At 36.5% G+C, this 72089-nt stretch overlaps 5 protein-coding genes across 5 annotated transcripts in view; all 5 read right to left on the bottom strand.

Moving 5' to 3' along the window:
* Nucleotides 1-7669, bottom strand: part of LOC140952471 (uncharacterized) — a 13966-nt gene extending 6297 nt beyond the window's left edge. The window contains exon 1 of the mRNA XM_073401897.1: nt 7573-7669. The gene's annotated coding sequence lies outside the window, so the exon portion shown is untranslated. The remainder of the gene's footprint in view (nt 1-7572) is intronic.
* A 19923-nt stretch (nt 7670-27592) lies between these two features.
* On the bottom strand, nt 27593-28675 carry LOC140952470 (uncharacterized). The gene has a single exon (XM_073401896.1). The coding sequence runs from the start codon at nt 28673-28675 to the stop codon at nt 27593-27595; it is 1083 nt and encodes a 360-aa protein (XP_073257997.1).
* A 2239-nt stretch (nt 28676-30914) lies between these two features.
* LOC140952815 (uncharacterized) lies at nt 30915-33034 on the bottom strand. Its single transcript, XM_073402263.1, has one exon. It carries the CDS (start codon nt 32660-32662, stop codon nt 31577-31579), a length of 1086 nt encoding a protein of 361 aa, XP_073258364.1. The 5' UTR covers nt 32663-33034; the 3' UTR covers nt 30915-31576.
* Nucleotides 33035-33899: 865 nt separating this feature from the next.
* Nucleotides 33900-34844, bottom strand: LOC140952469 (uncharacterized). Its single transcript, XM_073401895.1, has one exon. It carries the CDS (start codon nt 34842-34844, stop codon nt 33900-33902), a length of 945 nt encoding a protein of 314 aa, XP_073257996.1.
* Nucleotides 34845-38889: 4045 nt separating this feature from the next.
* On the bottom strand, nt 38890-40876 carry LOC140952671 (uncharacterized). Its single transcript, XM_073402107.1, has one exon. It carries the CDS (start codon nt 40398-40400, stop codon nt 39417-39419), a length of 984 nt encoding a protein of 327 aa, XP_073258208.1. The 5' UTR covers nt 40401-40876; the 3' UTR covers nt 38890-39416.
* Nucleotides 40877-72089: the final 31213 nt, after the last annotated feature.

The raw sequence follows: 72089 nt of genomic DNA, 5'->3' as shown, positions 1-72089 counted from the left end.
CAAGTGTAGCCCACGTCGAGGTTTGCTTTTGTTTGTATTTGTATCTTGCTAAGCTTTTATCATTAAATTTGTACATGATCTTGTGATCACAATTCTGTGTTTTCGCCCATTCAGCAAGCAGAAACATGCCTTTGAAAGTTTTCAGCTCTCGTGATGTTTCTTGATATTTCTTTTACCATTTTATGAAGATGTTAACTGAAGTCACCGCAAAATGGAAACTTAAAAAAGCGTATAATCCATTTATCTCGAAACATAACACACATGACTTATACGACCTTTATTTTCGTAAAGGTGTTTTGAATACGAACGAACACAGTCAATGTGAGGGGCAAAAACAGCATTAACATAAATGAACCATAGGGTTTTAACTAATATAAGGATCAATTATTGTGCATTGAGATGAATCGCTTGAAAAAAGAGACTTCGCTTAAAGATGTGATCAGAAGTAAACAAAGGCATAATAGTGCGTCACGTTCAGTCTTTTTAACATCCAAGGAGTCACTGTGAATAGTGTCTCCATATTGTTTAGCTGGCACAAAAACTTCGGACGAGTTATAAAGCGGCATAGTTATCTTCCATGAAGAAAAGTTCGTCTTGAATGGGTGAGACAAACAGAACTGGAGCGAATTTTTAACTCGCATCGGTATCAGGTAAAAAATATGTTATCGATCGTTTCATCTATTTACATTGTTTGAGCTATTTTGAAAAAATAGCTCATATGTCAGTGGTGTGAGCGTATGTATCTTTGTGGCTTTGTATGTTGGGATGTTTGTTGCAAGAGCTAATAAGGTTGAAGGTACTTTGAGTTGATGCTTAGGAACCAATGAGATCTTGGCATCTATTTAAACATGGCATTGGTAAAGGTCGAACAAGGGCACTTTGAGACCGCCATCTTGATCCTTCACAATTTTTTCGTCTTTTATTACGGGTACAGGTGTTTGGAAGCATTACATTAAATATCTTCATGATTCAAACGCTGTGAACAGTGATGCAGCTGTTTAAGGGTTCATATTTGAGGCTTCGAGGCTTCGAGGCATTTCTGACCTAATTCGGCTATCGGTACAACGCACGTCAGTATGAGTTCTGTTTCACCTGCTACAACTGGGTAGAGTATAAAAGATCATATATTTTCAAATCTCTACTGACAATAAAGCAATAATTGATATTTAGATATAGACTTTAATTCGAAAGTATGCGCCCTATAAAATGTGGTTTTAGAAGTTTAAAAGGCAGCTTATTTTTTTGAAAGCTGTATCGGGTATTGTTAATCCTGTAAACAAGCTTTAAAAATATTATTCTCTCGCGTACAAAGTTCAACCGACCTTTTTCGTTCTATTTAGTAAAGATGCGTAACTTAAGTAGAAACAGTAGCGTTAGGGAATAAAATTGAGTGCAGTAACATGATATAAGTAGAAATATATTTCGGCAGTTTGATGATTTTCTTGGAAGTTAATAAATGTTAGGCTATCAACCTTGACGTTGCATGAAACATAATTTAATTGCAGATGTTGTGGTGATTTCTTAAAATCGTTTGAGAAAATTTTGTAGTAAAACAATTTGCCTCTTTTTTACGTACGAATTGTGAAAGCGCCAAAGACCAACATCTTCACATACAAATTGTGTGCATGAGTTATTTTTATAATTCTGTTTACTAGATTACTGTGTGATAACTCGAATTCCTTCACGTACGAACCACGAAAGGGGGCAAAGTCCATCACTTTCACGTGTCAGCTGTGTGACTGTACATCTCATGCAGATTGGCTTTTCACAATAATAATAGTAACTTGGACGTATGAAGACCTGTTTCGTTTAGTAACCAATGCCCTAAAAAAGGCTCTTGTCTTTTAAGAAGCAATGGCTTTTAAAACATGACGAAATAAGTTGTCGGAGTTAAAGACTGTTTCACAAATGTTAATAAATGTTAGGTTATCAACCTTGACGTTCCATGAAACATAATTTAATTGCAGAAGTTATAATGAAGCCGAGGTGATTTCTTAAAATCGTTTGAGAAAATTTTGTCGTAAAGAATTTGCCTTTCTTTAACGTACGAATTGTAAAGACCAACATCTTCACGTGAAAATTGTGTGCGTGAGTTATTTTTATAATTCTGTTTACTAGTTTACTGTGTGATAACTCGAATTCCCTCACGTACGAACGACGAAAGGGGGCAAAGTCCAACACTTTCACGTGCCAGCTGTGTGACTGTACATCTCATGCAGATTGGCTTTTCACAATGATAAATAGTAACTTGGACGTATGAAGACCTGTTTCGTTTTGTAATCAATGCCTTAAAAAAGGCTCTTGTCTTTTGAGAAGTAATAGCTTTTAAAACATGAAGAAATAAGTTGTCGGAGTTAACGACTGTTTCATTGAGTAGAATCGCACGTGAAAACCTCGTGAATTATGATGATGCAACCATCTATCACAATGATACAAATCCTGGTATTTCGTAACTATTCAGTATTCGATGAGTCACATTAAGGCCTAAGAAACTCAGGGGCACCCAACGACAATTTTCGGAAAAATATCTGTTCGGAAGACGATTTGAGATCTAGAATTTTCGGAACATTTGTTGTAAAATTTCTTGCTTGCCTGTTTCCCCTAGGATTTTCGAACATCTAAAATGTGGTATAATTGCCTATTTTTAACCGATTTTTACCCTAAAAAGGTCACCTAGAATTTTCGGGAGCCTTTTTTCTGGCTGAAATTTTCGAAGCGGTAAGTTTTGATCCCTATAATTTTCGGATCACTAAACTTTCAGCTAGGAAATCCGAACAGATGAAAACTTTTTAGGGGATAAAAATATGCCTATATCTACCGTTTAAATACCAAAATACGTTTAACAATGCTATGTTTTAGTGGTTTTGGACTATATTCTCGTTGAGTGCCCCTGGAAACTCCGAGGAAACCTTAGAGTTTTCCTTCTAATCAACGTTTGGTGAGTAGAAATTTATTTCACTTTAACGATTTGTTTAACTTGCACCAGATGTAACAGGGAAAGACAGAGGAAAGTGAATATATAGTTTGAGGATCGACTCAGCTGAATGTTTCGAGTTTTCATTAATGTGCCGCAATACACAATTTCGCACAAACACCCAATCTACATTTAGGATGAAAGAGGTAGATTCATCACTCTTGGTAAGGTTACACCGAAGCATTAAAGTTACACTGAAGCATTCAAAATAGCTCATGCACGTTTAACGTGCCTATGTTTTGAAGTGCGTGCTGGTGAACGCAACATGCGAGCGAGTAATCTTTAAACTTTTTTAGGTCTCAAAATGCAAAGGATTTTATTCCTTTAAGTTAGAGAAAAATACCATGAGGAAAATCTTAAAACTGAATATTTTTCTTCTTGTGGAAAAAATAGTGCGTTTTCTTGTAGACTGTGTACCGCAAATTAGGATCGCACTTTTCACAAACATGCGAATTCTGAAGTTCAGAAGCCAACCGACGATTGCGTTTTTTGCTGCTGTCAATCATCTTAACGGACCTCTTAGGAAACAAAACTTTACTTCACTGGTTCAAAAGGTCATGGTTTGTGATTTGTGGATTTCGATCCGTTTTGTGTGTTTCTCTGTTTCAAGGTTCGTTGCTTGTGATCGTAATTATGATTGACGGCAGCGATAAACACAATTGTGAAGGTGGCTTTTGAACTTTACAGTTCGCATGTTTGTGAAAAGCGCAGTAAAGTCTCCGTGCAGTCAGTGAGGCCCCTGGATTAGGCGGGATCAATGGGCAGTTAACTGTCTGTTTTAGTATACTTCTGGTTTTCATACAATACAATATTTCTGTCTAGTGTAAGTCAGCTCATTATACTCGTAGAAGGACAACAATTTTTGGAATTTCCAGTTACGTCAAATTAGTTCACGTTATACTATCACGCTATATTTTGGGGCACAGAGGGATTAGCGGAGGGGTACGTGGAAATAATGCAAATTGTTTCCTGCTTAGAATTAATGGCTAACTTGTCTATTTTTATTCATAATGGCGGAATTTAAAAGTTATTATACAGCCCCCACTTAAAAATGGTACCCTTTTTTTTTGGTTACGATAGTCTTTCAAAAGGGTACAATGTTCTGAATGAGTTTATGTTTCAGTCTCACATGAGGTTCTGTCGCATGCAATGGTTGCCGACAAGGTTTTATGGTAGCCTGAGTGTGTATAGCCGCCCCCTCCCCTCAGAAAAAATAGCCCCTTGGCAGCCCAGTTAAAAATCGCCTTTCGGCGATTCTTGTTCATATTGAAATGTGAACCAGAGACCTGTGATGAACACAGGAATCGCAAAAGATTATGAAAAGCTAGTAGCTAATTATAAACTCCGTTAAATAAGAGACGGCAGGCCAAATACACATGCTTTTCCGGTGCCTTGTTCATGACGTGCTTAAAAGATTTGTTAAATAAGTTTAAAGGGTAGGGAGGGGTGGGAGATAGACAGGGGGATGACTCATCCCCAGTCGTCTCTATTTGGAGAGCATACGTGACTGAAGGGAGAGCGAGGGTTGATGGGAAGGAGGAAAACGAAAGGGAGAGACTCTGTCCCATCATCCCAAGTTTTCCGTCCGAGAGAAAGTTGCTGACGTATTGAGTACATCAATAATATCAAAAAGCGCGTGTTTCACCGGCGCAAATTATTAAATAAAATAGAGTACCGAAGTGATGACGTCATAAAAATGAAATTTGTGAAATTATGGGATTTGTTAAGATATTCTGAAAGAACAACGTCCAAGACACCTACTAGCCAAAAATTAGCAATTCGGGGCAAATTGTCTCTGAGATATTAGCCCAGTCATGCTGTGACGACTCCATACAAATCCTTCTAAATTTGGCTTGGTTCATAAGATTAGGAACCAGGTAAGATTTAGAAGGATTTGTATGGAGTCATCGGAGCATAACTGGGTTAATATCTCAGAGACAATCTGCCCCAAATTTTTGGCGAGTAGGCGTCTTGGACGTTGTTCTTTCGGAATATCTTAACAAATCCCATAATTTCACAAATTTCATTTTCTATGACGTCACACTTCGGTACTCTATGTGCAAACGCATGTTAATTAAGCATGTTAATTAAGCACTTTTCCTAGTATTCTGGAGTTATTGTCATGAGATAGCGTCTATTAGACAAGTGGTGTCCATTAGTGAGAGGCGTCCAATACAAACCTAGAAGCGTGGGGGTAGGGGGGGGGGGTGGTGGACAACAGGCGTTTATATAAGTGGAGGCGTCAATTAGATCATGAACTGATAAGTATGTTATCATTCAACGTCAGTATCTCCTGCTCCATTTTTAAAACCAACCGGTGAAAACTGAAAGTCTATTTGAATCAATGCAGTACAATAATATTTTTTTGTGTTCAAGGCCGTTTCGACTAGCGCTTGAATTAATTGGCAAGTTGAGGGTAACATATATTCTAGAGGTAAATATTACTAGAATAAAAGAAGGATAAAAAGCAGGAGGGAGGTAAATCCTGTTTGTTTGGAAATGATATGCAAGCATTGTTGACTCCAGAGCTCCCTCCCCCCTTGCCACCCGCCCAAAAAAACCGGCTAGGGAGTAGAGCACGGTAGGGTGGGGTTGTCACGAGTAGCACCACCGTCCCATAGACAGGAAAAGAGTGCGCGAAAAGAATGTCAGTTAAAAAAGTACATTTATCTCTTTCAATCCTAGACCGAGTCATCGGGGTCTGGAAGAGCGCCCACTCCTTTGTCACGAAAATCCCACATCCCCATTTTTTTAATCTCTTTCCTGAATCGCGTTTTTGTCTCCAAATTACATACGTTGAAAAAAGAATAATTGCTTTGAAAACCAACAAATACAAGGTGTAGATTGGCCCTTTTCAATTGATATTTTGAATTTACGAGTGTTTTACGGCCATTGCAAGAAAGAAATAGCTTTTCGTACCTCAGTTTGACAAAGCGGAGGGGAAAAGGAGGAAAAAATGAGGAGGGACAGAGAAAGGAGGAGGAGGATTTCTTCCCCCTCTCTCCCAGCCCCGAACCTCCTCGAATGTTTTTTCTGCTCACTCTTTGCTCTCCCCCCGCTATATCTAAAGTTAAACCGATCAAATTATTTCTTCAAGACACAATAAATGTAAAGAGCTTCAGCATAAGCACTAAGTCATTTGTACTTTTCTGGCATCCAGTTAAAACAGTGGGTCTTCTGTCTGCTCGTCTGTTGATCATGATTACTTGACAGTTCCAATTACTGTGAAACTCACAAAACCGTGAACACCAGAAATATTTATGAAATGTTATTGTGTTGCGGGAAATTAGCCAATAAGGCGCGAGATAACTAAACCGCAAACAGCAACGGTAACTAGTTTGTGGTTTTGAGGTTTGCTTGCGTATCCTGAACTTTATTGCAATTGGCCAGTACACAATCAACATTCCTGAAATTTTTCAGGTGTTCACGGTTTTCTGAATTTGACAGTAAGCAATCATTACCTACCGTCATTCTATAGTTTGCTTTCATACTAGAAGACACTGGTGAACGGTCACCTGTTTGACTTCGCATTTGCCGCTAGAACTTACGACTTCCTGAATTCCCGACAGACAGGACAGAAAATCCCGCATCCTCTGCCCAAATTCTGGTGAATCCCGCTTCCCTGGTAGAAGTCAAATCCCGTTTCCCGTCAAGATATTTTGCGTTTTTCCCGAATCCCGCACCGTATTTCGGTCAGTTCCCGAATCCCAAAAGAACCCTTCCAGACCCTAAGTTATGGTGAGATTACCCGTCGTTTTTAAGTTGTACTTGTGGACCTTTTAATGGTGTACCCGCACCCACGCAGACGTTCTGAACGCGTGACGAAGCCCTAAAGAACGCGACTCTGGGTGGGAAGCTCACGTGAGATTCCGACTGGAAATAAATGTCCGCGTTCGAAGGCTTGTTTATCTAGCAGAAGTGATAACAATTAAAATGAAACCTCTCTCTCTTTGGCCGTTCTCTTTGGCGGAATTTGTACCTTAGCCACGTTTAGGACTGACAGGGATGAAATTTATGAATGATTACCCAGTCATCACAGCACACAAAAAATTGCAAACTGAATGATGATTTGGCAGTCTTCCAAACATGAAAAATGTTCCGTATTGATCGTGGACAACGATTGACCCACTGCGATCGACGTATTATTCAGGCTATGGGATGTTAACAACCCCTTTACGCACGTATTGTTAGCAAAAGAGCGACCATAAGCGGTCATGATAATCCAGTTTTCAATAATCTCGCAGTGAGGACAGTGTAAGGAGGTGTATTCACGGCAAATGTTGTGTGGTGAACATTATAACAGTTTCGACGAAGAAGAAATTCATTACAAATGAACTCTTTTGTTCACCTCAAATTCTACACCACGCATCAAACGGGACTCAAGACAGTGGCGAAAATTACGTATGCCGAGGCCATTAAACGTCGGACCAAACACGACGATATGTTAAAACGCTAGCTTCAGACGTACTTTAACCGAGTAGATCTATTTAACGGCCAGCACATACAAAACGTCCTATTGTGCCAAACTATCACAAAAGAATTTGCCTGGATTAATTTGAAGCTATGTTAAGCTGAATATCCAACGCAAAATTACTCACCTTGCCCAAAAGAATCCAAGGAAATTCGATTTAATAAAACGCGAGATAGTACGGTACGATGAAAAAGCGGAACTGCAGAAAATGAAAGTGATCTGATGGAAATTGTGATCACGTGAGCAATATAATACAGACGGTCACGCTATTTTAGACAGTCACGCTATTTGTTGAAAATACAGATCCTCTTAGGGGAAGGGGGGTAGACTTTCTCAAAGTCGTTCGCATGATTTTCTGGTCGAAAAAGCTCGACTTGTGAGCAAGTCTAGAACGGGGGTTGCTGCACCCCGAGGTCCAACCCCTTACCCTTTTATATACCATTTTTTCACGAAAAAGGTACCCCTTTCGTATACCTTTTATTGACGAATGGTACCCTTTTCACATACCTCCTTTAGAACTTTGCATCCTTTACATGTCTTTCAACTAGGAATTAAACACAAACATAGAACGTTTTCTCTACTTAATAAAGCCATAAAATTTATCTGTTAGCCCTTTTGGGCCCTTTTACAGAAACAAATTACAGATTTCCCTACCCTTTTAAATACTTCCACTAATGAAATCTCTACCCGGTCATCTACCTGAAGCCTGAAAAAAAAAAACCCCTTTCAGGCGGAGCCTCCCAGTATAGGCCATCATAGGGAGTATACCTCGGCGTACGGAGCCCTAGACGGAGGGAAACCCTTAAAAAAATTAAAGGAAGCGTATGCTCGTCTAGCCTACGAACAGCAGACGGGGACGACCAGAAATACGTCTGCTGTTCGCAGGCTACATATCCTCGTCGGAAAACAAAAATTAAACCTCTCAAGGAGACCAATCTTGGCTTGGCTCCTAAAGGAGACAGAATTCAATACCTTTATAGGTAAAAATATGGTCCTGAATGCCCTAAGTTAAACCAAAACCTGCGACGAGCATCCCCGTCATGATTTTCAAATTAGAGTCCCCGGGTGGGAGGGAGGTGGGGAAGTATATGCGCGTGTATAAACAGGGTGAAGATGAGACGCAATTAAAAAAAAACCGCCAACTTTTGTCACGTAGAAGCTCGTCATATGTTTGTCCTAGAGTACAAAGAAGGAGGATAGTAAGTTCTTGATAGCAATGACCCTGTAGTCAACACTTGATGAATAAAAGGACTAACTCCATGAGCAAATTCAGTTTAGGTTTAAGCCATAGCATAGGGGCATGGATCGTTAACATGGAGTGAACACATCAATAAAAAGGTCCTAATTAAAATTATTCATCTAAATGTAGTGGTGATTAAAAACATGTGCCAAGCCTTTTGCAAAAGTCCTTGTACGTTACCGCTTTCAATAAGTTTATCTCACTGTCGCTTAGAAGAGCCCATTTTCGTAAATGATTGACAAGCACTTTTTCGAAGTAACGAGATGATTACTTACAATAATAATAGTAATAATATACATTTATATAGCGCCTTTCTCTTCTAAAGCGCTTTACAATCAGTACTAATGGTAATAAACCTAATAAAATATTACAATGACTTATTTGTTAAAAAATAAATAGATAAATAAACAAATAAAAATAATGAAATATTAAATAATAATAGATAAGATAAAATTACAGCTGAAAAGCACGCTTAAAAAGAAATGTTTTGATTTTTGATTTGAAAGCGCCCAGCTAACAACATGTGTGTATACTGACTGGCATGAAATTCCATATCATAGGAGCTGTGCGTGGAAAAGCTCTGTAACCATAGGTTTTAACTGGTTGTATTTAGTTTGTACTGGGAGTCCTTTATCTGCAGAACGCAGAGTTCTTTTTGGTCTATAACGAACTAACAGTTCTTCCATATAAGGCGGTGCTACATCATTAAGTGATTTAAATGTAAGAAGTAAAAGTTTAAAATCAATTATTTCCGGAATAGGCAACCAATGAAGAGACCTTAAGATGGGTGAAATATGTTCATGTTTCGTAATACCAGTCAAAAGACGTGCGGCAGAATTTTGCACAAGCTGAAGTTTGTTAATATGATCCTGTCGAAGCCCAGATAAGAGAGTTACAGTAGTCTAGTTTTGACGTAATAAATGTATTGATCAAAATCTTGCAGTGAGTAAACGATATTTATTTCCTAATTTTGGCGATATTGCGCAGATGGAAGAAGGCCGATTTGCAGACTGCTTTCACTTGTTTGTCTGTCCATTGATAGAAATTCATCGAACCAGAGCTCTATGTTCTTTGCGGCATGTGAAGCATGTATCACGTCACGGCCAACTGTAATAGACTCCAGTGGAGGACGAGGACGATGGCAAGCGTTGAACACAAGGAGTTCAGTCTTGTCACTGTTCAGCATCAACTTGTTCGATGTCATCCAGTTGGTAATATCGCTGATGCATGACTGAACAAGAGACAGTGAGTGCATCGGTTCTCCAGTAGCCTTTGGGTTAAAGGAAAGGTATAACTGCTTGTCGTGAGGATAGAGGTGAAAGTTTAAGCCATGTTGTCTTATTATGTCTTCGAGGGGTGCGGTGTACATAGAGTGTAATATGGGACTAAGAACCGAACCTTGGGGGAAACCGCAGAGAAGCTTTCGACTGGTGGAGTACTCATTTGCCACTTTGACAAATTGGGTGCGGTCTGTAAAGTAGGACGTTAACCAAGATAAGGCCTTTCCGGTGATTCCGAAATGATGTTCAAGTCTACCAAGTAGTATGTCATGATCTACTGTGTCGAAAGCAGCGGAAAGATCCAGTAACACGAGTATGACGCAACTATTGTCGTCGATTGCGAGTAAGTTTTGTGAATACCAGTGAGAGCTGTTTCAGTGCTATGTCCCCTTCGATAAGCTGATTGAAACATCTCATGTAGAATGTTATTGACAAGATGTTGATTAAGGTGTAGAGCTACCACCTTTTCAGTTGCTTTAGAGACAAATCTTAGATTTGCCGGAGATGAGTCGGAAATTTTTTGGGCCTCATGGTCGAGTGAGTCCTTCTTAAGTACTGGACCTAAAACAGCTTCCTTGAAGTACGCAGGTACAGTACAGTAGCGTTATCAAAGGACAGGTTAATTACAAGGAATTTGAATGTGGTGCCGGAAAATGTCTGCACTTGACATCTCCCAAAACTTACACTGTTTAGCGGCATCTACAGGCTTAGGCCAAATATGGAAGTGCCCCTCAAGCTTGGGGAGGGGGCGGGGTACCCTGCTAGCAGAGTCGCTTCGATCTTTCCTAGATGAGATCGAAGGAGACTCTGTTCGCAGGGTAGGGGCTGGGGTGTTGACTGTTGATTCACATTCTAATTGGTGTGGGTAAATTTTAGCGATAAGTTGATCCGAAAAGAAACCGCATCTCATCCAAATAAAGGTGTTTAAGTTTTAACCCCACCTCTCAGCAAATTCGTTTTCTTCTTTACTCCTCCGGCCTGATAAACAAAAAAACATAACGGCCATTCAAAAAACACCCCATCCTTCATATGTTTATAGCAATTTTCCATAACCATAGACTACGAGCAGTCTCTCTTTCTTCATCGAGCAAAACGCGCGAGACACGCAAACGACCATGCGCTTGACTGAAAACGCGAGACGGGAAAGGTACGAAAATGGTAGAAGCTGTTCATATCTCTGTCCTAGAGTACACAGAAGGTGGATAGTAAGTTCTCGATAGCAGTGACCCTGTAGTCAAAACTTGATGAATAAAAGGACTAACTCCATCAGCAAATTCAGTTTGGATTTATAAATTTTAAACATAGGGCATGGGTTCGTTAACATCGAGTGAACACATTAATGAGAAAAATATTTCATCTTAATGTAGTGTTGATTAAAAACATGCGCCAAGCCTTTTGCTAATATCCCTTGTAAGTCATCTCATCTCATCCACATAAAGGTGTTTAAGTTTTAACAGAAACCCATTAGGGGTTGTTCAACCCCTTATGAGTTTCTGGTTTTAACCCCACCTCTCAGCAAATTATTATTTTTTCATTACTCCTCCTTCCTGATAAACAAAAGAAACATAACACCCATTCAAGTCCCCCATCCATCAGATGTTTATAGCAATTTTCCATAACCATAGACTACGAGCAGTCTCTCTTTTTTCTTGGTGCATCGAACAAAACGCGCGAGACACGCGAACGACCAAGCGCGTGACTAAAGGCGCGAGACGGGAGAGATACGTAAAAAGAGAAGCTGTTGTCTCCTTTTTCTTCTCGGGTCTCGCGTCTCGCGGCCGCTCGACGCTCGAGCGCGCAAACTCCCTTCACATAAAATCTGAAGAAAAAGAGAGACTGCTAGCAGTCTGCCATAACCGGGTAGTGTGGAAATATCTTTGTACTCCACAATAAAGGTTAATGCCTCAGATAAACTTCTACATGGCGGAAACTAAATATTTATTGTAGCAAGTTTTTGGGCGCGAACCAATGCTGCTCTTTATTTGCAGCTTTCCGTGTGTTTCTCAACATAACGCCTTTTATTCTCTTTCAATATCGTCTCAAAGTCAATTATGAAATACCAGTTCCGAAGCCCATCAAATACAGAATCTGGATAGCGATTTACTTTTCCTGCCATCTTTTCACGCGCGCGTACATTCTTAAAACGATAAACAAAACCTTCATACACATTATCCACGATGAACAATATCTTTCCTGACATACACCAAAAGAATTTCTTTTTCATCGAGTATGGGATACAAGTTCTCCTCAATAACACTTCTCGAATCTCTCGTCATGAATTAAATCGCTTAGTCTCGTAACCCGTTTATAGGGAAATAGAAATATTACATTCCGCGTTTCCCTCTCCAATTCATTCTGTAAAATTCAGTATCTCAGCCTAAGAATCAGCCAGATTCCTGATCCCGAATAACTTTTTGGGGATCCCCAAACTCTCTTGCGTAGCAGTCGTTTCGGTTTCCTTTTAGCTGAGAGGGTGGGTAAAGTACACCAGAAGCGCGAGAGCACGGGGAGCATAAAACGGAACAAACAAAGCAGGAACAGTGGGGAGGGTTAGGAAAGAAGAGGAGTCACCTTGTTTGGCTAAAAGGAGACAGAGGCGACTGCTACGCAATCTAGTATTGACAATCAAGACAATTTATAGGATCAAACAACGTGCTTTTCATGCCGATCCTCAGCTCGACTGCTTACAAGGTGTTTGTCTACTAATGCCAACTCACTACGAATTCTTTATACATACTTATGATCTTCTCCGAAAATTTGTTTCCCAATCATCAGTGCTTTTTCGTGAAGTTCTTTGGCTTGATTGCATTCTCTCAGGTTGTAGTACACTGATGCCAAGTTCTTCTAACTTGTTGCTACATCGGCATGATCTTCACCAAAAATCTTTTTGCGAATCGTCAGTGCCTTTTCGTAAAGTTGTTTGGCTTGATTGTATTCTCCCAGGCGTTTGTACACTAATGCCAAGTTGTTATAACTTGTTGCTACATCGGCATGATCTTCACCAGAAATCTTTTTGCGAATCGTCAGTGCCTTTTCGTAAAGTTGTTTGGCTTGATTGTATTCTCCCAGGCGTTTGTACACTAATGCCAAGTTGTTATAACTTGTTGCTACATCGGCATGATCTTCACCAAAAATCTTTTTGCGAATCGTCAGTGCTTTTTCGTAAAGTTCTTTGGCTTGATTGTTTTCTCCAAATCTCTTGTACACTGATTCCAAGTTGTTATAACTTGTTGCTACATCGGCATGATCTTCACCAAAAGTCCTTTTGCGAATCGTCATTGCTTTTTCGTGAAGTTCTTGGACTTGATTGTATTCTTTCAGGTCGTAGTACACTAATGCCAAGTTGTTATAACTTGTTGCTACATCGGCATGATCTTCACCAAAAATCTTTTTCCGAATCGTCAGTGCCTTTTCGTGAAGTTGTTTGGCTTGATTGTATTCTCCCAGGTTTTTGTACACTAATGCCAAGTTGTTATAACTTGTTGCTACACTGCCATGATCTTCACCAAAAATCTTTTTGTCAATCATCAGTGCTTTTTCTAGTAGTTCTTTGGCTTGATTATATTCTCCCAGGTTGCTGTACACTGATGCCAAGTTGTTATAACAGTTTGCTACACTGCCACGATCTGCACCAAAAATCTTTTTGTCAATCATCAGTGCTTTTTCCAGTAGTTCTTTGGCTTGATTATATTCTCCCAGGTTGCTGTACACTGATGCCAAGTTGTTATAACTTGTTGCTACATCGGCATGATCTTCACCAAAAAACTTTTTGCGAATCGTCAGTGCTTTTTCGTGAAGTTCTTTGGCTTGATTGTATTCTTTCAGGTCGTAGTACACTGATGCCAAGTTGTTATAACTTGTTGCTACATGGGCATGATCTTCACCAAAAATCTTACTGAGAATCCTCAGTGCTTTTTCTTGAAGTTGTTTGGCTTGGTTGTATTCTCCCAAGCTGTTGTACACTGATGCCAAGTTGTTATAACTTGTTGCTACGTGGGCATGATCTTCACCAAAAATCGTTATGTAAATCACCAGTGCTTTTTCGTAAAGTTCTTGGGCTTGATTGTATTCCCCCAGGCTGTCGTACACTGATGCCAAGTTGTTATAACTTGTTGCTACATCGGCATGATCTTCTCCAAAAATCGTTTTGTAAATCGTCAATACTTTTTCGGTAAGTTCTTTGGCTTGACTGTATTCTCCCAGGCGGTTGTTCACTGATGCCAAGGTGCTATAACTTGTTGCTACATCGGCATGATCTTCACCAAAAATCTTTTTGTAAATCGTCAGTGCTTTCTCGGTAAGTTCTTTGGCTTGATTATATTCTTCCAGGCTGAGGTACACTGATGCCAAGTTGTTATAACTTGTTGCTACATGGGCATGATCTTCACCAAAAATCTTTTTGCTAATCTTCAGTGCTTTTTCGTGAAGATCTTTGGCTTGATTGTATTCTACCAGCCTGTGGTACACTTCGCCACTTACATTCAAAACCTTCCATTTACGAGTTAACGCAACCGTTGAAGTGTCGTCTAATTTCCCCAGTAGATCGCACGCTAAGTTGGCCACAACTTTCGCAAAGAAGAAATAGGAGCTTCTTTGACAGACCCAGGCGATAGTATGTAGCCAATCAATAACTGTATCCAAATTTACGAAGGGCCCAAACCTTTCTAAAAAAGTGCTGTGATCCAAACTAAACTCTGACGTCATCTGCTTAAGTAAAGATTCACAGTGGGGCCTCAATTTTTCACAAAACGCATAATTCTTGTCATTTTCGTCAAGTTCAACCTTGAAAATCTTTACCGCTTCTGCGATGGTGTGGTCACTATCAAATGATTTCAGGTACGGTATCTCGCATCTTTTCAAAGCCTCATGCACAACTTTATGCAAACGTAAATAAGTTCGTTCACCCCCTTCTTCGGAATGAACAAGAATTAAAGAGGACTTTACAATCTTTGCCTTCATTAAGACCTCTAGCTCGTTTTTTACTTGGGCTTTTACGAACTTTATAACAGTTTCGAGTGGTAGGTCGTCGTTAGCGCAGACCGACAAAAAAGAGAATGTGTGACGAAGAATCTCGTCTGTTTCAACAGCTCTGTGGATTGCCATTTCTACTGCGGCCATTGTTGTTTTAGCGTAGGCTGAACTCTCATTAGCAAGGACAGTTTCGGTCGTTTTTCGCTGGCTGTATGTTGATATGTCTTGAAGGTATGCTTTCCAATTATAATGTGAAGACCCATTGGTCACAACAGTTTGCACGTAATAAGCAGCAGCAGCTAAAGCCAGGGGCTGAAAATCGAGAAGTTCAGCGATATTTTCTGCTTGTACTGGCTCTGAAATTTGCGATACTGTTTCCAGCAATTCCACTGCCTCGTCGCGCCCCATTCCTTTGCTTAACGATTGATGATACGTGTGAGGAGCGTTTTGAGGAATTGTACCACTATCTTGAGTGGTAATCAGCACTTGCCCATAGCCCCATTCTTTACTGCCAGTTTGAGGAAGCAAGTCGCGGACTAAGCGTAAATCAATCACATTGTCTGCTATTATCAACCATTTGGTAAACTTGCTGGTCTTTGGCATAATCAAGCGATGGAGCTGTTTAACTGCTTCAATAGGTTTCACACTTTTTAAGGATTCTAAGCTTGTCAACGCGTATTCTGTTATCCCTAGGTGTCTTCCAAGGGTGAGGTAAGAGTCAACAAGTGTCTCAATGTTTTCTGTGTTCAGTGTCGCAGCAAAGATAAGATCATTGTTTTGTCCATAAAAGAGCTGTTGTCCAATTTCCCGGGCAAGTTGGCTCTTGCCACATCCTGGATTCCCTGACAAATACACTGTACTGACTGCTCCGCCAGAACCATTGTAAAGTTCCTCCATTTTGTTAGTGATTCTTTGAATATCATGCGAGCGCCTAATGATAACATGCGGTGGGCGCGATGCGAAAATACAAAATGACTGAAGTTTTGCACTTATTTCCTGTGTGAGAGATTTGTTTTCTTCTTTTGTAGAAACCAGGGCAGCTTCTGTACTTAGAAGAGTGCTTGTTGTCTGATCTAACTCGGTTTGGAGATCACGAGCTTGCTTCCTAATTTTTTCCACTTCTTTCGTTGGGAAGGTCGTCTGGTTCTTTATTTCTTGAATCTCAGTTATAGCAAGACCAAGGGATGTAAAAGCGTTCACCACTCTATCTACAGAAGTTTGGAAGTCGGCATCTGTCAACTTAGCCTCGGTGATATGAGCGATCTCGTTTCGCACCTGACGAATATCAATCGACCTCTTTACGGACAGCTGGACTTAAGGTAGTACCAATGCTGTCCGAGTACAGAATGGCAAAAGACAAACAGGTGCAGTCCCAGTCTGCCGTGTTACCATTGTGGATTTTGGCCAGACATCGGGCGTTTTTCTTGTGACTTGCTTTAGATTCCTTGTTGCAGAAATCATGACCATTTTGTGCCGTGTCTTTCCATTCTCCAATTAACGTTCCTTTATAAAGGAAATCCCATTCGTTTTTGAAAATCTGCCGCAGTCCCATTGGAACCAAATCAAATCCTATGCAGCAGAGTCTGAAGAAGTTAAGTTGCTCTTGCGAGTATTCCATCTGACCAACTTATAATGCTGTGAAAGATATTTGTTTTTAATTTATTTTTAGCCAGGTCAAAAAATAGGTTGTTAACTTATTCATATTGAGAATGTGCACTACAGACGGGTGATGAACACAAGAATCGCAAAAGATTATGAAAAGGTAGTGGCTAATTATAAACTCCGTTAAATAAGAGACGGCAGGCTAAGTATCTACAGTTTTACGCTATTCGGTTAGATAAGCGACCGCGCGTAAGCTTCAAACACAACTTTCTTTCCCAGTGCCTTGGTCATGACGTGCTTAAAGTTTTGTTTATTTAGTTTAAGGTTCCAAGGGGTGGGAAGGGGTGGGGAGATAGACGGGGGGATGACTCGTCCCCAGTCGACTCTATTTAGATCGCATACCTGACTGAAGGGAGATCGAGCGAGGGTTGATGGAAAGGAGGAAAAGAAAAGGGAGAGACTCTCACGTAAAAACGTGGGGGGCTGGCGCGGGGGTGGACAACAGGCGTCTATATGAGTGGATGTGTCTATTAGATTATAAACTGACAGGCCTGATAAACTGATGAGTATGTTATCATTCGATGTCAGTATCTCCGGCTCCATTTTTTTTTTTTGGGCACTTGATTGGGGCAAGAATGCAGTCATGATAGAATTTACAAGAAGACATATAATTAATTATAGTTACAAGAATAATTAAAAACAATTGCTGATCCCCAAAAGGGCAAGTGCAAACGGGACCCTAGACCTATGTAAGGCACCGCTCTGTTGTTACTTACAATTTCAATTTCAATTTCAATGCTGTTAAACAGCCCATTTACCCATGAGAAGAAAATTAATTCAAACCCTAGATGTACGTTAATAACAAAAGTAAATAAAAAAGTACTAGGAAGTGGATGTGGTAGGCACAGACACTTTGTCCTGTGACAGGGACCGGTCATCACTAATGTCCACGTGCAAGATTTTTAAAACCAACCAGTGAAAACTAAAAAAACATTTGAATAAATGTAGTACAATAATATGTTTTTGTGTTCAAGGCCGTTTCGACTAGCGCTTTAATTGAATGGCAAGTTGAGGGTAACAGATATTCTAGAGGTAAATATTACTAGAGTAAAAGAAGGATAAAAAGCAGGAAGGAGATAGTTTTGTTTGTTTGGAATAGCGTATTTTTCGATATGCAAATATTGTCGACTCCAGAGCTTCCCCCTCGCCAGAAAACAAAAACTGGCTCTTTAGTCGAGAATGGTAGGGTGGGGTGTCACGGGTAGTACCACCGTCCCATAAGCAAGAAAAGAGCGCACGAAAAGAGTGTCTTTAAAAAAGTACACGAACATTTCCTCCGTTTGACGAGGCGGAGGGGAAAAGGAAGAAGAAACTAGGAGGGAGAGAAATGGAGGATTTCTTCCCCCTCACTCCCAACTCCGAACCTCCTCGATGTTTTTTCTGCTCATAGAGGACATCAAAACTCCGAACTGTCTTATGCGCGACAGCAGAGCTGGGATCACCGTACTGTTTGCAAAGTTAAACTGATCAAATTATTTCTTCAAGACATACATGTGTAATTTTCTGGCATTAATCAATCAAATATTTATTATCTGAGGATACATAAAAAGAAACGTCAGAGGTTATCCCTATCGAGGAAGCTAAATATACTACAATGTAAGAATAATTAAGAAATGGCTAAGAAAAATTTACAAAATTTTACAAGACTTTTTAAGTCTACTTCGAAAAATGCTGAAATCCTGTTCGTGCAAATATTGTCGACTCCAGAGCTTCCCCCTCGCCAGAAAACAAAAACTGGCTCTTTAGTCGAGAATGGTAGGGTGGGGTGTCACGGGTAGTACCACCGTCCCATAAGCAAGAAAAGAGCGCACGAAAAGAGTGTCTTTAAAAAAGTACACGAACATTTCCTCCGTTTGACGAGGCGGAGGGGAAAAGGAAGAAGAAACTAGGAGGGAGAGAAATGGAGGATTTCTTCCCCCTCACTCCCAACTCCGAACCTCCTCGATGTTTTTTCTGCTCATAGAGGACATCAAAACTCCGAACTGTCTTATGCGCGACAGCAGAGCTGGGATCACCGTACTGTTTGCAAAGTTAAACTGATCAAATTATTTCTTCAAGACATACATGTGTAATTTTCTGGCATTAATCAATCAAATATTTATTATCTGAGGATACATAAAAAGAAACGTCAGAGGTTATCCCTATCGAGGAAGCTAAATATACTACAATGTAAGAATAATTAAGAAATGGCTAAGAAAAATTTACAAAATTTTACAAGACTTTTTAAGTCTACTTCGAAAAATGCTGAAATCCTGTTCGTGCACTATCTCTTTACGAAGAGCGTTCCACTGTTTAATAATTCTACCAAAGAATGAGTGCAAAAAAAATTTACTCTAGCTAATGGATGTCTCAATCAGAGGATTTAAATGAATGGTGTGATCTTGTTTTACTATTATAATTAAATTCAAAATAATCTTTACACTTTATAGTTTGCTTTCATACTTGGAGACACCAGTGAACGCCCGCCTGTTTGACTTCGCATTTTCACAACAGACAGGTAAGAAAATCCCGCATCCCTCGCCCGAATTGGGATGAATCCCGTTTCCCGGAAAGCAGTTTACTCCCGTTTCCCGTCAAGATATTTTCCGTTTTCCTGAATCCGGCACCGTATTTTGGTCAATTCCCGGATCCCGAAAATACCCTTCCAGACCCTAAGTTATCGTGAGACTACCCGTCGTTTTTAACTTGTAGCTGTGGACCTTTTAATGGTGTAATGACCCACGCAGACGTTCTGGACGTTCGACGAAGCCCCAAGAAGAGGGGGGTGAATAGGTGAACGCATCGGCGAATTTTGAAAATATTTTGCTCGCATTTCGGATTCAAAGCGAGATCAGGGTTCATACACTACATTCAAAGGTGAAGAAAATTCAAGGACTTTTCAAGGACTTCCCCTAAAATTCAAGGACTTTTCAAGACTGTGCGATCCCGTGGAGGTTTAACGGATTTCCGGATCCTGCAATTGCAGCAAATTGCAGATTCATCTATTTTTTGGGCCCGGATTTTGGACTTTCCGTGTAATTAAGACATTTTTGCCCGGATTTCGGATTCAGGGCCAAAATGGAAGGGCAGATTTGGTCAATAAATCATAACGGATCGGCTAAGAACGCAAGTCTGCGTGGGAAGCCAACTTGACATCCGTCGCTTAATCTCTCCACCCGAATAAAAATAACGAGAAACGACTGGAAATATATGTCCGCATTCGCAGGCTTGTATGTCTAGTAATAGTGATACCATTCAAATGAAACCTTTCCCGTCTTTGGCCGTTCTCTTTGGAGGAAATGGGATGAAATTTATGAATGATGACCCAGACATCACAGCACACAAATAATTGCAAATGATGATTTGGTAGTGTTCACAACATGAATTGATCGTGGACAACGATTGACCCACTGCGATCGACGTATGTTTCAGGCTATGGGATGTTAACGACCCCTTTACGCACGTATTTTACCTGTTTTTATAGCGTCAGAGCGACCAAAAGCGATCATGATAATCCAGTCTTCAAAAATCTCGCCGACGAAGTGTACTCGCGGCAAAAGTTGTCTGGTGAACTTTATAACGGTTTCAAAGAGAAAGAAATCCTAACAAATGAACTCCTTTCTTCATCACAAATTCTACACCCACCACCGAACAGTGCTCAAGACAGTGGCGACAATTATGTATGCCGAGGCCATCAAACATCGGACCAAACACGACGATGTTAAAACTCTTCAGACGGACTTCAACAAGTAGATCTAACGGCCAGCATGCACATACAAACTTCCTATGTGTGCAAAACTATGACAAAAAAATTTGCCTGGATTAATCTGTGGCTATGTTTAGCTGAAGAACCAACGCAAAATTACTCACCTTGCCTAAAAGAATCCAAGGAAATTCGATTAAATTAAACATGAGATAATGGGGTACGATGACGAAGCGAAATGCAGAAAATGAAAGTGGCTTAAGGGAAAAATTGCCATCACGTGACCAATAATACAGAGGGTCACGCTAATTTGGACAGCCACGCTATTTGTTGAAGTATTTAAAAAAAGAAGCGTATGCTCGTCGGAAAATTAAAATTAAACCTCTAAAATCTTGGCTTGGCTCCTAAAGGAGACAGAATTCAATCGTCTTAGGTCACACTAGACTGCAAAACAGTCGGTTTTTTTCTCAAAATCAGTAGAGAAATCGGTAAAGCGTGGCGTAAGAGTCTTAGGCGCGCGAGCCTAACACGCCCCAGTCTCGCTCTCTGTTTGCAGCCTCGTTCGAGACCGTTTGTTTGACTGCTCGCGCGTACTTGAATACGCAAAAATAAGGACTATTTTGCAGTCTAAGGTCACACTTGGGCTTTTTTTTACCATAGCAAAGGAAAATTTACCATAGTTTCCGTCTTTTCTTTATCACGCTAAACGCCCGTCTAGTCTGTCGCGTTGGAAACGGCGGCAGGATAAAAGCAAAGTTTACTATAGTATAAAATAGACCTGACTCGCGTTTGTTTTATCACAAGTTTATCTAAAATTTGTTTTTTAGCTGACAACTTGTCAGTTTTCTTGATATGCAACTCTTCGATTGCGCCAGCTCTACGCACGTGCTTTCTGTCGGGACCGCGGATTTGTAGCGAACTTCTTACCACAGAACATAGCCTGCGAGCAAGCTCTCCTATTTGGGCGAGTGAAGTCTCGCGAGGCTCACTTCGCTTACCCAAATAGGAGAGCTTGCTCGCAGGCTACACAGAACAGACATCAGTCAGCAACTATTCATTTATATCAAGGTAACTTTCAATTCAACTTCTTTCATTGATACTATAATTTACTATATTTCTGAGTGGTAAACACACAGTCATATAAGTACCTCTGATTTTTTTTACTCCGAGTTATGTTCTGACGTTGTCGAGTGGACTTGTACACGTTGACGGCGCATTTAAAACCTTCTTTTCTTTTCATTTCAGAGCTCCACTATCACTCGAAGTCTCTAGGTGGACCTTGAATTTATGGTCCAGAAAACGCTTCACCGTCTGTAAATTATCCATGCGTGGAGCCAAGCGGAACAGTTCATTGATTCCAATCCGTTTCTTTGCAAGGAAAGCAATTGCACCTTCGTGCTGTGTCCTTTCCGAAAAAGTACAGAGTGAAAATCGAAACCGCTGGGCTCTCCGAATGGAGAAGAGCCACAATCGTCGAAATTAGCCGCACAGCTTCCATGACGGAATGTAGGAAGAATAGAAATATTTTAAAACGACTTACAATCGGCAACACGCACACGACGAAGGAACTTCCTGTATTTATTCTCATCTGTCACCAACTTAACGTTTGATTGACACACTCGAATCACGAAAGCAGTGCGGAAGTGTTTCAGTAAACAAGGCCGATTTACCATAGTAGATTTGTGTACCTTTTTTTTAAACCATAGTCAAGGCTTTTTACTACACTAAGCTCTCAAGCGTGACATACCTTTTTGTTAAAAATATGGGCTTACCGTCCTGGGGCCCGTTTCTCGAAAGTCCCGGTAACTTTACGGGCCCGAAATCAAATATTCAAATCGAAATATAAAGAATAAGAACGCGGGTCCTGGCTAGCAAACAACTCCATTTTGTTTCATTAACTGACAGTTTTATCACGTTACATGCGAAACTATAGAAACCTCGATCTTTAATGTAGACGGAGATAATTAACGGCCCGTTAATTATCGGGACTTTCGAGAAACTGGCTCCAGAACACCCTAAGTGAAAGTAGCCTGCGTAGCAAGCGTTTCTGTACGGTTTAGGAGAAAAGAACGAGGAACGAGAGTCAAAGACCGCGAGAAAAGTGGCGCAAGTAAAAGAGCGGGGAACTTTTTGGCTCTCGTTTCATTTCTCGCGCGGTCAAAACCGAAAGTCCCCTTCCTTGGTATTTCTTTGCGCCAAAACCAAACGGAAACGCTTGCTACGCAGGCTAAAGTGAAAGTGAAACCAGAGTCTCTCGAGTCCCCGGGAGAGGGGGGGTGGGGAAGGTTGTTGCGAATGCATAAACCCATTTTTTCCCGTTTTTTCTCTTCTCGGCCAACTTTTTTCAAGTAGAAGCTGGCCACATCTTTGTCCTAGAGTACACAGAAGGAGGATAGTAAGTTCTCGAAAGCAATGATCCTGTAGTCAAAACTTGATGAATAAAAGGAGTCACTCCTTGAGCAAATTCAGTTTAGGTTTACACCAGCTATGTGTTTTAATTTATTTTTACTCTTAGCAACTTTATACACGCTATGTTCTTTGTTTGATTAATTGTTATGTTAGACAGTCTTATTACGCACTATTTTGCATGTTGCATTCTTAGCGCGCCGTTATATTTGTTACTTTAATCATTCTTATGGCGCGCTTGATAATGTTTCATTAGAATTGTTTAGGTCACGCTTAATTAATGTTCTAAGAAAATCTCTCCTCCCCCCATTTGTGGTTAATAGTTTGGTTGGTATGTTTACAAGAAGGAATGGTTAATTGTCATGTTTTTAGAAATACACTTCTCACTAAATTGTTGTTTATAAAAAATAATGGTTCCATGTGGTAGTAATAAAATGTTTAAACAACAACTTCCATATTTAAATTAATAATTTTTTATTGCTCAAATATTGAAATTCGCTATTTAAAAATCTATAAAGCCATAAATACTCACTTTTAAAATTCCAATGGTCATCTATAAGACAACTCAATTAAGTCTACAACTTAGAACATAGTTCTACACCTAGAAATTAAGAAGTTATAAAACACTTCAATATGTCTTGTACAGCAGGGTTCTATCTAGGGTATTTGATAGCCTGCGAGCAAGCTCTCCTATTTGGGTAAGCGAAGTGAGCCTCGCGAGACTTCACTCGCCCAAATGGGAGAGCTTGCTCGCAGGCTAGGTATTTGAGGGGTAGAAGCTTCCTCCCCAAAATTCCCAGTTTCCTCCCCAAAAATATTGTTATCATTAAGGTATATAGGTAACTATATTGGAAAAATCATCCAGACACGACAAGGTCATTGCACACACTGTAACATTTCTCAAAATTATGTGTCACTCTCAAAATGCACCAGATTGCATCTCAGCGCATATTCATTCCAAAAAATTTCCGGGGGAGCTTGCTCTGGCCCCCCCCCCTAGGAAGCTCGTTACCTTCTACTACTCGGAACTTCTCCCCCAAATGATAAATTCTAGATAGAACCCTGACAGTCTAAACCTTTCTGTAATTTATAAATTTAACCCATACAGGATTAAGTACATTAAAGCTGACTTTGTCCCTTACAGTATATCATCAAGAGAGAACAAAGGTACAGAGAGGGAAATGCTCAGTCTAGCCCTTGGGATATGCAGTGCCGGATCCAGACCTTGAGATAAGGCAGGGGGGGGGGTCTCCAAAAGAAGATTTTTCAGCCCTTAGAGCCTCAGTTTGGTCTAAAATTAAAAGGGGAGAGGCCCCCCCCCTGGATCCACCACTGATATGTAAATATCAACAAGTTATTTTTAGACCAATTAAACGTTTGAAGTTAATCGGAAGTTGGTTTAATATTATTGTGGACAGGTCCACCAAGTGTTATTCAGTGTTGTCAAGAGAAAATAATGGGACATTATCATCTCTTAATATGTCGCCATTACAATATTCCAAATTGTTTGCTTTGAGGCAGTGGCGCATCGACTTGATGACGTTTCAAACAAACAATTAAAATGTGTGGATGTCCCAGGAATTGTATTTCCGTTTAATTTTTTACAATAACAGAGCAAATCCTCGTGTGCTGATTGGTTGAGAGCTATGGTCTATGAGAGTATAGACCACGGAAATGACATAACATGTCACGCAGTGCCGGTTGTTTTGTTTTTGGTTTTTCCGGAAAAAAAAATATTATTGTAAAAAACAAATCAACCACAATAATTATTTTCCATGCGGCTTGCCGCTTGTGGTTCCACTTGAGTTTTGAACATTTTATGACGTCCTTTCTATGATCTATAAGAGTGTAGACCATAGAAAATTGTGGTCAATTTGTTAAACAACCTCTACATAGGCTTACGTGAAATTCATATATCACAGCCAATGCCCTGATTCCCTCTCTGTCTCATTATTTTCTCTAGATATCATTCAAACTTTAAGCTTATAATCCCACAGAATTATAGAGTATTATATGCAAAACCTCCTTATGCTATAGCTGACTGGAGCATGTGCAAGCATTAATTTTATTGCTGTGCATGTATAAGGTAACAGAGTTGAACCTCTATTGAATGGCCATCCTCAGGGAACCAACAAGTGGTGGCTTCATAGAGCTTGGCCGCACAACAGAGGTTCATCATTCATCAGCATAATCCTTAGCGGGAAACATCTCTTTATTTTGAAAAAACCATGCAATGAGAGCAGCATCACTGCATGGTCTACAATCACTAGACAGTTATTACCCTCTATCCTGGACTTTATTTTCCTTCACAATATTCCTAAAAAAAAGCCAAAGTGTATCAAGCACATGATGGCAGCTTACAGTGTGACTACTGTAACCAGGGCCACTTAGACAAAGTTGACCAATCCAAGAAAGTTGGTTGTTGGCCAATCAGCAGCTCGTAAAAGCGTACTTTTTTCAGGAAAGCAAAATGTTTCACCAGACAATGTTTTTCTATTCAAAACTTTGTACACAACACCCAGGAGATATCTTTGACACAAGCTGTTATTTTGTCATCTGCCAGCGATTTCTTCGCTCCTATTGCCGCACTTTGCAATAACATGCGACTGCAAATCAATAACATAACTACCGTTTACGTTTTTTGCATCAGTCACTTACTCTAACGGACCTCTCAGGAAACATGTGCTTCTTCAGTGGGTTCAAAAGATCACGTCTGTAGGTTGTTTTTATTGGTTGATTTCGATCCATGTTGTTGATTTTGTTTTGTGGTAATTATGACTGACAACTTACTTTCTCGGAATGTATTGTTATTTTCCTGTAATCTGATTCATTGGTCAACTTTGTCTAGGTGGCCCCGGTTATAGTAGTTGCACCGTAATAGAGGTGAAAAAGCCTAATTGACCGATATATTCACTGAAGTGGAGGTGGCTAGTGGTGGATATTTACTGAGCCACAGGGGTGAATAATGAGCAATTACTGTTTCAGTAAATACTAAAACAGTTAGATAATTGAGCACAAAAATGATGGTTTTTAACTCTTACTGCTGCCAATGACTACAATTTTGGCATGCAAATGACCAAATGGCCATTACATTTCAGTTGCATCCAAAAAACACTATCCACTGCTTTAGTATATATTAAAAAAAATATTTTAGTGCATACTCTGAGGGATTATCACCACAGCTTATCAGGGATATCACTACAGCTTATCAGGGATATGACTAAGGGAATTAGTTAAGAGAATTTGATGAAAGATCAAAGTATTTTGTATTTGAGAAATTTATATTAATTCTCATAGCCTTTTCTCTGAATAATGTTGTGCAGTGATATTGTTAAGAGCAAATTGATGTTGGTCACTCTCTGGATCTACTAACGGTTGGTGTTTCAGGGGTTTTATTTGAGTGAGGGGACTTATTTATTTTAGCAAAGATAATGGTTATCAATTCTTTATTAAAAAAAAAAAACTAGAACAACAATTGAAAAGCAACCAAGATAAAAAGAAAAACAAATCCAAACTTTCAGCATGTGAATAAACCATACCAGATCAGTCTGCATGTACTGCTACAGTCATGATTAACTGATCAATACAGCTTATCGTTGCAGAGAAAAGGGGGCTGGGAGACGGGCTTAAAAGAGAGGGGGTGTTTATGATGTTTTTCTCTGAAAAAGAAAAGGGGCTTTAAACTTATTACAGAAAGAGTGAGGGGGAGGGGGGGGTTCAAAGAGGATTATGCAGTGCATGAAAAAAAAAAATCTGTTTTCTCATATATATATAAATGCGTTTAAATCCAATAACTTTGAATTTGCTGGCAAAACAGAGACAAGGTGAGTTGAAACCACTAGTCAGAGCCTTCTCTCACTTTTACACAGCCCTTCATGTGCTGGGTTAATTTCTTTTCCATAATGTTCTGTAAACAAAACTGTGTTTAGAGGAAACCCATATTAACCCATTTCCCTTTTTAAAAGTCGCAAGAATGACCAGTATCAATAATAACTTTCTTGTAACAAAATCCACACATGATCAAGAGTACAGGTTATAATCGGAGTTAATAAAATGATGACCAAACAGAAATGCTTTGACCTTTTATCAAATTCTCTCAACTAGTACCAAGAAATGTATGGACATCAGTCTGGAGAACTTGTTTGTAGACATGGGGCTTACAGGGTTAATTGAACATTGTATAGTTCCAGAAAATATCCATACTCCCCCCACAGAAGGGATTGGAAATTCTGGGGGGGGGGGGGAGGGGGGTCAAAGGCCCAAAAAGTTAAGTAAATGTATGAAGCTTGACTGGAATTTCCAGAGAGGTGGAGGGGGGGGTCTAAGGGAAAATCCCTTCTGTGGGGGAGGTATGGATAATTTTGGAACCACACATTAGTAAATAAGGAGTTCACTCAATACATGTCATACTGTACTATCTTGATTTTTCACTATGTTCTCTATAGAGCTTTCTAAGGAACCATGGTGGTTACCTGGGGGATAGATACTTGCTACAATAGCCCGTACGGGGAGGTTTCAAGCGAAAGGAGTACCTTTTTCAGGGGTCAGGTATATCAAAGGGTAGGGAATTTACTAAAAGAAGTATATGAATGGGTAGGAAGATCTATCAATTAAGTATTTTAAATGGCCTTTGATGAAACCGTTTCAAAGAGAAGTACCCTATGGCTATATAATATACAGTGCATTAAAACACAAAAATGACATAAAAACTTCCTATTCTTATCAAGGTCATTAAAGGGGTACTATTTTTCAATAGAGGGTATACAAAAGGGGTACCTTTTCTGTCAAAAATGGTATATAAAAGGGTAAGGAGAACAACCTTGGGGCCGTGCCTCCCTGTTCAAAACTTTGTTGAGTAGCACCAGGCCAGGGGTGGACAGGGAAGAGAATTTGTATGTTCATCTCATCATACTACAGCAGTGTGCTCCTGTGTCATTGGATTATCCCCATGTATCACAGTCACTTGCATATCCTCAGAATCTGATGGAGTATCACCTATTCTGGGAGACTCTCTTCGATATATGGCCCTGGGTGCTTCTGGCTCACTACACGAACAAACTCTCCGCATAACCAGCACCACTGACTTTCGATATTTTCTTATGCGTCTAGTGAATAGAAATGGATCTACTGCAAACTTTAACAAAAGAAAGAACAAGGTGACCATATATGCTATCCAAACTCCTAGAGACAATTCATGAAATATCGCAATGAAGACAGTTATAGTGAGAGGCCAGGCTGCTATTATGAGCACAACTGTCAAAATGATGGTCCCGTACACAAAGTCCTTCTCTGCCCGCTGACGCTCTCGCTCACATTCTGGCCTTTGACCATTGCTGCTCTCTTCTTGGTTTGTGTCACTGAGTTTTTGAGCCACCGTGCGAAATGCGAAGTATACCATCATATAGAGAACGACAATAACAACTGTCAGCAGTGTGTTATGGACTACCAGGTCAACGAAAGTAAACAAGGCTTTGTTTATGCCTGTCATTTCAGGCAACAAGGAAAAGAAGACGGAATACACGAAGATGAAAATAAGTCCAATTACTGATGATTTCGGCGTGACCAGTTTTTGGTAAACTCTTGGGTGCTGGATCAGCAAATACTGTACGACCCCCAGAGCTAGCATAATTAGAAACGAGCTGTTCATGGTTATGAACGTGAATACTTCAGCAAAACGGTAGAACTTGTCGAAGTCTGCGCCATCAACATACACAAATGCGAAGACGTAAATTATTACAAAGGCAGGCTCCACAATCAGGCCAATGAGGAAGTTAGCGCTTGTCAAACCAGCGATCAAAATCGCAGACGGTGTTCGGAGACATTTCAGTGGATCTTTGTAAAAGGTCAAAAGAAATATTCCATTGCCCGCAACAGTGGCAATGGAGAGCGTAATAAAAATTAAGACGATCAACAGTGCTATTATCGAGAAATGATAGCCTGAACCGTTATCTTCAGATGAAGTATTTGTCGGAGCAGTTGTCGAGTTCATGACGCAGCCTTGAGAACAGCCTGAATGTATACGTTGTCTGGTTTCAGTTTTAAGCGTCAAAAACCTTAAAACACCTGAGTCAACGAATTTACCATTTACTCCTCGAGGAATCTTAAAGCACTAATTTTTTGGCAGTTTTAAAATCCTTATCCGTCTGATCCGTGATTAAGGAGCCACTTTGAGTGTCTGTTGCGAACTGGCTGCCGGGAACTCTACGGGTGTGCCGTAAAGGGCGTGCGAAAGGGCGTGAGAGTGAAATCTCGAGGACGCGTGTTCTCCTCGCGCGCCCTGTTAATTTCATACGAAAAAAGTTGCTTTTAGAATAAAAAGATCCAACCGTAAATACTCTTGGTAGGTTTTTGGCCATCTCAGTTTTAAAAGGAATGACACACAAACTGCGGTTACAAACATCAGAAATAACAAACGCATTGTATAAAGATACCGAACTTGACGTTTCGTATGCTTCAACATACATCTTCAGAAGTGACCGTTAACATGAGTAGTAACTAAATTAAAAAAAACAACAACAACAAAGTAAGATGAGTAACTAATTTAACGTGAAGAAAAAAGCAAATAAATGTGACAGGTGAGGAAATTTGCATGAAATTATGCAAACTGGTATAAGAAAAACTTTTTGCTGCTTATATTTTCGTTTAGGGCTCAGGCGCGGATCCAGGAATTTTTTAAGAGGGGGTGCACTCGTCTCTTGCTCTACTTCAACCTACTTCAACACCAATAAACCACATAGTTTTTTTTTGCAGAATACCAGTTGTATTAGAAAACCGCAGGTCACCTCGGGGGGGGGGGGGTGCACACCCCCTGCACCCTCCCCCTAGATCCGCTCCTGGGGCTGGTTTGAAATCCCTATTAAGAAGAGTATCCTTGATTTTCCAATGGGTATCTGATTTTCCTTTTTCTAAAATGTCAAAATGGTCCCATTTCAAATTGTAATGGTTACACTTGAACGTCTGTACTAAAAGCTGGGTTAAAGTTCTGCTGATGCTATTGTTAAATAAACTATTCTGCTAAAATGCTAAAAGCACAATTAAAATATATAGACACAGTGCTAAAATAATTATGATGGAATCCATCAGGAAATTGAGTACCGTATTTATTCAATTAACTACCCTGGGCGCTTTTAAAATTTTTTACCTTGAGAGTGGGCGCTTATTCGAGGTGGGTGCTTATTCGAGGCTGAGTGCTTACTAAATTTTCAACATTTACAGCAAGTGTAATATGTTTATTTTGCAACAAAACAAACAGTAATAATAAAACGCGAAGATGTAACAAAGCAAGGTTTGTAAAATACTCCAAAGAAAACTCCATCTTCGGGGAAGTCTCTGATTAATACTTATTCAACTTTTTTTGTGGTGTTAGGGGAAAGGGAGTGTGGTGGGGGTGGGGGCGTATTCGAGGCTGGGCACTTATTGACTTCTTCTGCCTTTACGATGGGTGCTTATTCGAAGTGGGAGCTAATTCGAGGTTGGGGGCTTATTCAAATAAATACGGTAATTTCAATAACCTTGTACCAGAATAATTTAAATAAAACCTAAACTACTAAGATGCTACAATATTTACAATACGAAAATACTTGTTACAATAAACATTTAATGATTGTCTATTCGCAACAAAGTTTGCAGCAGCCCGATAATGTATACAGGCTAGTTGAAACTACAGACTAAAACAACTATTGGTAACTTACACTTGCAATAAAATGTGAAAATTACTGGACCTAGAGTTTATTTGCTACCTTGTAAAAAGTTTTTTCCATGCATTCTGTAAAGTATTTTATGGGTAATTACTATTATTCTTATTTAATTTAATATTATTGCTATTTTTTTGTCATGCAGGGCAACCATTTATAATGGCTTTACCCACCAAGTTAACGACTTGAATGAGTTATTTTTCACTTCTAGCAAAAACCTCTTGGATTATATTTTGTTCTAATTCTAAAAAAGCTAACGGAACTTCATGCCATCCAATTCAGTCTTTAATCATATGATTGACAAACAAAATTGCATGATGGCGTATAAAGGATCTCCCACTATGTGGTTGTCCAATATTATGCTAAACACTTGTATAATAATTACAGATTAAATTGGTCAGTTTATTACCATGAGATAACTACAAGAATAGAAATAACTACAAGAATATTACACTAAAATAGTTATATAAACAATATTATAAGTGAACATATGCTAATACTAAAAAAGAGTTAACAATTATTTCACTTCTGGTGACAGAAAATAGATGTTCACAAATAACAGTTACAAGTACAAATGTTTTCAGGAAGAATACCAAACAATTTAGCAGAGAAGTCTAAAAGTATTCAATCTTCTTGGAGTATGTGCAATGGCATCAGAGGATCTTAGGTTTGTGTAAGGTGGTGGAGACTTTGTAGAAAAAATGTTGAAGACTCCAATATGAATAAGAAAACGAAAACAAAATGAGACCTTGAGACTCATAGCAAATGCTTATGAGAGTTTAGATCTGATCAAAATTTTTTGAGCCCCAGGATTTCTTGGGTATCATTCACCTTAAATGAGCCACACCCACAACCATAAGCCCATAATGAAATAACAAAAGATGCCAGGTCCTATATACAATATATTAATTTTTTTACACATGTCTCTGACCCCACTACCAGGCCCTGTGTATGGGAATGGAAGACAGTCTTTGATTCTGGATTACACACTGTGGATACGGATTCCAGGTACTCAATTCTGGACTGTTGTCTGTGGAACTTGGATTCCAGATTCCAATCTTTAGTGGGATTTCTAGATTCCTTAAAAGCTGTATTCTAAATTCCACAAGCAAACTTTTCCGAATTTCGGATTCCACAAGCCAAAACTTCCCTGATTCCAGAATCCAGATTCCCTTACATGGGGCAACAGGATACAATCATGCGCTGGCAGGCTGTTCGTTTGTTGCATCAGTGCTATCATTGATAGCCAACTGCATATCGTTATCAAGGTCACTGGTTTCTGACTGGGCTGGAACAGCTGTTGTTTCTGAAAAGTGCCTTTGGTAGGTAGCTCCAGGTATTGTTGGCTTAAAACATGAGCACGATCTCTGCATGACCATTATCAGTGACTTCCTGTATTTCCTTAGGCGCCATGCAAACACAAAGGGGTCCACTGCAAATTTCCACATCATAACGAAGTCTGAGACCATCCACGCTATCCATACAGTCAGAGAGAATTCTTTGCCAAACAGTGCAATGAACAAAATTATGCAGTAGGGCCAAACTGTTATTATCAGGATCACTGCCAACATAATTGTCCCATAGATAAATTCTTTTTCTGCTTGGCGACGGTGTAGATCAGTAACAGGCCCTTGTTCCTCTGCGTTTTCATTAAGATCTGCATCACGATGCCGTTGAGCCAGCCTACGAAATGCAAAGTAGATCATAATGTAGAGAATTACAACCATAACTGTCAATAAAGTGTTGTGAACTGCCAGTTCAACAGCATAAAACACGAATATATCAATGCCGGTCATTTCAGGTAACACGGCAAAGAAGATGGAATAGACGAAAATAAAAATCACGCCAATTATCGCTGACTTTGGGCTGACAATTTTTCCGTAAACTCTTGGGTTCTTGATTAGTAAATACTGCACGATCCCCAGAGCTAACATAATCAGAAAAGAACTGGTGATCGTGACGGAGAAAAATGCTTCGGTAAAGCGATAGAGCTTGTCGATGTCTTTAACTTCAAAGTTAACAAGAGACAAGGCAATGATTATTACTACAGCAGGTTCTCCGATAAGGCCAGTGAGAAAATTGGAGATTGACAAACCAGCCATGAAAATGGCGGACGGAGTTCGGAGACACTTCAAGGGATCTTTGTAGAAAGTCCACAAAAACATTCCATTGTTCAGGACAGTTGCCACAGAAAGAAGAGCAAATCCCAGCATAAAAACTTCCGATATTGTGCGGAAATCATAGTATTCTTCGTTGTCAACAGAACTGTTTGTCGCGTTCATGATTCGTCAGGTTTCGTTAACAGTCTATTACTGCCGCCGCCAAATATTCAGTTTGCTAAGCTATTACAACCGGACTCTCGACACAGAATTCTCGATTCAGAACTCGTTTAGACCGATGTGACCTAGGAATTCCTAAGGAAGTTTAAGACTCTATTTTTTCTCACAGATTCGTTCGCCTTCCCGTTCGACCAGGTGCAAAAGTGCAGCAAACAGAACCACTTCCTCTATGTTTCCTCTCAGGTGGACAGAGGGGGATTATATTTCCTTATGCAAAGTAAAAACAGCTTCGGTCACCACCACATTCTGAATGCTCCACTAAGAAGCTTAAATATAAGTAAACGAAGAAGATATGATAAAAAATGTAACAATAACTTGATTTGCCTTGAAATAGGAAAGCAATACAATTGCATTTTCTCCCTACCCCGGAAGAATAGGTATTGTCATCTTGTCTGGGTTTATTCGCCTCAAATTCGCCTCCAGTTTACTTCGTCTTGTTCGCGTGGCCGATCAAAGTTTCAGAACCCTGGGCCGAGTTTCAAGGCTCCTCTGGCTGGGTGAGTTTTTAAAGTTCCGAAAGAAAAAATGGATTACCTTTAGTTTGGGTTGTGTCCTTTAAGGCGAGATTTAGATTTCGAGTTGTACTTCTACATAACTTGAACAATCTAGATCCCCCGTTAGAATTTTTTGAAGTTAAACCACAAATTTAAATTAATATTTGCTTGAAAATCTGGCTGAAATTCTCTTCCAACCTTGTTAAGCACTTACGCCTCCAAAAACATTGCAGGCTCAATACAATAAGAGGTACACAGTACAGCAGCTGTACTTAAGGACCGGTCATTATTTATCGCCGGGGGGGAGGATTTGGGGGGGGGGGGGGTCACTTGATTTTTAGGAGAACAAAAGGGGGGATCAGTCGTAACTGAGAACCCACAAGCTGGGATCGCTGAAAACTTTGGAAGGATTCAGAGGGGGGACCACTCAAATTTGCTTGGGAAATGAAGACATGGGGGGATCGCAAAAGTCATCAAATGTTATTAGGGGGATCACTTCAGGGAAGTTACATTCAAAGGGAGAATCGGCTAAATTTCACCTTGTTTAACCCCAAATCCTCCACCCCCCCCCCCCCCCCCCCCTCCACCTCCAACTCCAGGCGATAAATAATGACCGGTCACTTACTGACATGGGCTTCCTGTGGAAAGCCCAAGTCTAATGCGTTACTGCGCTCAGTTTCTCTTCTCTATTTTTCTCCTCGGCAGAAAAAGAGCATCTTGATGGCTCTGCGATAAGAAGACAGGCGCCACACATAAACGAAACTATCCAGACACATTTTGAGGAAAAGCAGTAGATCGGAGACCATTAAAGCGATCCTCAGATCTCGAAGAGCTTGCGGAGATAGGTCAGATGAATAAAGATATATTTGCGCTATTATTATGTGAGGCAAAGCTGCCAAGAGAAGAATAACAGCCAGGTATATCACGACTACTGTAAACTGTTTTAGAAGATTATCTCGGCGCCTTTTCGGTTTGCACCTGTCGATGGAGTTCAGCGATGTGATGTCAGATGGGATGTTTTCTGGCCACGAGTGCCTCCGTTTAACAAGGCGTCGAAATTCAACATTCAATAGCAACAAAATGGCTATCAAATTTACTGTAAGAAACATCGAATTTTTAGCCAGGTTAATTTTGAGAAAGACGATCTCACTAATTCCTGTTATGAACTTTAAGCTGATGAAGCACACTAGATATAACAAATTCAGTAAAATGAGAATAACTGCATTTCTTTTCGTGACAATTTTCTTGAAACCTTGTGGATGTTTTATGGCAATATATTGAGACCAAGATAAAGCTAAGATGACCAGAAAGGAGAAGTTGATTGCTACAGTTGATATCAACTGTCCAGCATTGACAAGTGTTTTCAAAACGCTGCTAACTTCCTCGTCTTCTTGAAAATAAATTATAAAGTAATATGCAGCAAAGAACGGCTCAGTAGTAAGCGCTGTCAACAGATCCGCCAGACTTAACGCCACCATAAAAACAGTCCTCGGTGCGGTAAATTTAAAATATTTGCCTGAATCTTTCCGGCAAATAGCAAGGAGAAGTAGAAGGTTACTTATGAAAGTTGTTAATGAGAGAAGCGAAAGACAAATAGCACTTGCTAGGAACACATACTGAGGCGGAACCATATTTCAGCTGGTTAACTGTTTCCGTTTGGTAAAGCGCAAGGAGAATTTTGAAGCCTTGCCACAATTCCAATTCAGCTGCTCTGTTTTTACGCTACTTTAGAGTTTTACTTCCCTTGTAATTGAAAAAATAACTTGTAGCCACTACGCAGTGTTCCTTAGCACACAAAAGCCATGTTGCGGAGTTCAGGTTGGGCTAAAATTCCTTTTCTACAGTCTTTATGACAATTCTACCTTCTACTTGATCCAGTCGCGGCTGAATGTCATCAAAGTCATCGAAAAACCTTCGGTAGAAACAAAAGTCTTAAAAACATGTTAAGAGTTCTAACAGCCAAGACTCATCACGTTTTTTCTGAATGCAGTGATCAATGTCTAGCGCTGCTCTCTGAAATTAGAACGAACGCATCTGTGGCACAAGCAGGATGTCGCAGTTTTTAATATATCCCTCGAACGTCGCAAATTTTAATTTCGCCTGGTTAATTGCCCAAAGTAGCAAACAATTGGGCCCGAAACTATTCTGAAAATTAAACTTTTCATCAAAAATTGCCAAAACGCTTATCGATTGCTTTCCACATTAAATCCGCAGCCAATCGGTATAATAAGCCACCGAGGTATCGCAAATTAAATTGCATGTGAGATAAATTGACTTGCGTTTTGTAAATCATGGTGATATTAAGTGACATAAAAACTTTTAAACACCTGCCGTTTTAAAGGATCGGAAGATTCCAAGTAATCAAAGCAGTAATTGTGGACATGCAGGGCCGGTGCCAGAGACTTCTCACGCGCAGTTTTCCGATCGGCTTCACTAGCTCGCCTTTGGCCGAAGATGTGCCGGTCAGCTTTCGGCCGACACCGTAGCCAGCATAACAGGCGGGATTGTTATTTAGCGGGAGCAAAGTTTTAGCAAAGGAAATCGAACTGCAAAGCCCTGCCTTCTTAATAATTAGTCGCCTAGCTTTCGTAAACCGCCATTGCTTGACAGATTATATATTGCAGTTTTAAATGTCTGAAATGTAGCTAAATGTGATATTAAGTGCCAGAGAAACTTCAACAGATGGTGTTTTAAACGACTGAGGGTATTTTGTATTAATTATCGAGGTTTTATCAAGTTGTTCTGCGATCGGGCCGGATTTTTTTCCTTTCGCCGGGATCGCAGGTTAATTAAGTTGTAATTACTGAGAAGCCAAGTCAGATTCAGCCTAGACTACGAGCAGTCTCTCTTTTTTCTGTAGTCCGTCGAACAAAACGCGGAACACGCAAATGGCCACGCGCGTGACCGGTAGCGCGAGTCGGGAGAGGCAGGAAAAAAGAGAGACTACCCGCAAAGCAAGAGACAATGGTCTTTCACGGTCTAGTGATTTTTTGGCGTCAAAACTGAAGTTTTGACAGGCCAGGCACGTGAAACGTGACTTTAGAGTTTGCTTGAACAACAGAGGTTTTTCTACTTTTCTTTTTATAGCGCAGCTTATGCAGTGCATAGAGTTAGAGTCGATTCTAAGCTAATTGACTGAGCAAATCTTAATTTTGGCCGCTGGTCTCACATTTAGAGGCCATAAAGCTGGTCTATTTCTCTTATATTAATAATTAATTTCCTGTGCTTTATGTTTTGAATGAGATCCCCCGTGGCCTAGTTCTTGTTTGCAGGATGTTGAGTCTTCACGGGATACTGTTCTACATATCCTAATTGTAGCTTAAATAAAGCTAAGCCAACGCTGCAAGTCACTCAAGGTCATTCTTTGGGCGCCGATTTGTTTTTTTTTTGTTTTTTCTTTCATTCTTGAGAATCTTTGTTCTCTAGCGCGATGTCCTGTAGTGCATCCGTTGGTAATTACTATTGTTTTAGCTTTATAAAATAAACAGTCTAAGAGTCTTCCAGTCCATGCTACTTTCTGTTTTTTAAAAGTTCTAAAGTAAGACTACCGTCTTGGAACTAAAGCGTTCCTTGACAGTGAAGAGAGGCTTTTAGTATTTAAATTGCGCGATAACGTCACGTACCCGGAGAGATGAGACCTTCTTATGCTTCTCTTTGCTCCGTAGAAAATGTTTTTTTTTTTTTTTTTTCGGAAAACATGACAAACTTTCCTGCAGTGCTTCAGCCATCATCAACTTGTTAGTGGTTTCGATTATTGACAGTTTGTTGTCAACGCTTCACAAATCAGCCAATCGTATTTTGCGTTGTGAGGCCAACGCTTAATTCATTGGCTCTGGCTTAGCCTGTGCCAGGCTCTCAAGAAGTACAGTGGGAACGTATTAAAACGAGCAAAGCGAAAATAAGACGCGCACGACTTGGGAAAGGGGACGGTAGCGGCGGGAAAAATGGGAGAGAGAGCCTCCGCCGCCCTGTCTCTCCCCAGCCCTCGCGCGTTTTTCGCATTTTTTATTACTGAACGACTTTCCACCACCATCTCGGAGCCTGGAACAGGCTAGCTCTGGCTAAGCGGGTAGTCTCTCTTTTTTCTTCTCGGGCTGCCGCCCTCGTTTCGCGCGTCTCGCGGCTTGGCCGCTGCCGCGCGCGTGCATTGCTCTCAGGACTAAATCTGAAGAAAAAGAGAGACTGCTCGCAGTCTAGATTCAGCCTGGTTAAGCGGTTTTACATCTTTAATACCGGATTATTCCACTCTGACCCTGAAGCAAATGAGCGTAAGTGAAGAATTCAGTTAGCTACATAAGACTTATCACTAACCTTAATTTCTTTCTGTTTCCTTTATGAATGATTAATGTAATTTTAAAGCACAGAAAAAGAAAGCCGCCTCGTGAAATTTTTGGAGCAATACGGAGTGGAAGTTTATTAAAATTATAAACTTTTGAATAGTAACTGAATAGCTTCCGAACAGTTTCCGAATAGATTCTATATAATATCCTAACTTAAAAGTTCGGCAGAAACTATTCGGAAACACGAGGTTATACAAGAGAGAAAACAGGGGTTTCATGAAAGTCGTGCCGGGGCGTATGATTGGCTATCACTTAAACCTCTTGGCCAATATGGGGGCTTAAATGTTACAACGTTGAAAACGGTGTGTTTTGCGAGTCATTTTTGGCAAAAAATTGACTAAAAACTGGGGAGAATTGTTCTCAACAAATTTACTAGAAAGCACTCACTATTATGTCCATGTGATCAAAAATTCACTGTTTGAGTTCGAGCTAGGATATCTTTAAATAAACCTTAATATGCGGCTAGTTAATTTTGCGTTTAGCGAGATAGTCGAAAAACCGCAATATTTATCTGCCTCAAGGTTAACCTGAGATCAGACTCTATTTTCGTTTCGATCTCAGGTTACCTCAAGGTATCACACATTTACATCTTGGAAAGAATTTTTTTTTCATTCTCCCTCACCAAGTTAGTCTCCTTCGCAGCCGTTATTAGGGTCGTCACTCGTCACGCAACGCTCCTCCCCACTAAGGAGCGTTGCGTGACGAGTGACGACCCTAATAACGGCTGCGAAGGAGACTATCACCAAGTTCGTCCGAATGGAAAATACTTTCCTTCTAATTCGGACTACACAAGAAAAACAGAGACAAAAAGACAACTAGACGAAATACAGGTTGGGTAGCTTGTTTCAATGAATGGCACATAATACTTGCTATGCCCTCGAACGAAGGAAAATTCATGTTGTTGTTAAAAATTTCCCCCTCCCCCACCCCCTCCTTTTTAACTTTTACTTTTCTTGTATAGCTATATGAATTGGCTCTCAACCAATCAGGATACATTTGACATAAAATTTTCGTCCTAATTACGGTACTTTTGCGCCAATGGTTCCAGTTAAAGAGAACTTTATATGCATTGCGGACCTTACTTCTGTTAATAAACTCCTCTTATTTTCCTAAATTTTAACCAAATATTGAGACGGTAGGCTTTTAAAAAGTAAATAAGGCAGGAATGAAAGAATGACTGAAGAGTTTGAGCCCTGGGATCAGGATAAAAAAAAAAACTCCAACTATTTTGTTAATTTTAATTTAATGACTAAATCCGAGTCTGTTAAAGTAAGAAGTCGGTAATTGCAATGCGCCTTTAAAATAATTGAACAATTAATTCGGGATGGATGTTTAAAATAGCTTGATTTGTTCATGTTTCACACGTTGAATGGGTTGAAATGGAGACAGAATTAATGGCGAATCTTTTCAAAGACCAGTTCCCCTTTCATCCTACAACCACAAACGGAAATTATATCCACGCTAATGAAGTAAGCGTTTTGAACTTCTCCGTCTTGCCAATCAGCCAAAGTTGTTTTAACATCTAAACATGCAGCTGTTTTGAGAACAGTTGTCAAATTTTTCATTCGAAACAAAGAAAAATCAACAATTGTGCTTGAGTTTTGACAAGTACCTAATAGAAAAAATAACAAATGAAATTTTCGCATGGAGGTTTATCCCGGTTTGATGAAAACGAACATTGAGCGCTCAAGCGATTAGCGTAGATAAACGTCATTTTTGATCATACAAGACACGTTCAGTGATCGTAAGTTAGTTCAGTAGCAAAAAGAATCATTAGCTTGCTAGTCGAGTTAAATTGTGTGTTTGACTCAGTACTCCACCTCCATAGAAAATATTCCGCAGTTAAAGGCCTCGCGTCAAGGTTTATATATGTGATAGCTCTGAAGATGTTGAATTACCAGTTTGATTATCATCCAGACATAAAAGTCCACAGATATCTCTCCGGAAAAAGAGCATTTTGATGGTTCGGCGATAAGTAGGGAGTCGCCACGCATATACAAAAGTATCCAGGCAGACTTTGAGAAATAAAAGTAAATCAGAGATTTGGAGCGCGATCTGAAAGTTTTGAATTGCTGGCGGAGATAGGTTGGAAGAGTAAAGAAATACTTGCGCTGTTATGACGTGAGGTAAGGCTGACAAGAGTAGGATAGCTGCTAGGTACATCGCAACTGCAGTAAATTGTTGCTGGAGGTTTTCGCGGCGAGATTTTCGTTTCGATCCTGAGTTCGGGGCCGAGGAAGGGCTGCCAGCCGGAACCTCAAATGAGCGCCCTCGACGAAGATGGCGTCGAAATTCTACGTTCAATAGCAACAAAATCACCGTTAAATTAACAGAGAGAAATGTAGTGTTTATAGCCAGGCTAAGTTTAAAAAACAGGACTTTATCCATTCCTGTGAATTGCAGCGATGTGAAGCACATTAAATATATCAGACTTAGAAGAATGACAATTAGAGAGTTTCGCTTTGTCACTATCCTTTTGAAGCTATGAGGGCATTTCATTGCCACATATTGAGACCACGATAAGGCTAAGACTATCAGGAAAGAATAACTGATAGCCACTGTGGAAATAATACTTCCTGCAGCGAACAGCTTGTCTAAAACACTTGAGACTGCCTCGATGCCTTGGAAATAAACCACAAAGTAGTAAGCGGCGAAAAGGGGTTCGGTCGTGAGCGCTGTCAGAAGGTCTGCAAGACTGATGACCACTATGAAACTCGTTGTCGGCGCTGTAAAACATTTCAGCGGATCTTTCCAAATAGCTACAAGAAGAAGGAGATTGCTCGTAACCGTGGTGACCGACAGAGCAGATAGACACACTGCACTTGTTAGATGAATAATCGCTGCCATTTTTCTAGAAGTGTTTATCCACTGTCGAAAGGCGTCCAAAAAGCAGGTCTCGACCTGTTTACTGACTTGGCGCTGTTTGTCTCAAAACGGAAGTTCAAGCTTCTTTTCTTGAAAGCCGTCAATCTGCAACCAACAAAGCGTTTTCGTAATTTCAAAACGGCAGTTGATTAATTTCATTAATCGTCTGCAAAAAGTCCTCTCTTGAATCTATCTTTCTTAAGGGCAAACAGCCTTGTGAAAGCTTATTTCCAAAGTCCAGCTGATTACAACGAGGTAAAAATACGTCGCTTGTATCGACCTGACTGTTGATGAAAAACTGGACAAAAATAATCCCGGTGTTGATTACGTATAAATTTCTCCCACCATCTTGATCAAAGATTGCGAGAGGTTTTGTGGTATGCCATTCCGATTTTACCTTCTCTCTATGAAGCCAAATATCAAACCACAAAGTACGGTTATAAGCCCAAGAAACGAAATCTTTACATACGCCGAACGAAATTTAAACATTGATCTGCCGGTCGGCAGCTGTCAGGCTTGCCGGAGAGTATTTCAGTTTGCTAGCTTCAATTTGTTGACTTATTCAGTCTTCTGTCACTATAGTGACAACTTACAGAGACAAAGTAAATTCATTTAAAAAAGAAAAAGGTTTTCCTTTCTTTCAGTTTTCATCACGGAAAAAACAATTCATTTGGTGTATTTGATCCAATCGTAAATAATGTTCCGTGTAACGTGCCTTAACTTATACACATACCATCAAAGGAAAGAGCCATTTTGATCATAGAAAGACCATGTTGGTTTATAAGAAAGCTTTAAACGTTGCCATTTCGTTGCTTTAGATACTTTTTCTTAATTAAGAATAAGCACTTTTTAAATTGTAAGCTATTTTTTGGAAAGAATCAATAGATAGTTGCGGTCAATAACGATCATACACTTCATAATGGCTCGTACAGTTTTTATCACTAAAAAGACTCTAATTTTTATCCTTTCTTTTTGTGTTTTTAAAAAAAGGAGCGTAATTTTCAAAAAATGCTTTTGATGAGGCATCTTTATTGTCATGATTAATGTCATATTTTTCTACAAACTATAAAAGTTAAATAGCGGTATGGTTTTATGGTGTTATTAGTTGAAAAGCCCGGCAGGTCTGTACGGCTCTTATTTGCACACCGACAATTAACACAGTCTACGACAGCTTCCACTATAACAATAAAAAATCGACACCCATGCTATAAATCGTGGGAACCATTTCATCCGTTTACAATCTAGGAAAATACAAGGTTCAGATACGAGAGTCCACATTCTTTTTGTGGTTCGGTTACAACTAGCTTCAGTAACTGACAAGTCGTTCAGTAGCATCACGAGTAGCATTTCGGTCACAATTTTCGTTCCGTGATTTTCTCTCAATTGGTTCATGTAGTTGATGCTTTTGTTGTTTTCTTTGTCGTTATTTTTTGAAGCCTTAGTTAAGGCATAATGAAGTATAAGGTCCGGCATGAAAAAAACCAAAACGGAAACCGTATTCCGCGGAAAAGTTCAAAAATAATTTTTTGAAAAGCAATCGCTAACTTACTGCGGTATTTTAATGGTAGCGATTATGTTATTTAACAATAGTCAGGGCTTTTTTAAAAAACTTCTTTAAGGAATGTCTCCTCTCCGCTCCCTCAATTTTCTAGCAAACTGCACGAAACACACTCTAATCATAAGTACACTACGTTACATTGTAACTATAACAAAGGTATTGTAATTTGTTACGGCTTTTCTGCAGCGTATATACTCAACCGCCGTACGCGAGAAGAAACCTCTCCTACCCAGGGTATACTGAGATGATCTTTGCTATTTTTTCTCGTAGCATTGTCCAAAGAAAATTTCAGGACTGACAAGAATGGACTTTCAGTCAGTAGAGAATCGCTATGTTTAAATTTGAACTTTTCAGTTAAGTTTGTAGAGTCTAAATCTAAATGGTTATTCAAAGGGAGTTGATTACAGCCATGACAGCGGGGGAACTAACTACGGTAAATTCATTAACGCCGAATTAGCACTTTATCACCGTCGAACATGCATGCAATCTTTACCCCTTTCACTATACCAGTTGACTACTAGGCAAGGTTATTGCGAGATGATTTGCCCCTCTAACTTTTTAATCTGTGGATAAAAATCTTATGGTGTTACCATTCAAATGAAACCTCTTCGATGGTATTGTTTATTTCTTACGGTTTGCTCAAAAGAAATATGAATTTTTGCATGACTTCCTCCATTAGCCACTGTATTAGTGAGTGAATAGGATAATGAATTCCATTTGTAAGGAAAATGAGTGGATGAATTTCCTAGAGATCACATAATCATGAGGAATCGAAAAAGGGATTGTTTCAGTGTAGCCTATGTGCTTTTTGACAGTTATCCTTATCACGGCTCTCATCAATTAAAGAAATAAATACATTTACCACAACAAAAATTAATCAAGACGTTATCATCAAGAGAGAAAACTGTTTGAGTTTTCCCCTTCTTATCGTGCATGAGTTTCTTGAAAGTGGTCAGTAATAGCTTTCAAATAGCACAGACAACTCGGTTTTGATAGACTCCTCAACTGAAATTAAACAGTAATTCTGGTCTCTTAAACTGAACCCTAGATTGGCCCCGTTTTTTCTTCAGTCACTTTCTTTGATTGGAGAACCCTTAAGACGGACATCTCGCTTAAACGGACACCTAGAGTTGATCTCTACCGTTCTTCAGTCATTTTATTTGATTCTCCAAAAGACGGACAGCAAGAGTTGGTCTTTGCCGTTCTTCAGTCATTTTCTTTGACTCTCCATAGACGAAAACTTCCCTAAATCGGACACCAAGATCGAGTTGGTCTTAGCTGTTCATCGATACATTTTCTTTGATGCTCTACACTGAGACAGACATCTCCTTATCTCCCTGTTCACACGTCTGGTGACAAAGTGTTCATCTTCCAATCACTTCACTTCTTGTTTTAACTTTTAGGGAATCTGTGTGCAAAATTCTCTGATAAAACAATTTAACGAAATCTCTTGAGCAACTTTTTCACGTCTGCAAGGTACTTTTTGGTTTCAAGTTTTTTTTGTGTGTGCGAAATAACTGGGAAATATCAGTGTATGAAGAACTGACCCTGCAAAGAAACTCTCCCTGTACTTTATACTATGAGATCATGAACAGCAGTTAATTTCAAAAAGACTGGTTTGCCTCTTATTTAAACCGGCGATGTCAAAACATTGAATATTTCTCTGCTATAGGAATGGTTATTTGCTGTTATGGTTTAATTCATAACAACCCTTTTTGGTCATCTTAAAATAAAATCTAATGTGCAAATCGGATGAATTAGTCATTAGTCTAAATATGTTTTTGCAATTAAACTATTTACTCTTGGCAAAAAAGTGTGTTTGAATTATATACAAATCCCTCCAAGATAAAATTCTGAGTTAGAATGTCAAAGGAGTTCATTTAAATTGCAGATGATTTTTGCATTAATATTCAATTATTAATAGTTTTCTCGCACGTTTTTCTCGAGAAGAAAATGGCGAACTAAGGAAAAATTTAATAACATTTTTAGTTTTCTTGGAGCGAAATAACGTTCATATCATTATGTTTGTACCTGGAAACCGCTAGGGAGATGTTTAAAGTGGCACCAAGACGTACGGTTTGCTCACAGAAGAACTTTAACTTGAAAGGCTGTAATGATTAACACGTGGACTTGCAACGTTCGTTTGCGGATAGTTTGGTTTACTAGGAGCAACGTAGTAGAGGTAACTGTAATTACAGACCATATTTCTAAGTGTTTGTTGCACGAAAGTGACTTTTGACTAAGTAAACTGTGTCATATTCACCGTTATAGAATAATTCAGCTCTCCGGCGTTCGGTCAGATAGCATCGGATAGTCATAAATTAATTCAGTTGTCTTTAAATATTTTAACAAGCAACCGAAGTCAACATTCTATACTTGTAAAGTCGTCTTAGTTTCCTTATTCTGAATCAGGGTCGGCAAGGGTTTTTTACATACGATATAATGTTTTTAAGATCGGGTGAACGATATCATTTACCTAAAATAAGTCATGATTTTGAGGCTTATTCTTCTTTTTGGTTTGATTGACTGAAATCATGGGGGATTTTGGCCTTTTTTGGGTGTAATGGTATATCGCAGCCCAAACTGGCTGACCCTTTTGATTATTTATTTATATAGCGTGATGAGAAATTCAAACATTTGATTGCAAACGTCACCAGAACACTCTGTAGGGTAACTGTCATTTGTGTGGATCTTGTTGGTCGGGTGTCTTGTGTTCGTGTGTCGGTGGAAGTGGAACGAGTTGGGAGATAGGGGTAAGGGCAAAGGGTAATGTCATAAAACTAACAGCATTAAATGAGCAGCAAGAAGCCACAACCTCAGCTATTTGTCACACTGAATGGTAAAGATAGAGAAGAACGTATGGAGACAAACTGGAGTTTCAAAGCGGGCGAAAGGGTGGGGAGAGTGGGTCAAACTACCCGACTGGAAAGTATACCGTACTGAAAACCTTTAGGGTATGTTGCCATTGATCGCAATCCAGAAGTGTTCTGAAAATTGATCAATCGATCTGTAATTCTTGAAAAATGACTATGTAAACAAAGAGGCCCAAAGAGTTAAAAGAATCAACGACTTTCCTCAGGTTTTATATTATACATACTTTGGACATGAATTTATCTTAACTTAGATAGTAATACAAATGAGCGCTCAAAAATGAAAACGCTCAGCATTAGACTTACAGTATTTGGTTAAAATTTCAGAAGTGGATTAATGCGGAAAAAACTGAACATTCAAACTTCATTACTGCTGGCATTAGTTCGGACACTGGCCAATGTAACATATCCAACGGTGCGCATTCCAAAGATGTATATGCTATAGAGATAGGAAATACCGTGAGTTAGCTCTTTAACATGGAAACCGAAAGGGACAGCATGAAGAGTGCGCATTGTAGAGGTCAATGTTTATGCTATAGAGATAAAGTTAGCTCATTAATACGGACTCCAAAGCTACAGTACCAAATGTGCATCTTACAGACGGGGATGTCTATGCTATAGAGGTGAGAAATACAGTAAGCTCTTTGATAGGGACGCCAAAAGAGACAGTAGAAAGTGTGCGCATTCCAGATATGTCTATGCTGTAGAGATAGGAAATACAGTTACCTCTTTAATACGGACTCCAAAGGGACAGTATCAAGTGTGCGCATTGCAGAAACGTCTATATCATAGAGATAGGAAATACAGTTAACTCTTTAACACGGACTTCAAAGGGACAGTATCAAGTGTGCGTATTACAGAAATGTCTGTGTCATAGAGATAGGAAATACAGTCAACTCTTTAACACGGACTCCAAACGGACAGTATCAAGTGTGCGTATTACAGAAATGTCTGTGTCATAGAGATAGGAAATACAGTTAACTCTTTAACACGGACTCCAAACGGACAGTATCAAGTGTGCGCATTGCAGAAACGTCTATATCATAGAGATAGGAAATACACTTAACTCTTTAACACGGACTTCAAAGGGACAGTATCAAGTGTGCGTATTACAGAAATGTCTGTGTCATAGAGATAGGAAATACAGTCAACTCTTTAACACGGACTCCAAACGGACAGTATCAAGTGTGCGTATTACAGAAATGTCTGTGTCATAGAGATAGGAAATACAGTTAACTCTTTAACACGGACTCCAAACGGACAGTATCAAGTGTGCGCATTGCAGAAATGTCTCTGTTATAGAGATAGGAAATACAGTTAACTTTTTAACACGGACTTCAAAGGGACAGTATCAAGTGTGCGCATTGCAGAAATGTCTATGTTATCTAGATAGGAAATACAGTTAACTCTTTATACGGCCTCCAAAGAGACAATACGAAGTGTGCACATCGCAGAAATGTCTATGTTATAGTGATGGGAGATACAGTCAGGTTAACTCTTTAACACGGACTTCAAAGGGACAGTATCAAGTGTGCGCATTGCAGAAATGTCTATGTTATGGAGATAGGAAATACAGTTAACTCTTTATACGGCCTCCAAAGAGACAATACGAAGTGTGCACATCGCAGAAATGTCTATGTTATAGTGATGGGAAATACAGTCAGGTTAACTCTTTAACACGGACTTCAAAGGGACAGTATCAAGTGTGCGCATTGCAGAAATGTCTATGTTATGGCGATAGGAAATACAGTTAACTCTTTATACGGCCTCCAAAGAGACAATACGAAGTGTGCACATCGCAGAAATGTCTATGTTATAGTGATGGGAAATACAGTCAGGTTAACTCTTTAACACGGACTTCAAAGGGACAGTATCAAGTGTGCGCATTGCAGAAATGTCTATGTTATGGAGATAGGAAATACAGTTAACTCTTTATACGGCCTCCAAAGAGACAATACGAAGTGTGCACATCGCAGAAATGTCTATGTTATAGTGATGGGAAATACAGTCAGGTTAACTCTTTAATACGGATTCCAGAGAGACAGTATCAAGTCTGCGCATTGCAGAAATGTCTATGTTATTGAGATAGGAAATGTGTGCACATCGCGGAAATGTCTATGTTATAGTGATGGGAAATACAGTCAGGTTAACTCTTTAATACGGATTCCAGAGGGACAGTATCAAGTCTGCGCATTGCAGAAATGTCTATGTTATTGAGATAGGAAATACAGTTAACTCTTTATACGGCCTCCAAAGAGACAATACGAAGTGTGCACATCGCAGAAATGTCTATGTTATAGTGATGGGAAATACAGTCAGGTTAACTCTTTAATACGGATTCCAGAGGGACAGTATCAAGTGTGCGCATTGCAGAAATGTCTATGTTATTGAGATAGGAAATACAGTTAACTCTTTAATACGGACTTCAAAGGGATAGTATCAAGTGCGCGCAGAACAGAGATGTCTATGTTGTAGAGCCAGGAATAAAGTTAGCTGCTAAGGGACTTCTCAGGGACAGAGCCAAATATTCGAATTACAGAGGTGGCCGTCTTAGAGTCAGACCTTCTTGATAGGGACACCAAATGAACAGAGCTTACTGTCTTGCGTAATAGAGAGGGAAGTGACAGTCAGTCCTTCTAAATACGGACGACATGGGATTGAAGACAAGTGATCACATTACAGAGGTGTCCGTATTGTATTATGGAGGTAGAAACTGTATGTTACCAAATAAATGTGTCTGTAATAGAGAAAGGTGTCCGCTATATAGTGGGAGGATTGTGCAAAGTTGGCATTTTGAGACCTATAGAGCTGTCCACAACATTGAAGTATTTGTATTTTTGGCGTGACTAGAGATTGTATTAGGTTTAGTATCTTTAAAGGCTGGTTTTCACTAGAGATGGAGTCGGAGTCGGAGTCGTAGTCAGAAGTGTAGAGCTTATAATCTAGTGAAAACAGCGTTCCGATTCCGCTTACGACTCCGTCGCTTACGTTCCGCTTATGATCTAGTGAAAACCAGATTGCCGGAGTCGGAAGCAGAAGCGGAACAACCAAACCAATCACAAAGTGTGGGAACGTGCATTTTGATTGGATTATCCTTCCTCTAAAAAAGCCTCGCACAACTTGTCTTACACTGAGTTCAGTAAAAAGCATTTTTTCTAAATGTTCATTAAGAACTACTTCTGAATGAATTCCTTTACGAAACACGTGCTTGCATGAGACTAATCCGCCAATCTAAGATGAGCTCGCGTGCATTGAGATCCTAATTCTAATAAGCTTAAACAAATAAGTTGTTTTGATCAAAGTGGATACACCATGTTGTAGGAAGGTTACTTTAAATCAAAGCCGTTGCACAGTTAGCAAGGTGTTAGACTGTAAACTGTCTCCTTTTTTAGACCGAGCCAACTACAGCATCAAATCTACTGAGGGGGCGGAGGACGGGTTTGGATGGTTTGGAGTAGGCGCCTCCTTCCCCCGAAAGCTAGCAGAAGAAATAAGCCTTCAATCGGCATCAAAGCACTTCCCTTCTTTTGGTCCTTTGGCCAATGACAATTAAACTAGCGCCAAAAAATCCTGATTTTGCCCAAATCGAAGCTTAGCGGGAACAATATATCATTGATCTGTAATCCTGAGAAGTTTTAGTGTAGTATTGGACTCTGCCAAGTGCGATGCAAATGGATTTTTCAAGGTTCTCTCCTCGCATCTTTTGATTTCTCAACATCCTGTCCAAACATCAAAGTTTGGTGCATGCGCAGTAACGGGATACTGTTCCTATAGGCTTGCTTAGAATATTGACATGTCATAGGCATTTTAATTTTTATAAATGTTGATTGAGTGGCTGCATTGATGGCATGAAATTAAGCCTGTTCCAGGCTCTCAGATATAGTGGAGAAGACACAAAAAAAAAGGCACGCGAAAAGTTGGCGGTGCGGGAAAAAGGAAAAGGGAAGGAGAGAGAGCCTGTAATCATTTCTTTTATGACCCTCTTCCGCCCACTTTTGGCACATTTGAGATGCAGTAAAACCTCTATTAAGCAGACACCTTCAGGACCTTCCCAAGTCTCCGCTTAATTGAGGGTGTCTGCTTGACAGAGGTTTGTAAAAATTATGCAATGTTTGTTAATAATTAACATTCAACCGTTCCTCTGTAATGTGATTAAGTTCCATGTTATTGAGGAAACTAAGGAAGCTGTACTTACTTTGCACAAGACTTTTAGGTGAATGTGGATCGCGGATGACAATTTTACTGCTGGATATCGGTCTAATCTTCAGTTTATTGACAGCTAAATGTATTGATTTATCTTTATTAATCGACTACAGTAGGTATTTCAAGGAAGTAATCCAATACTCTATTGTCAATTCAGTCTGGTGTCCGCTTAATACTCATTAGAGGTTTTTTAACAATGGAAATTAGCCAAATAACATTCATCTTATACATCTTTGTCTTTTTTTAGGAATAAAGTGCTGGTAAAGGGAAATGATACATGTCCAGTTGAAAGTTGTTTCAGATTTCAACATGTCCATATGAGAAAGCTTGACAGGGATAGAGGGAACTAATAACTTTCCAACTTCTGGTAGGTTCAACCCATAAACCCCAATGAGCATTAGCCCATGAGTAAGAAGTTTTTGACCACATTAGGCAAGGGGGAAATGTTTTGACCTTGGTATATTCGCACCCACAACCTCCAAGTTAGATCTGCTGTTGCTCTACTGATTATGCTGTGAGCCCAGCTGCATGGAACAAGTCGTGGGTAATTTGTGTGGCAGATCATGTAGAAGGTAGAATGTGTAAACGTACATATCTAGTACTGATCTATGTACATGGTTAGCACTGTGCAAATGAAGAAACATACAATTTATTATCTCTGGAGTGAAAATTAATCAAGAGTGAAGAAAAATCTTATAAACCCAAATCAGCGTTATCACTACTTTACGTATATACCCAATCTTCATAAAAAACGCTGCTAAAAATTATATTTCAACATTTTGTTATCCTTTCAGAGTACCTGTGGCTGCCTAACTGCGGCAATTGATGTTAAAGCTGCTGTTCATGGGTATTCTTAGCAGGGATTTCACTCTCAGTATCAACAAGTGAGTGCTTTGTGTTTGCAAGTCTTCAGCTTCTTAGATTTCTGCCATTTTCACCTTTGTTGTTTCCAAGCGTCTTCCCGTTTCTGTTCTATTACAGAGCGCATCAATGTTACCCCAAGCTAAAATTATATACACGAACTGTGGGAATCCTGGTTTCTTTGTCAACTGATTTTTTGCGGAAACTAGATGGAGTGTATAGCCATTGAAACGTATATTCATGCGTCAGCCAGTGACGTTCAAACCGATATTACACAATAAATCAGGGAACAGAGAAACGTAGGGATACCAATCTAAAATTATTACATATTTTGGGTAAACCATTGACACTCAAACCGATATTACACAATAAATCAGGGAACAGAGAAACATAGGGATACCAATCTAAAATTATTACATATTTTGGGTAAACCATTGACACTCAAACCAATATTACACAATAAATCAGGGAACAGAGAAACGTAGGGATACCAATCTAAAATTATTACATATTTTGGGTAAACCATTGACACTCTAAGTGATATTACACAATAAATCAGGAAACAGAGAAACATACGGACACCACTTTTATTCGGCAAATCAAGAGATACCACTTTCAAACGTAAACCGCTGACACTCAAACCGATATTACACAATAAATCAGGGAAAAGAGAAATGTGGGATACCAATCTGAAACTATTAAAGTGGACAACAGGAATCCTGGTTTGTTTGGGACTGATTTTTTGCGGAAATTTGACGGAGAGTATAGGTGTTGAAACATATTTTGCGTAAACCGCTGACACTCAAACCGATATCACACAATAAATCAGGGAACGGAGAAACAGGGATACCACTCTTATTCGGGAAATCATGCGATACCACTTTCATTAAGATACTTTCCAAAGTGGGAACTTGTGCTAACTTCTTAGTTTCTTCTTATCTCTACAGGTGATGGTAGCAGGCTTCGGAATTGCCAGGTAAACTGTATTGCTTATGATTCTTATTTTTCTGCTTTCAGTTTTAAAGAGAAGGTCCATTGGAAAATCTCCTTCCGCTTAGTGTTTTTGAGATGTATACGCACATCAAGGATTGATTTTCTTTTAATTCTTTCTCCTTTGTTTATACAAGTATCCAGGATAGTTATTTCTGTCCCTGTTTTCTAACAGGTACAAGTGTTGCCATTTTGAATTTTTTGCTTGCCCTGCACTTGAAATCTACCTGTTACAATGCGGTACTCTTAAACATGAATGAACAGGTAAGTTTTGCCACCTTCTTGCTTTATCTGCATGAAAAATTAACTTATTTGACTTTTCCTCTAAATGTGTAATTTTAGGCCGAAAAAAATCGTTTAAGCATTCTTGTTTTCTAGGGCTGTAGTCGTGTTCTACTTTTATTGATAGGCCCTAGTAATGTTGTAATCTTGTTTATATGTGAATGTTTTTTATGATGAAAGGCTTGGCAGATATGTTATATACGTCAGCAAATGTTAGTTACACAGTAAGCAAAGCTTAGGGTTACAAAATTAACTTAAATTAATCTGTTTTCAGTTCAAGCAAAGAGGATTAATCAAACTGATTAATTTTCTTCTTTCAATTTATTTTTTAAAAACAGTTCACACTGGAAACAAGTCGAGATCTCCAGGCCCACAGACCCCAGTAAAAAGTGTCCCAAAGACGAACATTTTGAATTAATGCTTATCAGTTACTGCTACAGCTCTGAGAAGGTATGTTTACACTTGTTTTCCTGGCCTTGTTTACAATTAATGTCCAGTTCCTTTGCTTATCTTACAAATGTACCCTCCTATGAGTGTACCATAACATGCTGATGATTTAGATGAAAAGAAAGGTTTTCTTGACTATGAAAATCTCCAATCTACAGAGTCGCCACATTTGTGATTTTTCCAAAGGGGTTAACCCATGGTTTAAGTTGAAAAATTGAAATGTGACCTTTGTTTGTTTTTTGTTTATTTTCTTCTCCTGATTTTTTCTGAGGGAGGGGGGACGTCTGTAAACAGGCTAAACCATGGTTTAAGTTGAAAAATTGACACTGACCACACGACTACACCAATTATTACACTAACTACACTGCCAAGATTACCTTACTATTGACCACAGTCGACTACAGTGACCACACTGACTACATTTACTACACTAACTTTACTGACTACATCCATTTCATTCACTGCACTGACTACTGCACAACACCGACTACACTGGCTAAAATCATCATAAACTTTGGCTCACCAATACAGTCTTCGAATACAATGAGATTGATTGAATTGCTTTTATTTATTTGGTTAATAACACCAACTAGAGCGAGTACACTTAACTATACCAACTCCACTGACTGCATTGGCTACACTGACTATAGTAAAGTGCAATTTATTTACATACAGTTCAAAAATGGTGACACATGACTCTGCAATTTTATGATGAAACATGATTTGTTTTTTGCACCAATTAAAATCAAATTGTGATTGGGGTGCTGATTATAAAACAAGAAGAGCTAATGGGAAGCCATCTAAGTGAAGTAACAAGACCAAGAATTTGAGTTATTGGGGTAAATTTCGCTGAAATTTTTGATCAAGGGAAGGCAGATTTAGTGTGAGTTACCAGGGAATTCAAGTTATCTGAGTTTGAGTTAACGAAGTAAAAATGATTGAAAAGTGGGGTGAAATCCAAGGAAAATGGGACTTATTTTGAGTTAGCGGGGAGTTTAAGCTATCCAAGGTCAAGTTATCAAGGTTCTCCTGTACTTTCCCATAAAAAGAAGAATAAAAAATCTGGTCCAAAAGAATGTTGTTCATATCCAAACCAATGAACACTCAGTTAAGTACTGTACTGTGGACATAAGCACCAGTGATAAAGAAATTTGTTATATTACTGGCCAGTTTGACTCCTTTTTGTGAGGCCTTTTAAGGGAGAAGGTGGTATGCTGTCACTTTGTCGGTCCCTTCTTAGACTGCCTGTCGCCTGATAAATTAGGAAAAAGTGTTGCGGTAGCATTTTAGCTGGGCAAAAATGTCATCAGCTTAAATTTGTATGTTGCTCAATTTTGGGAATTGATGGCAAATATAGTGCCTAGACAGAATTATTGTTATTGAACTTGAACAAAACCATATTAGATGACCTTTGAAAGAAGAAAAGAAATGTCAGGAATAACTAAAGAGAGTTTATTTTGCTGCCAAAAACTGCCAAAATTCAAAAGTGAACAGATGTCGCTTTCAGTACCTAGAAAATGGATTGTCACTGTCACGGTTCTTTCCTCCTTTTCTGTCGATTGTTGGTACTATCTAAGAGGATTGTTGCCAGTTTTCAGGGCCATCTCATCTGTTTTTTCTACTTTTGTAGTATTCAGTTGAAAAATAATGTGATGGAGGAGGGAAAAATGAATGAAAGCATTACCTAGAGGAACCCTGTGACAATGTTATTTTAACCCCATTATTTGGCAATGTATAAACTTATTTTCAACTAGAGAGAAAACATCAAAATATCAGTGAAATTTCTAGACTAAGAGTCATCCATGCAGTGGACACCTCCATTCAAGGAACACAAACTTAGTTCACCAGATGAAATAGGTGAAGAGAGTCAAAAATGCAATGCACAGCGGAGTATTTTTTACGAAACGTGGAGGTGTTTTATCTGGCGATGAAACACTGTGTCGAATGCCTGATATTACTTCTCAAACAAAGTGATTTTAGAAGGAGAAATTAAGGATGCAAAACTGAGCAGTTTTTTTTATCTGATTTCCAAATACTCATTAAACTTTAATTTCCTTTGTATTTTCTTTATGAATTATCAATGAGTTTGAAAAAAAAACAGTGAAATCAAAAATAGGCATTCACATACGAGTGCATGTGATTACAGTTGATTTAATGGAAATGGTGCACATGCAAGTGTTGAAAACAACAACAAAAACTTTAGGCAAGAGCAAACTATGAAAGTTGAAGGTTGATTTTAAAGAAAATGAAAAGAGTATCGGTTACAACCAAATCAAAAATAGGCAGTCATAGGAGTGCATGTGGTTACAGTTGCTGTAATGAAAACAGGTACTTGAAAGGTGCCTGTGAAAGTTTGAACAAATAGGTACATGTCAAAGTGGTTGAAAAGCTCACTGCTCATGTCATGAATGTGATGGAGATTTTCGGTTTTGAATCGTGTAACTTTTAAATAATCTGTTTTGGTTTTTTCTGGTTTTTGCTTTTTTTGGCTGCTTAAAAAGAAAAGACATAATGCCACCTCCCTCACTTAGGCTCCGCTCCCTCAGTGTGTCTAGCCTCTTTTTGCATTTCTTCAAAGACATTTTTGACAGATTGTTTCACATTTATAAGTACTTATAGGCTTCAAAGTCTTGTCGTACCTTCTATAACTTAGACTGCTTTAAGATCTTAGACTCTGCCCCTACAAGGTATCAGGTTAAGCTTAAGGAGTCTATGTACATTAAGTGGGAAAAGCCTGACCTTAATCAACAGGTCAAACACATCAGTCTGACACTTTCTCTGTAGATGCATGCACGTGCATCTGTTAATTTTGTTAACTTTAAATTTATGTAGCATATTGTTTTCCAACGCAAAGTAACGTATACTGTACATTGTAACAGGCACGTTTTAACCGCCACACTGACGATGATGGATATACCATCGAAACATGTTTATTAAAATTTCAAAAAGTCACACTATTTTTAAACATTTTTAGGTATAGTGATATGTCTTTTGTCCTTTATCTTTTTTGGCCAACAAATTTGATTTGTTAATAGGGAAGTTGTTATCAAAGCCATATTTTTATTTTAAACTGATATAACCAATTTTCATGAAATGGAAGCTAAAATTACTTTCCTGACCCAATTCCTTCAGGTTGAAGTAGCCAGTGGAGTTCACAACGATCAACCACAAGATTAGATTACGTTCCAAGCTAAGTTTATTTTTCATGTGCTTATATGATAAGGTGTTACCCCTGAGTGAGGGGTTAGCAACAACAACATGAAAAATGATTCATTGAATATGAAAATACCTTACAATAATAATTGTTATGCAAGATTAGGGGCTATTCTCGGACCATTACAAAAGTAATGACTTGTGTTAAATATGCAACGAGATGACCCTGGAATGAACTGAAATTTGAATTTGTTTTTTTTTTGCTTGATTATGATGTGTTTGTACTGCCAAACCAAAAGTAGTTCTTATCTTCTATTTCATTTGAGATCTTTTTGTGCCCTTCTCTTGATCGTAAGTGTTTTCTGATCATATCTCGGTGAGCAGTAGTTAGTAAATGCTGCCATCCCACTCACTTTTTTTCTAAATTTTTATTTCTGCATCATCTCGCAATATCGCTCTCTTGTTCACTCATTTCGCAAATCTCATTCGTTAAACTCACTTCATTCACTTCATTCACTTCATTCAATTCGTTCGCTTCGCTCACTCATTTCATTCAGTTCATTCAGTTCATTCAGTTCATTCAGTTCGTTCAACTCATTCGAATTGCTTCAATCGTTCACAAGTAGTCGCTCACATTGCTCGAAGATCCAGAAATAAAAATTTAGAAAAAAAGTGAGTGCGATGTCAGCATTTACTAACTACTGTATAATAAATAGTGATATTGAATCAGAAAATAAAAATTGATTTAAGAAATAAAGAAATATAAAATTATTATAATAAATCATGTCTAATCAAACCTTTACAGATAAACAACTTCAGAAATTGTCTTTGGATGAACTAAAAAAAATTGTAGCGCAAGAAAAAAAGAACTTAAGAAAGATTATAAGGAATTAGAAGAAAAGAGAAAATTGATTGAAAAATATAGAAAATTGACAGAATATAGAAAAAAAGTTAAAAAAGGAAAAGTTATAAAGAAACCCCAAGTTGTTTCAAAACCATCTTCCAAAAAGAAACCCCAAGTTGTTTCAACACCATCTTCCAAAAAGATAAAAAAGAAACCCCAAGTTGTTTCAAAACCTCATTCTAAAAAGATAAAAACATTTGAAGATTATTTTGAGGAATGTATAAAAAATAAAAAAATTCCTAAAGATACTCCTTCTTATTTACGAAAAGCTCTTGAGAAAGTTATTAAAGAATATGACCAAGGAATTGAAATTGAGAAATCAGCTTTAGGTGAATTTGCTAAAAAATATATTATCAAGGGAGAACCAGATATTTTACCTTATCAGTTCTTTAAAAATAAAAAACAAGTTATTAAAGATTTTCTTAGAAATCATCGAAATACTAAAGTAAGGTTTGTTTTAGTCTGTATTATGGAAAAAAAGGAAAAAAAACAAGGTGATAGTAGATTAAATATTAAAGTTCAAGATAGATCGTATTTTCATTCTAATACATTTAATAATTTTATTTCAACTGATGTAAAAGATTTACTTAGTAAAAGTTATAGAGAAATTATTGAAAGTATATCTACGTATCAAAAAAATGGTAGTGGGTGGTACTTTAAAGAAATTGTACAACTAGAAATTCATACAACTGAATTTAAACCAATGAAAGGTTCTTCTTATATTCCTCTTCCAGATTGGATTATGAGAAAAAAAGCAATTGTTAGTATTAGAAATAAAGATGATAAATGTTTTATTTGGTCAGTACTTCGTTATCTTCATCCAAGAAAAAAGAATGATAGTCGTTTGTCAGATTTAAAAAAGTATGAATTTTCACTTAACACTAAAGGAATTACTTTTCCAATGAAAGTAAAAGACATTACCAAATTTGAGAATCTTAATCCAGATCTTCCAGGAATAAATGTTTTTTCAAATGATGGTATGACTATTTATCCTTTGAGAGAGGTAAAGAAAGATTGTAAAAATACTATTGATTTATTTTTGTATGAAGAAGATGGTAAATTTCATTATTCATTAATTAAAAACTTTTCCCGACTTATACGTAGTCAAATTACTTCAAGAACAGATGAACCAATACAAATTTGTAAGAGATGTTTTTGTCATTTTACAAAACCAGAATTATTAGATAAACACATCAAATATTGTTCTAGTAATAAAACAGCATTTGTAAAAATGCCAAAACCAAAAACATCTTTACATTTTAAAAATTATGATAGACAACTTCCTATTCCTTTTACTGTCTATGCAGATTTTGAATGTTTTACTAAACCAATGAATAGTTGTTGTCCTAATCCTAAAGATTCTTACAATTATAACTATCAAAAACACGAACCATCAGGATTTTGTTTTTATGCAAAGGGAATTGCTGGTAAAAGAATTAAACCAATCATTTATACAAAAACTTCTGAGGATGAAGATGTAGCAAAAGTATTTGTAGAAAAACTTACAGAATTGACTAAAGGAATTTATGACGATTTTTATCGTAGACCAAAACCTCTAGTAATGAATTCAAGAACGCAAAAAGAATTTAATGCTGCAGTTAATTGTCATATTTGTAGTAGCGAATTGGGGGATGATAGAGTTAGAGATCATTGTCATTTTACAGGTGAGTACCGTGGAGCAGCACATAACAAATGTAATCTTATGTGTAAAAAACCAAGAATACTACCAGTTATATTTCACAATCTTCAGGGTTATGATGCTCATTTGTTTATAAAACAACTTGCTAAAATAGATGGTAAACTTGATTGTATTCCATCTACTGAAGAAAAATATCTTTCATTTTCTAAACATATTAAAGTTGGTGAGTTTAAAGATATTTATGGTGATATTAAACCAATAAATTTTGAAATCAGATTTTTAGATTCATTTAAGTTTCTTCAAACATCACTTGCAAATCTTGTTTCAAATTTATCACAAGATGACTTTCATAATACAAAAAATGAATTTAAGAAAAATACATTACTACTAACTAGAAAAGGAGTTTATCCTTATGATTATGTTTCATCAATTGATAAATTATCTGAGAAACAATTACCACCAAAAGAAGAATTCTATTCAAAACTTAATGATGAAGATATATCAGATGAAGATTACCAACACGCATTAAAAGTTTGGAATACATTTGGATGTAAAACAATTAAAGATTATCACGATCTATACCTAAAGTCTGATGTTTTATTATTAGCAGATGTATTTGAAAACTTTAGAGCAACTTGTCTTAAACATTACAATCTTGATCCAGCTCATTACTACACATCTCCAGGACTAGCTTGGGATGCATGTCTAAAAACAACAGGACAATATTTAGAATTATTACATGACTATGATATGTTAATGATGATTGAGCGTGGCATTCGTGGTGGAATAACACATATATCAAAAAGATATTCAGAAGCAAATAATAAATATATGAAAAATTATGATCCTAAAAAGGCTCAAAGTTTATTCAATATTTGGATGCAAACAATCTTTATGGATGGGCTATGAGTCAAAATCTTCCAACTAATGGATTTAAATGGATGAAAGATATAACATTGGAAAAGGTAGATGAAATTTTAGATAACACAAATCATAGCATGTCAAATACTGGTAAGAAGGGTTATATATTTGAAGTTGATTTGGAGTATCCACCAAACTTATGGGATCAGCATAATGACTACCCTTTAGCACCTGAGATAATGAAAGTTAATGGTGTTGAAAAACTAATATGTCATTTCAAAACCAGAAAAAATTATGTTATACATTATCGAACTCTTAGACAATGTCTTGAGTTGGGTATGAAGATTACTACTGTACATAGAGGAATATCATTTTATCAATCTCCTTGGATGGAACCTTATATTCGAAAGAATACAGAACTTCGAAAGACAGCAACCAACAGTTTTGAAAAAGACTTTTTTAAATTGATGAATAACTCAGTTTTTGGTAAAACAATAGAAAATATAAGGAAAAGACAAAATATACATCTTGTTGATAACCGTAAGAAAGCTATCAAATTATCAAGTTATCCAAATTTTGATAGATGTACAATATTTGATAAAAATTTAATTGCAATTCATATGAAAAATACTGAAGTGTATTTTAACAAACCAGTATATGTTGGTCAATCAATTTTAGATTTATCAAAAACTCTAATGTTTGATTTTCATTATAATTACATCAAAAATGAATATGGAAACGAAGCTGAGTTATTGTTTACAGATACAGATAGTCTAATGTATGAAATTAAAACTAAAGATTTTTACAAAGATATATGTCTTGATGTAAAAGATAAATTTGATACTTCTGATTATCCATCAGATCATCCTTCTGGAATAATTACAGGAGCTAATAAAAAAGTGATTGGTATGTTTAAAGATGAAGTAGCGGGAAAACAGATAACACATTTTGTTGGGCTTCGGCCAAAACTTTATAGTTTTAAAATTGAGGATGAAAAAGAATTAAAAAAGTGTAAAGGAATAAAGAAAAGTGTTATAAAAAAGGAATTAGATTTTGATGACTATGTTAAATGTTTGTTTACTGGTGAGAAAGAAATGAGAACTATGAAAATTATAAAAAGTGAAAAACATGATATATATTCTAAAGAGGTTAACAAAGTAGCTCTAAGTAATCAAGACGATAAAAGAAAAGTTCTTAAAGATAGTATTCATACTTTAGCATTAAGATAAAAAAATTTAAAAAGTAAATACACTTAAAATAATAAATGAACTACACAGAGGAAGAAATAAAAAAATATTTAAATATATTACATAATTATAAACTAGAGAGGGAGGGGGTCATTGGGGGAACCGTAGGTACCACTATATGTAAAGGTTGTTCAAATACAGAATCTTTTTCAACATATTCAGGCTACAATATGTGTAATGAATGCGGAACACTTAACGGACATGTTCTAGGTCAATTTGATGTAAAAGATTTTGATAGATTGTACTATCGAAAAAGGAGTATTTATCATAGGAAGTATTACTATGATAAAAAGGTTAAACAGATTTCTAAATTAATAGATCTAAATGATGAACAAAAATGTGAACTTTACAACAGACTATTAAAAATAGATAATTACATTATGGAAATACTTAACAAGCAATATTTTAGAAAGAGAATGATAAACATTAATTACTTAATCAAAAAAATTTTGGAGGAAATTGGATGTGAAAAGTATAAAAATATTGAAGTTAAAATAAGCCCTCAAACTTTAGAGATTTATGATAAGTGGTGGGGAAGTTATAAAAAACTGATAAAATAATTTTATATTAAAAATTTAATATAAAATTTATTCTTTTAAATATGTATCATAAAATTCATATACAGAATAAATATTTATAAATGCTTTTTTTTTAACAAATAAATCTTCATCTATTTCAATATCTAGTTTTATCATATCTAAAACATCAAATATTAATTTAATATCAAGACTTTCATCTTCAATTTTATCTTCTATTTCTTTTAGATACTTTTTATATTTAATTTCATCTTCAATTATATCTTCTATTTTTTTTAGATACTTTTCATATTTACTTTTTTCAAATATTAAACTAATATCATATTTACTTTTATAAATCATTTTAAAGTAAAATTTAACAAGATATTTTTCTAGATTATCTTTTTCTACTTTCATTTCTTCAAAAGATAGTATATACTCATCATGTAAAAATTTATAAACTTCTTTCATTAATTTTCTTCCAAGATTTTCAAGATCTTTTTTTTTAATAATAAGATCTTCCATTTTATTTAATTATTATATTAATCTAATCCTTTATAAAAAATCCAATATAATATACCAGTTAGATAACCAAGTACTTCACCATTTATTGGTGAATCAAATACATATACACATCCTCTTCCAAGTTTATAATGTTTGTAAAAAGATTTAAAAGCTCTATAAAATATTAAATGATTATTAAGTACTCGGCTATTAGATTTAATAGGTATATTTTCTAATTTATATATTATTGTTTCAAGTGTAATATATTTTTTAAAAGTAGATTCGTATAAGAATCTATATATCAGCGCTGTCTTTATAATATCTTCTGAGTAGCTTAAATTTTTGATTGTAGGATAGTAAAAGTTAACGTAATGAACAATAGTTTTTATCATTTTATTACTAAATATATAAAATTGAAAAAATATTTAAAGAGTAAAAAAGAAATTATAAAAAATGGAAATTGATGGTGTAAAATTTTATAAACATCCTGTTTTTGATAATTATGCTGCAAATAAAAATGGAGATGTTTTAAGTTTAAAATCTAAAAAAATTTTAAGTAAAAATAAAAATAATGGTAATGGTTATTTAATTTTTTGTTTGTGTAGTGAAAAAATAGCAAAAAAGAATTATTATCAACATCGTTTTGTTTATGAAGTATTTAAGGGTATGATACCAAGAATGATGGAGATTGATCATCGAAACGGTGTAAGAAATGATAATAGAATTAAAAATCTGCAATTACTTACTCATAAGCAAAATGTTGAAAAAGCAAATAATAAACCAATAATTTCTACTTGTATTAATACAGGTAAAGAAAAAAGATTTATTTCTATTAAAGAAGCGTCTAAAGAATTAAATATATTTGATACGAATATATCAGCAATTTGTAAAAATAAAAATAAAACAGCTACATCTAAGAATGATAGGAAAAAATATACTTTTAGATATTTGAATTAGTTTCAATATTAACATATTATTGAAACTTGGTTTCTAGATTATCTACTGCTAAAATGTTTAGATAATGGGTTAATCTTTAAACTTATTTAGATATTTAATTTCAAATCTATCTGGTTCAGGAGTTTGATCAACTATCATATCATCTATCAATTTCATTCTATCTACGAATTTTTGTTTATTCCACTCATCTCCTCTAAGTACAGCTCTTAGTTCAATAAGAACTTTTTCATAAGTGGTGTACGCAATCCGAGTCATTTCTATCTTTCTTTTATAATTGTTTTTCTTTCCTACTCCAGCAACAATTACTCCAGCTCCATTTATTACTCCAAGAATAACAGGATTAAGTGTAATTCCACCAGAAATAGTTCCTACAGTAACTAAGAATATACCAGTTATAGTAAAAAAATTATCAAGAAATTTATAACTTTTATAAGACCTCTTAAAACACCAATATTTTTTATGGTAGTAACTGTAAAAATCCTTGATTGTTTTAACATCTGATTTTGATAGAGATGGGTCTATGTGATTAAATTCAAAGATATCCTTCATTTATTCATAGGTTAAACTATATAACTTCCGTTAAACTTTTCTTGTAGTAATATTTGATGATGTACTAAATTATCAACGTCGTAAAAGTTTGGAGAGTACATAAATTTTTCTATCACTGAATCTTGACATAAAAATTCAAATTCAAGGTTAGCTGAAGATCTTACAATATTAGCAACTAAGTTTGCGGAATAGTTACTTATATTAACTTTTGTAATATTATCATTAATACTTTCTGTTAACCATAAAACTATTTTTTTTCCACTAAAACTATCTGGTAATGCTAAATTTTTTCTTACATTACCAATATTTATGTTTAGTGCACGATTTATATATAAATAATATAAAAATAAAAGTTGTTGTCTTGAATTTGCATTAGTTACATCATATTTTTTTATATGAAAATTACGTCTTTTAAAATGAGAAAAAACAATACATAAAGTGTAACTTGTATTTTTAATTGGTGGTTTAAAAGAAATCTTATAATCATTTATTCTTAATCCACCTTCTTTTAAGTTATCAACTGATTTATTTGGAAATGTAATATTTTGTGCAGAATTTCCTGTAATAGAGGACAAAGCATTAAATACAACACCAAATGAAGATTTATTTAAAACATAATTGTTTGAACCGCTAAAGTCAAAAAAATGTTCAAAATATTTTCTATAAACATAATTTTTTATAAAAGGTAAATTTTTATTTACAATTCCAACTGTTGCTGTATTAATTTCATTTACCATTCCAACTGTTGCTGCACTATTATTATTATTTTTATCAAGATTAATGTTTAATATTTTTTTATTATTTGCATTTATGTCAACATTGTATGTAACTTCTGTTGGTTTGATATCAAATGCTGTGTGATAGTCATAAACTTTATCTGGGTCGATATTGCTTACTTTACCCACAATACCATAAGTAACAAAATAAACTCCTGAAAACTGTCTTGGATAAACAGATAGATCAGTACCTTCTTGTGGTATATTAACAAGAAAATGAAGAAAGAACCTATTACTAGTTGACAACTTTTTAAAATTAACTATTATTCTATGGTAATACATAAATTGTGTTTGATTTGTTGCATCTGTATATCTATGACTAAGTTTTTTTACACTTACATTTTCAATTGATAATCCTGTTGAAGTTCCTTTGTCTACACTTATTTGAGATTTATGCCAAAGTTGATAGTCAGTGTTTAGTATTTCCAAACATAGTGTGTAATCAACATTAGCGGTTAATCTGTAAAAGTTAACTGACATTTTGTACTTATATCCACCTTGAGAATTTTTGTTTATTTTTACATAAATTACTTTGTGGTTATAGTTATGAAAATTACCTTTTGAAGGAGGTAAGTCTGCTATTTTTGATATAACAAAACTAGTTCCAGTATCTATTTCACCAGTCCATTGTGCTGCATTAGACATAAGAAAAGTAAACTGGTCATTGTAATGACTTGGTTGAACTGCAGTGTGATGAATTAGTTTATCAACATAATCTTTATTTACAGCATCATTGTCTTGGGTTGGATTATTTAAATTTATTATTTTTTTATTGTTAATATTTAAGTTTCCAGTCATACGATCCGTTCCATCTTTTTTTAAGTAATTAACTAAACTTGTTGAACCTGAGTTATCATCCACATACTTTTTGGTTGCAGCATCTGTATCGTTAAAAGGTGGTCTTAGACCAATTATAGATTTATTATTCATGTTAAGTGAGTTTAACATTTTATTTGTTCCACCAACATGTAGATACTTTATATCTGTAAAGGCTAATGTTGTTGGTTGTCTGGGACCTGATGGATTTTGTAAATTTAATATTCTAAAATAATTCATGTTAAGATTACCTTTCATTGGGTAAGATCCATCTCTATCAAGAAATGTATTGTCTACATAATCTTTTGTAGGAGGTTCTTTTCCATCCAGTGGTGTGCTAAGATTTGTAATTCGGTATGTATTTTTCATATCAATGTTTGAATCAATTGTTAGCTTTGATGTCGAGGTGGGTTTATCATCCACATACTTTTTGTTTGCTGCGTCATTATTAGCTGTTGGTTTACCAACATTAGTTATTTTATTATTATTCATGCTTAAATTGCCAATCATTGTTCGTGAACCATCTCTGTTAAGAAAATTACTGTCTGCATATTGTTTTGTTGCTGGCTCATCTGCATCATTTGGATGTTTAAGGTTTAAAATACGAAAGCGGTCTTTCATATCTATGTTTGAATCAACTGTTAATCGCGTTGTTGTGGGTGCCCCGCTAGAATTATCATCAACATACTTCTTTGTAGCAGCATCAGTATTAGCAGTTGGTGTACCAACATTTCTTATTTTTTTATTTATCATATCATAATCACCATCAGAAGTAAGATTAAATCCAACTCCTGGTGCTCCTTGAATTCCTTTAGCAAATGAGTTATCTGTTTGTTCGTTAAATATCCCCATTTTTTATTTAATGATTATATTTTTTTAAAAGGTAGTTATTTATAGATTACTAGTAAAGTTTTTAGCAATACGTTTTTTAGGTTTATCAATGTATAAAAATGAAAAGGGTTTTTTTGTTGCTGATTTATAAACCTCTTTATCAACTCCTAATTCTGATGATATGCGATTTGCTTCCCTTGATGATGGAAATTCGTACATACAGTAGTGAGAACAATTTAATCTAATATCCTTTGGAGTTTTGTAAAATGATTGACTTAGGTAGATTACAGAGCAATTTTTATGCCTTCCTTGGATAAAATAATCAATAAGTTGTCTTTGATTTTTATCACAAACGTAATCATCAAATATCACAATTTTTTGATTGTCTTCATACTCCATTTCTGTAACTGGAGTTATTTCATCATTACTAACATGAAGTATTTCATACCCTAATTTACTACTTAAATCTGACATTTTTTGAATTAACTTTTGATACTTATCCTGTTCTAGATTACGAGCGTAAAGATAAATCTCATCATAGTATAACAGTGGTTTAATTAACATATGATAAAGCAAATTAGTTTTACCACTTCCACTGTTTCCACAAATTAACATTCGAAATGTGTCTGTTGGCATGTAAGGAAATAACTGTTTATACTTTTTTTCTGGGTCATCTAAACTATCATAGTTTGGTATTTCCATTTTATATAATAGTTATATATTTATTATATAAAATGGATATTGAAGAATACAAAAAACTTGCAAGAAATAAAATTGAAGCTGATGCTTTGACTCAACAGGTGAGAGATGTAATAAAAATAACAAAATGGCAAAAACAAGATATGCTGGAAGGTTATAAAGAGACATTTAATCCACTTATTAAATCTCAAGATAGCATTAAAAAAAGTATAGACAAACAACAAAACGCAACTATAGCACAACTTCAAGCTAATCAACTTGCTATTACAGAAGGTTTAAATCAAAATAGCCTGGCTATAACTAAAGTATTAAACAATTTAGATGTAAAGGGTGAAGAAAAGAGTGAAGAAAAGAGTGAAGAAGAGAGTGAAGAAGAGAGTGAAGAAGAGAGTGAAAAAGATAATAATTATTTTAATAAATATTTATTAAATAAAAAATCAATAGATATATTAAATAAATATGGTTATTATAAATTACCTTCTGACTATTATAATACTAATGAAACTACTATTAATTTGTTACTTTATAATGTTGATCTTGATTTACAAGATATTAAAAATGAATTAAAATCCAATGCTAATTTTACTTTATATGAAGGTTATTATTTACTTATGCCAAAAAATAATAAACAGAATAAAGAAACTATTAAAAAAATAGATGATTTTAATGTATTATCCACATATTATCAAAATCTAGTTAATGTTAAAAATGATATAGCTAAAAGATGAAAAGGAATTACTCTCTTTTAAATATATCATAATTTAGTATTTACATTTTATATATTTATTATATAAAATGGATATTGAAGAGGCTAAAAAATTTGCAAGAAATAAAATTGACTCTGACGCTTTAACTAAACAGGTTAGAGATGTAATAAAAATAACAAAATGGCAAAAACAAGATGCTCGGGAAGGTTTTAAAGAGACATTTAAACCACTTATTAAATCTCAAGATAGCATTAAAAAAAGTATTGATGAGCAGCAAAACGCAACTATAGCACAACTTCAAGCTAATCAACTTGCTCTTACACAAGGTCTTAATCAAAACAGACTTGCTATAACTGAAGGATTTGATAAACTTGACGAAGTAAAAAAATGGGATTTGGCTCAATTACCAGGTTTAGAGGCGATTGAAGATGATACATCTAGATCGGATAAAGAAACACAAACCGAAAATAAAGAACAAAAAACTATAAAATTGAGTAAAGATTATTTTGTTAGAGGTTTAATGATTAAAAAATACATAGATATTTTAGAAGAATATGGATATGAACTTCCTTCTACATATTTTGAAAAAAGTATTGATGAAATTAAATCTACATTAGATGTTGCCATAGAACAAATAGATGAATATTACAATTCAATAAAAAATAAAGCAAATATTAAAATTGATACAACAATGGGTGTCAGGGTAGCTGAAGCGAAAAGTAAAAATCCACATCAACAAACAAAAATTGAAATAGATAACTACAATGCGCTAAGTTATTTTATTTTTAATTTACATAATGTTAAAGAATATTTAGAAAAATCTGGCTCTGGAACGATCTACTTTAACAACCCACATCAACTTCTAGAAAGACTTGAATTACTAGGTGGATCAATTCTAGCTGGGAATAATGGTGTGATACCTGAGTTTTCTAAAATAGCACATCTTCTAAACCAAATGAAAGTAATTACAAAAAAACAACTAAACGATCTACTAAAAACTTATATAACAATTAGATAAAAATGGAAGAACGAGCTATTCATATTTCCTCAATAAACAGGGAAAAAAGAGGAACAAGCAGACCCGGTGATTTTACTATTAAGTTTAATCCATCTTTAAAACTTGACCCTGAAAAAAATCATAAAATTGCTCTTGATCGGTTGTCCATGACTTACTCTTGGTACAACATTAGAAGTGATTATGGAAACAATAAAATTAAATACACTCATGATGGATCAACCTGGCAAACAATTACTTTTACAGATGGAATGTATTCCTACTCAGATATCAATGATTACATTCATCAATATATGACTCAAAAGTCTCACCACTCAACAGATTCAAATGGAAAGAAAACTTATTCAATCAATCTAACTTTTATACTATCTACTTATCGAGTTCTCATATCAATTGATGGTGATTATCAATTAGATCTAAGAGGAACAGAATTTGGAGACCTGATTGGTTTTGAAAAGAAAATTATTACAAAAACAGAGTATGGAACAAAACTACCAAATATAACAAATTCAATAGATGTATTAAATATTAACACATCGGCAATAACTAATAGCATTGTAAATGGAATAAATACAAATACTATTGCTGTGATACCAACAGACAATCTCACAAGGTCTTATCCTTTTACATTTGAGCCTAAAAGACCATTGTACTGTGATATATCTTCATTTCACATTGATGAAATGAGAATCTATGTGACAGACTCACTTGGAAGACCAGTAAATTTTAATGGTATAGATTGGTTTATGACTTTGATAATTCACTCAATGTAATATAACTATTAAAATAAAATGATGCGACAATCAGAGTTTAAAATGAAACTTGACCCTGAATTGGGTAGATATACAAGACAACATATTTATGGAGAAGGAATGATGGATGTGTTTAAATCGGTTGGTAAAAAAATATTTGGAAAAACAATGAAAAAAGCTGCTAAAAAAAGTGGTGAAAAAGTACTAACAATGGCTGCAACAAAAACTGGTGAACATGCTGGTAAAAAGGCTGGTGATAAGATAGTTCAAATGTTATCTAAAGAAAAGGCTGCACCCCCTGCTAAAAAAGTTACTTTTAATAAAAATGTTGAGAAAATACCAAATGGGGGAAGCCCCGCTGCAAACACTCAACAAGATGTAAATGATAGAGTTCTTGCAATTCTTAGTGGAGGTTCAACACGTAAGAGAAAATTATATAATTATTAAAATAAAATGAAGTCTTTTAGAAATCCAAAATATTTAGAAAGATATGAAGATGTTGTTTTTGACCTTGAACAGGCTTTAGCAACACCAGCAAATAATGCGCACCAAACTAAAACAGGTCATAGATTTGTTGCTGATAACACAGGAGAAGCTACTCCTTTTGATTGGTATAACGCGCGATTTTCAGTAGATTTCAAAGTTCAACTTTTAGATGGAACTGATTTTAACAATAATAACCCCCAAGCGGGAATAGTAAATGGAAGTAGTTCTCTCATAGAAAAGTTATCTATCCTAGCAAATGGCAGAGATGTTTACAGTTGCAACTATGCTAATCATGTAGTAAATATTAAGAATTTGCTTGAGTATAATCCTTCCTATGTTGAGAGTATTGGCACAAATGAATTTTATTATCTTGATACAACAAGACATGCTGAAAAAAATCAATTTACAAAAAGGCAAGTAACTCACAGACGAAATGCAGCTAATAACGCTGATGAAGCAGGAGAAATGTTAGATGCAGTAGTAGCTAATTATAACAAAGGTTTTGCATTAAGAAGAGCGCTAATAGGTAACTCATTAAAAATTAGTTGTGAAATTCCTCTTAACAGATATTATTTTTTTGAATCATTAGAGGATAAACTTCTTCCAAATACAAAAATTGAATTGAATGTAGAACTAGAATCGGATAACAATCTTATCTGGAGAACTGGAGGTGCCGCTTGTAGAGTTGTACTAACAAGATTTCAACTATTTATTCCAAGATTAACATTTAACTCAGAGGGACAAAAAATATACATGGAAAATTATCTCAAACCATACAAATGGGTGTATCTTAATGAAGTAGTAGAGCGATCAAATAACTCTCAACAGCAAACAGGTCATTTTAGAATTACAAATGCAATCTCAAAACCACGTCATGTATTTGTTTTTGGAATTAACACAGCCAATATTAGTTCACAAACAGCAAATCCATTCTTATACAACACTTTTAATTTACCAAATAATGCTAATATATCTCGCTGTTATCTCGAGGTTGGAAATGGAAATGAGTACCCTGATATTCACTTTAAACCAGCTACAGATCCAGCAAGAGTTTTCAGAGAAGTAATGGGATATGTTTACGCAAATAACGACTTTCAAGGTGGAACACTACTTAATAGAACAAATTTTGGGTCTTTGTTCCCGTTTGTTTACTTTGACTTGACAAAACAAAAAATGGATATAAAAGATGGAGTTACAAAATTAGCATTTCATTACGAGTTATCTGCTAATCCAAACGCTAATTATAATATCTACGCTTTAATACTTCACGAACGAGAAGCAGAAATCGAACAGCAAGGAGGAAAACTATTGCTTAGAGCTTAAACTAAATTATATATCCACCAAGTAACATTAAAAAAGTTCAAATACATAAGCAAATTAAATAAGAATCCCTTCTCTCTTGTAACTGTTTCAAAGTATAAGGCATTATTTCTTTCTCAAAATTTTAGAGCGTCTGTTATGATTACACAAAATTTTATAGCGTCTGTTATGATTACACAAAATTTTATGGCGTCTGTTATGTTTACACAGAAATTTATACAAGCGTTTAAAATGATGTGTAAACATTTGATTGGATAAAAAAATCATACGATATTATATTACAGCAGGTACATAAAACCGCCAAAACAAAATAATATAAATATTATAATAAAAATGACAACTTATATTGAATACGGAGTAAAACTTACAGATGGACAAAAGTCAAAATTGGCTTCTGCAATATTAAATAAATCACCACTAACTCTTCGATTAAAACATGGACATCTTCAAGGTTCTGATGAGTTAATGTTAACCCAGAGACAAATTTCTAAAATAAAAAAATCTATTGCAAATGGTACAGGATCAGATATAAAAATAAGTAAAACTCAGATTAGACGTTCTGTAAAACATGGTGGAAACTTATTTTCATCACTAGCATCTCTTGGAGCAAAAGTTCTTCCTTACGCAATAAAAGGAGTTTCAAAAGCTGTTCCCGCATTAGCAACCGGTGCTGCTACTGCACTCGGAGAAATAGGATTAAATAAAATATTTGGAAAAGGAATAACAATTCCCCCACAGTTTTTTCCAATGCTACCACCTCTTGTAAGAGAATTTACCAAATCACAAATAGATCTAATTAACAAAGCACATCAAACAGGTGGACGATTAGTTATTAAACCAACTCGTAAACAAATAGAAGGAGGATTTCTTGGTACTCTTGCTTCTATTGGAATTCCAATGGCAATAAGTTTAGTATCAAAAATGTTTGGTGGGGGACTACAAGTTGATAGACGTGGAACATCTAATTCATCAAATGTTTACGTTCCACCTCCTCCATCCACACATGGTGAAGGTTATCCTTATTACCCACCACCCTTTATCGGTACATGGGAAAACCCAATTGGAATGGGGGTTAAAAAAAAAAAGACCAAATCCAAGGGTTCAGGACTACTACTAGGAAAAAACAGCCCATTCAACTCAATTCCCATTCTAGGGTCCATTTTGTAATTAAACCTCTATCCAACTTTGACCTCATGGAATGGATAAAAAGACTTGGTATTAAACATTTTAGAGGAATTTACAGTAGGGATGGACTACCTCATAAGATAAAAAAAGAATGTGGAATAATTAATCTAGATGATATGAAAGGTCCTGGCACACATTGGGTTTGTTATAGAAATCTGGATTCAGTAGTTGAGTACTTTGATCCATTTGGATTAATAATGCCAAATGAAGCATTAGAATATTTTAATACTTCTGAAAAACGTATAGTGTACTCAATGGATGAAATACAAAATCGCAATACTGTTCTCTGTGGTTATTGGTGTTTATATTATCTGTTTGAAAGACAGATTGGTAATAGTATTCTAGATGTAATACATAATCCTCATTTTGATGATGACAATAGTGATTTTATAAAAGCTTACTTTGGAGGATAAAAGAATATTTTACAGGATAAATATAATATTTAATAAATATTATATTTTTTTAATCTTCTTTTTTAAATTCATCAATTGAACATATTAAATAACTTAATTTTTCATATTTTTTAAAAAGTTCATCAAATTCTTTATCATTAAATATTCTTGAAGCTCTTTTAAAAAAAGTAGATTCTTCTATTTCTAAATCTGGAAAAAATATACAATTAACAATTGTTTCATAAATTTTTTTTCTAAGTTCATTCTTTTTACTAATTAATGATTTATTTATATTAAATAAATTATCTAAACTTTCTTCCATTTTATTTATTTCTTTTATTTTTTAAACCATTTTTATTCACTATCCACTGGTGTATTCTTTAGCTGTTTAATCTTCTCAACTTTTAAATTTAGATCTTTAACAATATCAACAATTTCAATAAAGTTTGAGTAAATGTCAATAAGACGATAAAGTTTCTTCTTTTTATCACTATTTAACTTCAACCATGAATATTCCTCATTTCTAATTTTTTTCCACATCTCACATTCACTAACCATTAGCACTCTGGAAAGATTATCATTTTTCTTTCTAAGAGTCTCCATCTCATTATATAATTTTGTTCGCACTTCTTTTTCAAAATCCTTGATTGTTTTAACATCCATATTTTTCTCAATCTCAGAAAAGAATTTAGTCTCCATTTATTATATAAACAGATAATTACCTTTTACAACTTTGTTAAGAGTATTTGATTTATCACTTATTTCCATAAGCAACTCAAATATCTTTATAAATTTAGTATCATTTTCCAATCTAGAATGATCAGCGTATTCATAACTCATATTAAGGTTACTATATATCTTTTGAAGTTCATTTTTTAGAAAATTAGATCTATTAGACATATTTTATCTAAGCATATATTAAATGAAAGAATCATATTGCATTAAAGATAAAAGAGTAACTCCTTGCACAGAGCCAAGTGGTTACCAACAAGATAAAAGAGGAAGAACTCAATTCTTTTGTAGATGTGCAGTTTGTGGAATTAAAAAAGTTAGATACGTAAAAACTGGAACAGCTACTCAAACTGGAAGTGGAAAAAGAAAAACAAAAAAGAAGTCAAAAAACTAATCAGCCCGTCTGAAGGGGCGGGCGTC

The sequence above is a fragment of the Porites lutea genome, chromosome 11 (genome assembly GCF_958299795.1).
Source record: "Porites lutea chromosome 11, jaPorLute2.1, whole genome shotgun sequence".
Lineage (NCBI taxonomy): Eukaryota > Metazoa > Cnidaria > Anthozoa > Scleractinia > Poritidae > Porites > Porites lutea.
Note: the sequence above shows the minus strand (reverse complement) of the source record. Positions and strands in the feature narration are given on the sequence as shown.

Bases quoted from the DNA above. Each gene is read 5' to 3' on its own strand.
- LOC140952815 (XM_073402263.1), bottom strand. From the start codon at position 32,662: ATGAACGCGACAAACAGTTCTGTTGACAACGAAGAATACTATGATTTC.
- LOC140952469 (XM_073401895.1), bottom strand. From the start codon at position 34,844: ATGGTTCCGCCTCAGTATGTGTTCCTAGCAAGTGCTATTTGTCTTTCG.
- LOC140952470 (XM_073401896.1), bottom strand. From the start codon at position 28,675: ATGAACTCGACAACTGCTCCGACAAATACTTCATCTGAAGATAACGGT.
- LOC140952671 (XM_073402107.1), bottom strand. From the start codon at position 40,400: ATGGCAGCGATTATTCATCTAACAAGTGCAGTGTGTCTATCTGCTCTG.